This window comes from Girardinichthys multiradiatus, chromosome 7 (genome assembly GCF_021462225.1).
Source record: "Girardinichthys multiradiatus isolate DD_20200921_A chromosome 7, DD_fGirMul_XY1, whole genome shotgun sequence".
Taxonomy (NCBI): Eukaryota; Metazoa; Chordata; class Actinopteri; order Cyprinodontiformes; family Goodeidae; genus Girardinichthys; species Girardinichthys multiradiatus.
This window is the reverse complement of record NC_061800.1, coordinates 1,629,679-1,701,767: the sequence shown is the minus strand read 5'-3', so window position 1 is coordinate 1,701,767 and position 72,089 is coordinate 1,629,679. Positions and strand designations below refer to the sequence as shown.

At 41.8% G+C, this 72,089-nt stretch overlaps 3 protein-coding genes across 4 annotated transcripts in view; 1 reads left to right on the top strand and 2 right to left on the bottom strand.

Annotated features, from left to right (window-relative positions):
* slc37a1 (solute carrier family 37 member 1) overlaps positions 1–22,975 on the bottom strand; it is a 35,665-nt gene extending 12,690 nt beyond the window's left edge. For both annotated transcript variants that reach the window (XR_007039014.1, XM_047370695.1), the window contains exons 1-15: positions 22,848–22,975; positions 18,872–19,084; positions 18,244–18,325; positions 16,689–16,809; positions 13,400–13,478; positions 11,971–12,106; positions 11,673–11,749; positions 11,404–11,570; positions 6,082–6,134; positions 5,924–5,998; positions 2,442–2,564; positions 2,243–2,333; positions 1,847–1,909; positions 1,245–1,330; positions 952–1,000 (exon numbers count right to left, since the gene is read on the bottom strand). Coding sequence is in view for 1 of the 2 variants with exons in the window: in XM_047370695.1 (XP_047226651.1) it covers positions 952–1,000; positions 1,245–1,330; positions 1,847–1,909; positions 2,243–2,333; positions 2,442–2,564; positions 5,924–5,998; positions 6,082–6,134; positions 11,404–11,570; positions 11,673–11,749; positions 11,971–12,106; positions 13,400–13,478; positions 16,689–16,809; positions 18,244–18,325; positions 18,872–18,927 (1,258 nt within the window). In the remaining variant the exon portion in view is untranslated. The remainder of the gene's footprint in view (positions 1–951; positions 1,001–1,244; positions 1,331–1,846; positions 1,910–2,242; positions 2,334–2,441; positions 2,565–5,923; positions 5,999–6,081; positions 6,135–11,403; positions 11,571–11,672; positions 11,750–11,970; positions 12,107–13,399; positions 13,479–16,688; positions 16,810–18,243; positions 18,326–18,871; positions 19,085–22,847) is intronic.
* Positions 6,143–10,467, top strand: LOC124871426. The gene is made up of 2 exons (XM_047370696.1): positions 6,143–9,027; positions 9,886–10,467. Exon 1 carries the CDS (start codon positions 7,051–7,053, stop codon positions 8,419–8,421), a length of 1,371 nt encoding a protein of 456 aa, XP_047226652.1. The 5' UTR covers positions 6,143–7,050; the 3' UTR covers positions 8,422–9,027; positions 9,886–10,467.
* A 14,294-nt stretch (positions 22,976–37,269) lies between the features above and the next one.
* LOC124871870 (ribosomal RNA processing protein 1 homolog B-like) lies at positions 37,270–64,430 on the bottom strand. The gene is made up of 16 exons (XM_047371479.1): positions 64,202–64,430; positions 63,590–63,672; positions 61,873–61,930; positions 61,687–61,772; positions 47,586–47,647; positions 47,382–47,511; positions 46,968–47,032; positions 45,926–46,140; positions 45,738–45,838; positions 44,682–44,779; positions 43,662–43,681; positions 43,418–43,561; positions 40,317–41,527; positions 39,231–39,392; positions 38,443–38,509; positions 37,270–37,670 (listed from the first exon to the last, which is right to left on the bottom strand). The coding sequence occupies exons 1-16, from the start codon at positions 64,326–64,328 to the stop codon at positions 37,432–37,434; spliced, it is 2,868 nt and encodes a 955-aa protein (XP_047227435.1). The 5' UTR covers positions 64,329–64,430; the 3' UTR covers positions 37,270–37,431.
* Between the last annotated feature and the right edge of the window lie 7,659 nt (positions 64,431–72,089).

Genomic DNA, 72,089 nt, shown 5'->3' with positions numbered 1-72,089 from the left:
GTTAATTCTGAAGGGAAAATGTGAAATTTACATTTAAAACAAATAACCCAACTTATTAGGAACCAGGTTTATTATTTAGTTTGGGAAATTAAGAAAGCATATTGATTTATTTTACATGAAATGTGCCTTTTAGCCTTTAACTGTCACTTCATGACATTTTAATAGAAGGATGGAGAAGTTCATTCATAAACCTTTGTGAACACTCCAACACTCCAGAATTATTAATTAATTATTTATACATTTATTAATTGGTCCTAATGAAAAGAATGGTTGAAACATCTCATCTGTCTTGTAACTGGATGATCATCATGCTACTGGAACCTGACACATTAAAGGCACAGTCAGTGTAAAATTCAAGGTTAAGGCAGGATTTTCTTTTTGTCTCATTTTAAAATCTGACACATCCTAACATGTTGAACTTCCTGCATTTGCATCAGTGCAGCTGTCCAACAGGAGAACAGGGAGCTGAGGGTGACTGGGCTCAGTTTTTACTTGAAAGGTGGTGAACTCTCTCTTTGCTGTTCATATTTTCCACTGTTTCATAGCTTGATGAGAATTATTCCAACATGAGACCATTTAAAGGTTTTCATACTAAATCAATTGCATCATTATTAGTGCTATGGGGACATTAGAACATACCAGATCCCGTCCCAATTCTTTCCACTTCGCCTGTTTTCGGAAACTTTGTGCACTGCTACGTTTGCTTCAACTCAGACGGAGCTCGATGCTTCTAAGATTCATGACGTGCAGAGCTCTAAAACTCAGCACCGAGCTTTCCAACATGTTTTCTAAATCACGTTCAACATATATAGAAAACAAATGCTCTACACAAAGAATTGCATCTAGTATTGTGGGAAATGGTTTTAAAAATCCCTGATAGTAAAATAAAATCTCATGCAAAGACGACAGAGATTCTTGTCCCACAGCCTTGGAGGGACAGCTGCTTCTTACCAACGGTTGGTCCCAGACCGAACTGGCTGATCATTGAGAAGCCATAAAGCTGCAGAGCAAAAAGTAAACCAACATCAGGAAGGAAGCCTGGATAAAGTCCATCAATATTTATGACTGATCTAAACAAAGTAGGAGGTTGTTTATATAACATGCATTATAAAAAAAATTACTTCTACATTATTGCGGGGTGCTTTGTTATAAACCATGTGTTGCACAATGAAATACAGTCTATTTATTTTTCACATAACAAACATGCATCATAGTCGGTTTAGACACTAAACATGAAAGCTTACTGTAGGAGCAGCCAGTAGTAACATGACAGCACATGTGGTGGCTCTCTTCCCCAGTTTATCAGAGATCACTCCTGCCAAGATCCCTCCTGTATGTATGGGTCACACACACACACCCGTGTTTTACTATCTTTGTGAGGACTTTTCAGTTACTTCCATTGACTTCCATTCATTTTCCTTGATTTTTAGTGCCTAACCCTGACCCTAACACTAACTCAATTCATACCCTAGTCCTAAACCTAACCCCTGTCCCAAGAACGGAATTTGAAAAAGTGAGGACCAGGAAAATGTCCTCACTTTGCGATAAAAATATGAAAAATGGTTCTCATTCAGCAACAAGTACAAGTACACACACACACACACACAATTTTCTGTCTATCCATTAGGAATGAATACACTTATTTATATGTCGCTAATTCCTGCAAAATAAACTGACTAAGTCTAACTTTACATGTTTACACAGCAGAGATAAAAGCAATAAAGCAAATAAAAAGATTCAGACTCCATAAGTATTTGTAAAAAACAAATTCTACTCAACAAGTATGAAGTTAAAACATTTCTCATGGCTCTAGAAAAAAAAAAGAAAAGAAAAAACATTCACTGACCCACAATTCCTCCAACATCAAACAAGGTGGAGAGATCTCCAGCTTTCTTTGCATCCAAGTGAGCTGAACAAGAAACACAGTTTATCAAATTCCTCTGACATGTAAATAAATTGATTTCAGTTCAATTCAGTTTATTGAGAAATGTTGTCTTCATAAAGCAAACAGATACAGTTTTTATAAAGATAAACAGTTACTGCAAAAGCTACTACTACTACTGTTAAAGATAAACAGTTTGGGACTAAAATTCAACAGAATATAAAGCGCTAAACTGAGATACTGTTACAGCTTTATGGTGATCTGTGTTGAAAACCCATTCTTGTTTGGTCATTTCCAGAGAAAATGACCAAACAAGAATGACAGTTTGTTACAAAGTGCACCTTTCTGTTTATTGCCCACCTGCTTTGGTAATGTAGAGGGGAAGCCAGAAAAGGAAGGTATAACTGACCAGTTTGGCAAAGAGCAGGCACAGAGAAAACTCCACCACTCCCTGCAAAGACAAACAATAATACCATGGCAGGTATTCACCCTTAGACTGAGTAATAAGAACTGACTCTTGTGATTGCAACCATTGCAGAAAAGTTTCTGTTTAACTGACAGGTATTCGCAGTGCTCCCATGAAGCTGATGGCAGAGAGCTCCGACTCACTCTTCACCACCACCACAGGCTGTGCTGGGACATAAACACTGTCCTGGGGCAGCAGCAGCTCCATGTCATAGCTCTGGAGAAGGACAAAGAGAAACAGGAAATCCACACATCAGGGGAAATGACCTGGTCTTACCAATACAAAGTCCACCGTCTTACTGAAAAACTACGAGGAAAGATTGGAAAGAACTAATAACCCAGAGGAACATCCCCAAATATTTTAACCACAGAGTCATTTCAAGATTTTCAAATGAAGGAAGAAATTAAATTGAGGTGGTGATAAATTGATATTTTCCCTTGAATTGTATGGATAGCTTAGGCTAATCATTAGTTAAAGTAACCTAATTAATGTAGATAGATCTGTGATGAAAATATGATTAAAAAGATTGTAAAGAATAGAAATCAAAAGTTGCATGTGAAATTTGATCTTTTCATTCTGGAGGACTGCATTTAGTCGAATATCTAGAAAGAAAATACTAATTTGAAAAACAGACAGTAAGACAAGTCCTCAGAGAAAACTGCCTCTGAGGTTCAGTAGCAGTACCAAGGAACTACCCAGCAGATTTCAATTCCAAATGATTTGCCCACAGTATAGTAAAGTAAATCCTCTGGGGCTCTTGAACTGACATCAATAAAATCAGCAGAGCCTAGGGGCAGTGTTTGGGTTTTTATTAAACAGATACTGACCCCTTCTCTTTTCCAATGGTTATGGTCAATCTGAGACAAAGAGGTATCCCAATCTTTGTGGTTTTTAGTATAACAATGGCCACTTTATCAGTTTATTATTTTACTTAGTGCCCCTACACGTGGCCCGATCTGGGGTGGCCGGGCTCTGGCACTTGGTGGTTTGGTCTGGCCTCCCCGGTGGCCTCGCGCTGTTCCGGACCCTTTGTGAGGGGCCTTGAGATGACATTGTTGTAAATAAGCGCTATATAAATAAATAAACTGAAACTATCTCTGTAATTATGCTGCTATAGGCTTAGGCTGCTGGAGGACATAATGACCACTTTCATCCTCTTCGCTACATTCTCATACTACTCTCCAATTTTGCATTATTTGCTGTTATTTCAGTTTTTAACTTTATGTTCTCTCTTTTCTCTTCCTAGAAGCTACACCTGGCCTGACTCTGTATCTACCTGTGACACCTTTCTGGAGAGGGGCATCGTCCGAGCTTCTGATGGCAACAACTTAATGCTCACCTTCTACAGATGATCCACATGGCCCTATCATTCAGTGTTTAACCCTTTCTCTCTCCTAGACATGGCTACTGACTGAGCTTTTACTGTAACTAATTATATGTGCTCTCTTTCAGACTGTAACCTTGAAAACTGGCTCAGAGTTTATCTGTTCTTTCTTTCTTGGTGAAACGACTAAAGGAGCTACATCCATTAACATTTACTTTTCCTTCCCATAGAAAGTACTCCTGGATCACTGCTTCTTTGTTCTCTTTGTGTCTCTGCTCTGTTCTCTCAAACCCCCAGTCGGTCATGGCAGATGGCCGCTCACACTGGTTCTGGTTCTGCTGGAGGTTTCTTCCTGTTAAAAGGGAGTTTTTCCTCTCCACTGTCGCTACATGCATGCTCAGTGTGAGGGATTGCTGCAAAGTCAACGCCAGTGACTGTCCACTGTCTCTACATGCTCATCCAGGAGGAGTGAATGCTGCAAGTCACTGACTGGATGCAATCTGCTGGGTTTCCTTAGATAGAAAAACTTTTTATCCAATTTGAATAAATAACTGAATCTGACTGAACTGTTCAATGATCAGGATTAATTGGAATGTATGAACCTGACTTTTGTGAAGTGCCTTGAGACAACATGTGTTGTGAATTGGCGCTATATAAATAAAACTGAATTGAGCCACGATGCACACTTTCACTGCCTCCACAAGAATTAGGACACAGACAGCTGCCATGTCCAGGATTAACTGATCATCATTAGTGTGACCACTGCTATAAAGACAGACTAGTTTACTGCTTTGGAGCATCCAGGTGTTTTAACCCAATGTCAAGAAGAAAAGATGTGAACTCTGAGCTTTGAAAAGCATTTTTGCTGCTCATCATTATACAGAGAGAAACATGAGGGACCTGCAAAAAATATTCAAAACCTTTACCAATGGTCTCGGTGCGCCCCCAGATCAGACAGGGCAGGGCCCAGAGTTAAACAAGGAGAAACAGAAATACTGCTCAAACTATAGTTAACTGTTAAATACTACAGTTATAGTAATAGTGGAATTACAAAAGGACTGAACAACTACGGCTTATTTGGGGAAAATAAACTGATTTACTTTGGTCTCTCAAAATAAAATGGCAGCACAGGTTAGCTTTGCAAAGTTCTGTCTGTGGATTTCCTTGTGCCATGAAAACCCAAAGACCAAACATAAGATATAATGCAGTACCGATAAAAACCTCATACTGATTGTCCAGCATGGTGGTGGTGGGCTGATCATTTGAGCTTTGCAGCGACTGGACTAGAACACCTTGCTGCTAGTAAAGGTTCCTTTATATACTAAAATATGCGACTTAAATATGAGGGTGCTGACAGCTGTTTGGTGCACCCTCAAATATGATCTGAGACACTAACTTCTCAACATAAATATAAACGTGCCCCAGCTCAATCAGGAGTTATTTCCTACCCAGTGGGGTGTTATAAGGCCTCCCAATTAAAAACAAAGCTTAGAAAATTATATAAAAACAGAAAACAAAACAAGAAAGTAACAGGAAATCTGAAAGTGATTAACATTGCCCAAGGATTTTCTAGACACCTCAAGGCTGAATCCAAATGTTGTTGCCTTAGAACACAACAAAATGCCTCACCTATCATCTGTACAGATGAGTCAGTCAGAGCCAAATACCTCAATTTTCAACAGTGAACAATAAGATTGCATATGTTGTTCTTCAGAGAGCCTTCCGCATTTAGATCCAGCCTCAGATATGACTACCACAGCAGCTATAGATCCCTGACCAAACTGACAGCCTACAGTAAAATATGAAGGAGACATTGAACTTGTTGCATCATTTAACAACTAATCAGGACGCAGTGTGTGTTGTCACTTAATCGTAGCATCTTGTTTCTTCAAGTATTGTGGGTCTGAGAGCAACTATTTATTATTTTGATTTTCCCTTAGCAGACGTACTAGCTCAAAATAAATCACCCAAGTTTTATTAAAGCTGTCTTGTACTTTACTAAAATTACTAAATAAAACTGGGTTAATAAGATCAAATGGCCAGACTTGATATTGCTGCTGATCACGTTCAGGACCCAGTCTATCAGTTTTATTGGATCCTCTCTGTGAGATAAGGTTTTAGATGGACCTCACTTCTGTAGTAAATAAAATATAAGGTAAAATATAGCATGACTGTGTCCATTTCAGGGTTCACAAAGAAGTTGTATTATAACATCTAATGTAATAACATATACAAGCACAGCAATGCACACCTGCTTTTTGTGGTGCTTGTTTTGTAGATATAACTTGGAATGTCCATTTGCTCCATTCCAGCTTTTGGCTGAAACCTGAATAAAGACATGTTTGTTACATCAAACAGTTAAAGACACACAAGAAGGTTGGTAAACAAACAAAATCATCTTTTACTTACACTGTTGCCAGGAGACAGGTTCTGAGCATATATACATTTTAAGTCATTTGGATCTGTAGAGGGAAAACAGGTTAGGTTAATCTGGTAGTGCTGTTTGTGTTCTGCCAGGAACCAGAAAATCAAGTTTTTATTTGTAATGGTTGCTCCTTCAACAAGAAGATGCACAATAACCAAACATTTCATTACTGCATAAATTAGATTAAACGTTTTTAGTTTATGTGCTGTTATGGTAAGGGTCAAATGGTCATCATTCACAGTGTTTTTCCTATCGTTCCTGGAGAGAAAATTAGGAACCTTGAAACAGGTGAGTTGCATAACCTATAAAGTTTTTAGTTTAATATTTACCAGTACAGAAACCTTCTGTGTGATTATGTAAGTTTTGAGACAACCTCTGCCTCCACTTCAGATCAATCTCTCTGGGCTCCTTTAATTGGCTCCATCACCAAGTGGGGGTGGGGCACCTTTGGCTTCGTCATGTGGGGCGTTGTGGCGGATGCAGGGGGGTGTCTGGGTTTGGGGTGTCCCTGGACTGTGGCCCCTGGCATGGCCCCAACTGGGCTGGGGGTTTGGTGGCTCTCGGGGGTGGCATCTGGTGGCAGCATGCGATGCTTTTGGGGAGCTTGTGTTGGCGGACATAGGTTACTGGCCTGCTGGCTATGTCGCCCCAAGCTAGGGTCCTGGCTGGGCCAGGGGGGCTTGGGTCCAGGCAGGAATGTCAGCAGGGTTTGGGCCGGCACATGCTCTGGCACCCGGCACCAGCCCGGAGGGCCTTTGGTGCATAGGTGGGTGTAGAGGCCTCCCAAACTGGTGGGTAGGTACCATCTCATTGCAGGTGCTCTGTCCTTCAAGGAGTGCACTGGCAGGGCGCAGGATCTGTGGGAGGGGGTGTGGAAGAGTCAACCTGGGTGTCTAATGTCTTATGTGTTCTGGGAGTTCGAATGTTGGGGTGGGTGAAGGTTTTCTTCTGGGATGGTGATGGGTGGTTGGCCTTGGGTGGGGATGGGCATCATTTGGACCTGGGCAGTTCTTGTTCGGATTCTGGTTCCTTGTCTGGGTCCCGGTTCTGTCTGGCGGAGAGGGGTCAGAGGGCTCTGCATGGTTTGGGCAGACGGTCTGGGTTTATCTCGGGATGGACTGGTTTTGATTTTGGCTCTGTGGGCTTTCTGCCTTTTGTGGAGTTTGGTGTGGGTTTTCTCGCAGGGCTACTTCTGGCAGGGGTATGGATGTCGGGCATGCTCTTGGACCTGGATGCTGTGGGTCTTCCTTCTCACAGGGGTGCACTTTCGTGGGGGGCTTTGTTTTTGGTGGGCGTTTTGCTTTGGGTGCTCTTTGCTGCGTTCTGTCCTCCGCTGTATGGTGTGCTATGGTGTTGGGGCAATGGTCCTGTGTGCGGCAGCTCTGGCCTCTGAGTGTGGGTGTCGCAGGGCGGGCGTTGCTGGACTCAGAGGTTGCACTGGGCTTCTTGCCCTTATACTGAGGTGGAGTTTCTTGTTTGCTGGGTGGTTCCTGGTGGGTGGTGTGTGCTTGGCGTTGGTGGTTTTCACCGTACACCTACTGATGTATGGAAGGAAGTGTGGTGTTGCTATGGCATTGGCTCGGGGGAGCAGCAGCTTAGCTTGGCTGTGTCATTTTTGCTTGGCTGGCATTGATGTTGGTGGTTCTGCGTCTCGGGGTGAATACGGCCTCTTTGCTGTGCGTACTGTGGCCTTTTATGTGCCGTTCTTCGGCTTGCTGGGCTGGTGTCTTTCATTTGGGCACAGTGGTGGGCGGTGGTGCATCGCGGGGTCTGCTTCACTGCCTAGCTGGCCCTGGGGGTTTCGATTTGTTTGTCTAAAGGGGACTGCATGTGCTGGATGCTCTGTTGGCTTGGCCCCGTGGGTTCGGGGATGGTTGGGCACGTTGGTCATGTGCCCTCCTTTGTGTGGCGTATTCTGGTTGCACTGGGCCGGCCGGTCTGCTCTTTTTTCTGTGGTGGGGCCGCACTCTGGGTCGTTGCTGCACCTGCTTCCGGCTGGCTTTTGTTGGGGGTTGGTGGCTTCTTCAGGCTGGGAACTGGGTGTTGGGGTTGGGGATCGGGTTTTGAGGGTTTGGGTGGTTCCTCGGGGATGTGTGGAGTACTCGGCGAACGGGGGTGCCCTTTTGGGATCAGCCGGGGAGCTGGCTCCCTGGGAGACCATTTTACCCCCAAGTCCTTCCCTCCCCTTCCCCGGACACCTCCCTCCATCACACTACCTCTTATGTAGTGCCTTGGGGTGCAGGTGCGTCATTAGAGTGCCGCAAGGGTTTTTTATCTCTGCGGCCCCATGGCAGCCTGTGCCCCAATTTTATTGTACAACTTAGACAGTCATTTATAATATTTTCATGGCATTCACACGTAGGGCCTTTGGTGTGGACGTGCTTAATCAAGAGGGAGGGTATTTTATCACCCTAACCTCTGGTGCCTGCGCTCAGCTCTAAGGGTTAGGTTGCATATATCCTCTTCTTGGATGTGGGGTCACCAGCATTTGGATCGGCTGAGCTGGATAATGTTTCTACCTGGGCTATCTTTGCAGTGGCAGTGATTTGATGTATCTGTGTGGTTGCTGGGGCGTGGTGGGGGACGCTGGCCCCGGGTGCTTGCCGTTGGGTGAGTTTGCAGTGTGAGTTTGTTCCATCTTGGTGTGGGGTTGGGGGTTCCGTTGTGTGCTCGGTGCTTGATGGTGTCAGCCCTGTGGGCGGGTCTGGGATAGAGTTGCACGGGGCCCTTGCCTTGCCGACACGGCATGCTGTGTGGTGGGAGCGGGACGTGGCGGGGTTGCTTGTAGTGGGGCTGGGTGTGACGCTTGCGCTGTGTTGGTGTCGCTTTGTCGGCTTTTCGGGGATGACGCTCTACTGTGGTGGTGTGCCCATGTGCTCTGGGGAGGGGATTCATTGGTTTGGGTTCAGTGGCACGTGTTCTATATCTGTGTTCAGGTGCTGGGAGTATAGAGTATGTTTGGGTTGTGTAAGTGAGTGTACAACGTCCATTGTTGCTTGTCTTTACATTGGGTGCGTGGGTGTGAGTGTTTTTATGTGTTTGCATGAGGGTGGGAATGTGTGATTGTGACTGTGCGTGCCTGTTTTTTGTATCAGGTTGGGTCTTGGGCTGCTCCCTCTCCTGGATGAGTTTAGGCCCCCCGTCAAATGTGGGGCCTATTTCCTCCCAGCCACACTACTTGCCGGTGGTTGGTGTCTCTGCCCTCCGGTGTACTTGTAGTTCTTGGTATCCGGGGCTGGGTGCTTTGGTGTGTGCTGGTTCACTCCCGGTGGCTGCTTGCCGGGCCCTGGACCCCTGGACTCTGTCGGGCCTCTGCTTGGGGAGTGATATGTCCAGGGTCTCGGGTCTCTGGGTCCATGGCTGGATTTGCTCTGGCGCAGACGGCTGCTGGCGGGGCCTGTGGGCTCGTCGCTGCAGCCTCCTGGGGCATCTGCACTGTGGCTGCTGGGTGGCTCCCCTGGGACTCTCCCCTGCTCTTCTCTGGGGGGGTTGTGGTTGTCGTTCTCCTTGGGTTCCTGTGCTCTGGGGGGCCTGTGGGGAAATTTATTTTGGAGTTCATTGGGGGTGGGGGCTCATGGGCTTGGGATTGGAATTCCTTGGGGGGTTGGGACTATTTTATTCTGTAGTGGCTCTGGTTGGCGGGCTAGTTTGGACCATGTAGACCCATCTTTTGTACATGGCCCCCTCTCCGGATGAGGATGGGGGTCGTTGGGGACTGGGGTTGGGGCGTCGGGGTTCGGGCCACGGTTGCTCAGGTTCAGGCACGAGCCCAGGCTAGCCCGGACCAGGTTCAGGTGCTGGGAGTATAGAGTATGTTTGGGTTGTGTAAGTGAGTGTACAACGTCCATTGTTGCTTGTCTTTACATTGGGTGCGTGGGTGTGAGTGTTTTTATGTGTTTGCATGAGGGTGGGAATGTGTGATTGTGACTGTGCGTGCCTGTTTTTTGTATCAGGTTGGGTCTTGGGCTACTCCCTCTCCTGGATGAGTTTAGGCCCCCCGTCAAATGTGGGGCCTATTTCCTCCCAGCCACACTACTTGCCGGTGGTTGGTGTCTCTGCCCTCCGGTGTACTTGTAGTTCTTGGTATCCGGGGCTGGGTGCTTTGGTGTGTGCTGGTTCACTCCCGGTGGCTGCTTGCCGGGCCCTGGACCCCTGGACTCTGTCGGGCCTCTGCTTGGGGAGTGATATGTCCAGGGTCTCGGGTCTCTGGGTCCATGGCTGGATTTGCTCTGGTGCAGACGGCTGCTGGCGGGGCCTGTGGGCTCGTCGCTGCAGCCTCCTGGGGCATCTGCACTGTGGCTGCTGGGTGGCTCCCCTGGGACTCTCCCCTGCTCTTCTCTGGGGGGGTTGTGGTTGTCGTTCTCCTTGGGTTCCTGTGCTCTGGGGGGCCTGTGGATGTCTGTGGCTCAGATCTCCTCCATATCCGTCCCGGGTCCAGGGGGGCAGGTCTGTGGCTCCTCACACTCATTATTGTATATTTTTAAGGAGAAACCTTGTATATACAAGCGCGCTCACACTCAGACCCACAGGTGTTTAGATTCAGGTGTTAACAGATACACAAATGTTCTATATCGAGCTGCATTTACCAATAAATACATCTTGCATTGATAAGTACTGTGCACATTTTGGTAAAAACACTGGTAATATGAATGTTTCTGCAGGTGTAGAAGCAAGCAGGGTGTTATCTTGTATTCTCTTCATCCTTCTTTCTTTCCTCCATTATGTTCTTCTTCTTTCCCCTTTTCCTTTTTGCCCCACCTTTCTCTCTTTCGTGCTTCTTATTTTTTTCCTTTTCCATTTCTGTCTCCATGTCCATAACAATTGAGAGCAGTTTCTAATAAAATTTCCTTTTATAAATATCAAGCAGGGCATTAGCTGTAATGCTCCACTTGTGAAAGTAAATCTGATGTTGGGCTTTTTCTTGGCACTAAGATAACAATTCCGCTACTCTGCTGGACAGGACACGATTAAAAAATATTATTTTTAGTTTTTTTCTTACATATGTAATTTCAGAAATGTTTATTTTATGACTTTTAATATTTAATAACCTAATTTGCGAGCGAAAGATGCATGGATACAATACACAAGTTCTGCCAGCAGTGTTGACCATGCCCACACCTGACTCCACCCTAAATACCACACTGAATCAGTGGTTCCTGGCAGAAATATGTTCCCTTTGCACAAAAGAAAATACAATTCTGAATCTTCAGACTATCTGACTATATGTTTTTAAAGATCAATGTTCCATATTTTACATAATTCTGATTATCATGATTGCAATTATTTTTATAAAAACAGGGAGTTACGTTCAATAAGGAAGAGGAAGCAAACGACTCCCATGGCTCCAATGATAAGTCCTGGTACAATGAAGGAGAGGCCCCAGTTAGAGGAGACCCAGTAACCAGCAATTAAAGAACCCAGGATGTTCCCCACTGAGGTGTGTGAGTTCCAAAGTCCCATGATGAGCCCACGCCTGCCAAAGAGACCACAAGGTTTCAACACTAAGCGTTTAAGGTGCCTCAGCCCATATAAGCTCCATTCATCTTCAGTGTAAGAGGTAATTATTCTACCGTACCTTCCTTTCCCAAACCAGTTGCCAATACAGGTCACAACACTGGGCCAGCCAGTAGTTTGAACCAAACCGTTGGCAACCTGGAACAAAACACAAAGCAAACATTATACAGTGTTTTACCAAACAGTAGTTTGGTCATACTCAGTAGTTTCCTGTCCTGACTCAGAACTAAGCTGGCTAAATGGGTGGTGTGTGTTTTTTGCTTCGTGCATGACAGCATAACAGTAACAGTCTACGCACCGACACTGGTGGAAAAATAAAAATAAAAATCACAGATTCAAAAGATTAATGTTCATCTCACCTGAACGAAAATATAGAAGCCGAGGCTGTGAATGTTGTAAATGTAACCAAGCCCAAAAAGGCAGGTGAAAAGCCCACTGGTCAGCATTCCCACTGTCAGATACAGCCGAATAGGTAGGCGCTCCCCAATGATGCCGCTGGATAGGAGGTACAACAACATGTTAGGGTCACATTCATGTATGATGGTGAAAGTTTGATTCATAACCTTCATCAAGAGGATCCTGTTTCTGCAGCTGATGTTAAATACAATGTGTTGAAGGGGTAAAACAGAACAATGGTTAAGTTTGAAAAGGTTGATGATGATCCTATTATATTATTCATTTTTAAGTGGCAATAAAACAGCATGCATTGGAGAGTATGACTACATGAATCAGTCAGTGACGGGCTGGGGTTCAACAACCAATAATTAGATTAACACCATACTAATGTTAATTCCGCTTGAGTTCCAGTTTTATGCTGCCAGTACTCTCCATGATGATGATGTGAATCAGATATTCTTCTGTTGTTTCCATATTAAAGCAAATGAAAATCTGTGGGACGAAGGAGGATTTGATCCCTGCTGATTTACTATGTTGGCTCACAAACAAAAGCAGAGTCTAGTTAATGCTAGTTTTCTTTTAACCCTATGTGTGGAGACAGAATATCGGAAACATAATAGTTAAAAAAAGTGTTTACATGTCACTGAATGAAAGAAGTATTTGATACCAAACAGTACAAGTCCTGGCTTCTAGTTCTGGTTAGTTACTGACTGATCCAGCAAAGCACACAAATCATTAACAGCTACTCCTGTCTTTAACCTGTTGTATAAACCACACAAGTCCACAGAATCCATTTGTTTTATTCCAACCTATCCACCATGATGATCAGACCAAAGACAAGTTGATCTGTATGAGGTTGGAATGGGTTTCAAGATCTTTAGCTAGAAGCTTGGTGGGAATGTGAAAGCTGTTGGAGGGAATATTGGGCAATGAAACAAATGCTGTGTCAAATGACCATCAGTCACCTTCAGTCTAGGGCTCCATTCAAGGCCTTGGTCTATGAGGAGAGGTTGATCATGAGAAAGGGGAAGGATTTAGCCCACAGCTCCGCAGGAGAAGCTCGTTAATGATCTGAAGGCAGCTGGGATCACAATCACCAAGAACACCTTTGATAACACGCTACACTGTGATAGACTGAAATCTTGCTTCCCCCGATGTAGAAGACACATGTACAGGCACATCTTAGGTTTTTTAGGGAACATGGGAATGCTTGGGAGAAAGGTACTTCTGGCATTTACTTTTGTAGAACTCTAGTACTAAATGAGCTAACTTAACCACTATTATTAATATTTAAGTGTTTAACATTAAAACATGCTTTTCACCTTTCAAAATCTACTAAATCAATATACCCTTTATGATAATAAAAGTAGCTTGCTCATGTTGTGGTCTCACCTGAGGTACATCCCAATCGCATAAGCACACAGAAAGGAGTAGTCCATGGCTCCCAACAGCTGTTTGTAGTTGCTTTTATCTAAAATTCAAATAATAATTGTTAAACAAAGATTATGAAGCAAGATGTTAGTTAATGTTTCATTGTGAAATGCTCTTTCCAGTTTGACAACCCTGCTGACACTTTACAGTTTAGTTGGAGGCAATGACCTTTGGAACAAAAACAAAAATGTTCTACATTAATGCAGGACAGCTTTCAAATTCTGTTGGCTCATTGTTTCTAGCAACAGGTTTGGCAACATGTTTTATGGATTCTTTGAATTCAAGTATGCAGTCACCCACTTTGCTCATAGTGTGCTTCAGTAAGAAAATGTGCGTGTCCAAGTCTAGTAGTGTCATATATCTAAAAGCATAACAGCAGAAAAGCTGGATTTCTTCCAGTTTAATGGCTGCATAGATGGGTTTATAGGACAGCTAAAGAATCAGACTGCACATACAGGTAGGTCAAATTCTCATCTCTGATTGCCAGTAGACCCAGGTCGATGGTCTGTGCATCTCTTTTCAGTTCTAATGCTTGCTTAGTGGGCTCAAGTTCTTGCTGCTTCTCCATAAACACCTTGTGAATCACTGAACCAGAAAAAAAGTTGTACAGCATCTGAACTGTTGGAAAACATTCTCCAACTGGTTTTACATTATGAACACAGTCAACTAAAACCAAGCTGAGTTTGTGAGCATAGCAATGGATGTAAAGACCTTGTGGGACTTCTTGGCGAAATGTTTCCTGGACACCATTGTTGCAGCCAGACATCACGAATGCCCCATCATAAAACAGTGCAATACATGCATTTTTGTCTATGTTACACTTAGCCAATGTCTGTTTAACTGACATGAGTAAGGACTGGGCATCTAAACCATCAGCAGGAACACAGTCCAGAAACTCCTCATGAATTTTGTCCTTGTTTAGGTAACAGAGAACAATAGATATCTGCTATTTTTTGCTCACATCCTCGGTTTCATCAAACATTAAAGAAAACTGGTCTCCCTGCTTCACCTCAAAGCTTACTTGCTCCCTCACAATGCCAGCCATAATATTAATCAACTCATTTTGAATGCCATGGTGCACATATTTAGCATTACCAGGTCCACCAGATAGTTTTTAGGATACAGTACTCTTAAACTTTCCTAGCAGATTTACCAGTTCAAGGACATTACCTCTGCTGATTGAATGTTCATGTCCCCTCTATCACTCCGGCACAATCCTCAGTGTGTATCGCCCCGTCCTCATCCTCACCTTCATCCTCAACGTTAGACAACCTGTTGTCCTCCGTCACGCTAACGTTTGAAGTCCCTGTTATACCACTACCAATATCACCGCTATCTTCTACTTTTACTCTTTTTTAAGGAACAATAAAGTGGTCCATTTCATCTCAAACTACCAGTCGCTTGTACCTAGCGCTTGGTCAGCGCCCCGAGTAACATGTCGTTTGCCTTCAATGCACAATAAAGGAGCGGCAGATTCATGGGTATGCATTTTTGTACAAAATGTGTAGTGCAGATCTAGTGTCAGTTTGATTGACATGAGAGCACGCAGAGCAGGCATGAGGGCTGCAATTTGATCTAACTTTGGATCAGATAAACAACGAGCCACAAAATATGAATCAGGGATCATCAATAATGCTGGGCTGGGGAGGGGGGCAGAGCCTTTTTCAGAGGGGTCTAAGACCCACAATGCACCCCACTCCCGCTGCCACTGAACGTCAGCACCATCCAAAACTGTTGTGTCATCTTTTGTATCCCAGTATAGTCCGCTACTACAAATCCCAGCGGGTACTGCGGCTGATAGGACAGGGCGTCACAGCTCTGATGCCACAGTCAACTATATAACAGAGTATGTGACGGCCCACCATTGCTTTCAGCTTGGGACCGAGATGCGGTTATCACGCAACTGAAGCAGCATTCTGGAGAAGAAGTCCCATGTGGATTTTCATTCATTCTCCCCGTTGGCCAACGAAAAAGAAAAATTCATGAAAGAAGTTTCTGGAATAAGAAGGCCAGAAATTTCACTTTACCGATCGAAGACGTGAGTTTAACACGTAACAGAAGAAAAAACCCTCACAGAGGTTTCAAGGAGATTGCCACCCTTGTTTTTGTTCCAGTCAACTGCTGAGGGTCAGATCATATTTTCCCCTTTCGCCAAGGAGGCCAGAGGACGAAGATTGACCGCTCTTCTTGGAGTTTAACTGCGGACGCGCAGAAACTCCCCCCTCCCTTTCTCACTCTCGCCCCAGAAGGAAGACTCCACCAAGTAACTCCGTTCTGTTTTATTATTTTATTTCTAGTAAAGTAGTCTGGGCAGGGTAGAAATAGGATTTTAGCGCAATTAGATTCGCCACTTATAGTCTAATGTGTTCTGAATTGTATGTGCATGCAACTCTTTTTTGAAACTTGACTGCTGTTGAATTTCGGAGGCCGCCGAATCTCGCAAGTTGTGTTTTTACTGTGCGAACACCTGAGCGCAGGTGCGCTGCGGAACTGAACAGCTATAATAACCTTATGGTGAAAATCAACCATTTTCTTTGTCTTCAACTTCGTGCCATACTAGCTTGCCGCCAAAGGTTTATGATCCTTTGTCCTCTGGGTTTACAACTTTGCTCGGAGGAAGTTTATGACTGCCTGTGTCCTGCTGAGCTACACTTTGGGGAGTGGCCTCCCCGAACTTTGCTTAGCGTCACATTATCACTGGTATGCCATAACTGCTGGTTGATTCCATATACACCCACTGCTGTTTGTTTTGTTTTGTTTAGTCTCTGGTTTCAATTAATAAATGAGGATTTTTGGTTAAGAAATTAATTTTCTCAAATTATGATTTTAATTATAATTCTTGATAAATATTAATTAATCAATAATCATAATCCAAACAAGAGTAACATCAGTGTTAGTAACACATCATGTGGTCAACAACTAATCATACAACATGTCTGACATTATATTAGATATTATGTTCAATAATGTCTTATCAGGAGAACACATCTGTAAATCACTTGTTAAAAATCTTTATGTATAAAACAAGCCTCAACAGATGCTGCTGTTTTATCTTTTGTAAGTCAAACCCTGATGCTGTATATTACCATATGTAATGTTGAAAAGCCATGCAGGGACATCAAGGGTTTGAGACATTTTTGGCCAATAAAACATATTAACCACCCCCTTCTGCCTTCACCAGATTCATGCATTTGTCACTATAAATCCCCAAATAAAGTATTTTCATATCAAAAGTTGAGCAGATAAATACCAAAAGGTTTCCAGCTGCACTCAACATCTGTGTGGAGTGAAGGGGGCTCTTGACCACCACCACTGCCCAGAGCAACCGTGGCCAGTTCACCGATGGATGAGCAGTTCTTATGAAGCTCACTCTGTAAGGACAAAAAGCAGTCAAACAGAAAATACCATGACCAGCTTCTCCAACCAAACTCTTGGATAATAAAGATATCGATCTATCTAAACATGGCATTTATTGTTATATGGATATGTTTTCCATGACATAAAAAGCAGTTGAGGATGCTAGGTGTAATGAGGAAACGGATTTGGTTTGTTTAATATTGTTCAGAGATTATAACATTTACCATCTAGCTTTACCCTCTACACTCCTGATCATAACCTTAGGTCCAGGTCAGAAATAACTGCTGGGTCAAAATCAGGCGGTTAGTAGAAAACTGCATTTAGGCTGAAACAGGCTGATCACCAGATGATCAAAAGTTTAAGACTATTAACATTAAAAAGTCTAAATCTGTGCATAAATCTGGCTTATGTGCAGTTTTCAGTCAGGCATTAACACAGACATGACTACCTGATGCCAAAGGCAAACAAGCTTTTATTGTGGCAGGAATGATGAGCTGAATGAGCTTTTCAATTTCTTAAAACATACTGAGCGGGTTGGGAAAAAAATAAATAAATCAAATGGTAGACCCTAAAATGTTTGACCTGCACTGACCCGGAGGATCCAGTGGACTGTCTGAAGGCAACGGCAGATCGTTGAGGGCATCAGTGAGTGAAGCAATAAATAATAAAAACTAATATTTACAGAGGCCACATTTTGCATAATACCAAAGACTTGCCAGTTTGAACTTTGCAAGTGTGGGACAATGAAACGTTTTATTCACTTACCAGAAAAAAACTGTTGTCTGACAAGGAGATCCCACTGGCAAGGTTTTCTGTGCAACACAGTGCAAGAGGACAGCGCTGATAACTGGAATCTTTCAGCTGGACAGCACTGAAGTTAGTTCTCAACAACCATCTGAAAAAGGACTCCTAGGGGATAGTGTCCATCTTTTGGACGATCCTGCTCTAAATCCCACTGAAAAGGACTACGGATGGATGGCAAGGGAAGTTTACAAAAACAGATCAGTTTCCAACCATGAATGTCCTTACCATGTGCAGCAAAGTTCTGATCAGCCTACTGGAAACACTCACATTAAGCATGTCTAAACAGAATCCTGAGGTAATCACCAGACTGGTGGGCCTAATCACTACTCAGTGCCATTTTTGACAGATTTGGTTCCGTTTTGGATTTTGTTTGGGTTATGGTGTTGAACTTTTCACAATGAGCTGCCTGTTCGAGTTTAAATTAAATTTTTCATTAGTTTGCCCTCGCTATTTGTTTTGTTAAAACCTGTTTAAAACCCAGCAGTGGGAAATGTGAAAGTTTACTTTTTTCCTGACCTTGAGATTTTGATCAGGAGTGCATGTCTAATGACAGCAGCCCGGGTGTAGTGAGATGTGGTCATTTACATTCAGGAAGGTGATGTTACCAATGACAACTAGAGTAACTGTAAGTTCACAGGTGTTACCTTTACTATGCTGATGGGTTTCCTGGACAGGTGGAAGCTAGTGTAGAGCAGGAAGGTGACAATGAAGGTAAGAGCTCTGTACCTGCAGGAAAAACACAACATAAGCAAATAGATGCTGATAACAAATCCACAACACTTCCTCTCATACTGAAACAAAAATTACAATAAAAAAAGACAAAAGCTAGCAATAACAGCCAGGGTTGCTTAGAAAGTAGACCGAGAACCAAACCCAGAAAACTCAGTGAAAAATAGTGCTTGTTTTTCCCCGATTGTGGGGAAATGATGCGACTGTTTCAAGCTCTACAACCAGCTGACAAAATGTATGAAACCAAAGAGTTAGAGGATGTTTGGGCAGCAATTAATGGAGCAACAATCTCTTAAACATAATCATAATACCTGTCAGTAGCATACTTGTATATATCAGTATACCTTGTTATTATTTGGTGTACAAAGTGTTTAACCCAAACTTTTCATTCAAACATCAAAAAATTAAAAACAACAAAACTTGTGTTCGGAATCAATTTTTGTCATAGATTTGTTTTGACCTTTTGTCATTCTGTTAAAGCCATAAGTCAGTAGAGGAAACTGCTGCCTCCTTGGCTGTCATTGAGTCCTTGATGCGTCCTACCATTGGTCCTTGTTGAAGGCCATCAGCAGGCGGATTCCTGGAGGAACAGGAGCCATCACTGACGATCAGGGTAAATGACCTCAGCATTCCAAATCGCATCAAACTAATCAGGCTGAGAGTTTTCACACAGACATAAGGCTGCTAGTGGAAGTCATCTTCATCTCCTCAGAGCCCAGCAGGGATATGGAAGCATAGTGGACACATGGCTGATACCTGAAAGTGGAGGTGGAAGAAGCAGATAAGAGAATCCAACAAAACAGTTAATGTGAGACAAATTACAGAATCAAAGAAATAAAATGAAGATAGCAAGGATCTTAATCTTTATCAAGAAATACTTAACTATCCATGTTGTGCTATCCAGCAGCAATAATAATAATTATTAATAATAATAATTATCGTATATCAAACCACACTCTGTAGGTAGGTAGGTAGGTAGTGATTTACCTAAAATCTAACTAGAATCAACCTTTTCAAAACATGAGCAACGTTTAATGGCATTTATTGTTGGTGTATTTTGAAATGATGGCAGCTGTCATTTTCTATTTCCTCAGTGGTCTCTTTTCCATCTGCTAACACATCCCATCAGGTGTTGGATCTACTGCAGTAAAACGTCATGTGATAAGCTGAATATATTATCACTCAAACATGCATTCATGACAGCCATCAAATATTGCATTCTAAATTCTCATTTTGTGGTATTAATCTTGTGCGTCCTCCTTTTCCCAACCTCTATTCCACATGAATTAATCAACAAGGAGGTTTTAGAAGTGAAGTCAAAATAAGATGTACAAACATAAGAACACATCAGCTGTTTATCAGCTATCATAGCATCTTAGTTTCTGGTGCATTAGTGAAAGACTGGAATAATGACCAACTCCAAAACAAATGCATCCAATTTAATTGGAATTCACCAGTTCTGGAAAGAAAACTCAGATATTGTTGAGGTAAAATAATGCTATCCCTGATATCCTTGCGGCCTCAACCTCTCCCAGTCCGGATGTCGTGAGAAAGAACAGATGAAGAGCAGGAAATTAAGATTAACACAAGTTTAATTTGGAAGATAATAAGTCCAATGATTTCTAATGCAAAATGAATATACAAAACAACACAAGAAAGAAAATTTATATGAGGCCTTATGGAGAGAGATCGCAGGTTTTCAGCAAAGCATGGCTGTCTTTACCCAGATGTCTCTGTCATTACAAGTTCCAGAACATCTTTATACAGTTGACTTCAAAGCTTACTGACTGTGCCTTCCCCTTTTGCAGTCTGGTGTTGTAAATCAGTCAAGCTCCCTTGTGGTATCTATACCATGCCCAAAAGTTGACATTTATTGCTTTATTGTCCCTACAGCCAGCTTTTACTGCTTACAGCTGCCGAGAACCCCTGCTCCATCCTGACTCCTGCTGTGATCTGTGATCTCTCCTCAAGGCTCACTCATGTTAAATCTCAGTTTAATGTTCCCACATGCAAACTAAACTAATATCATGAAAGTACATGATTTTAATTCTCAACAATATCCAGTCAGAAATACATTCTATGGATGTTTTAGCTCAGGTTTTGCTTTCCAACACAGTGGGTACATTTTACTCCAAATCAAACCAGAGAACCATTTGTCAGTGTGTTCTCAGTCAAACAATAAAAAATACTCAGCATTTTTCTTTATAAACTCCAACATTTACAGTAACAACTGAAACGGCTTGAAGGTTTAGCTTTCCTGTGAATAACTCAGCTAATAGTTGGCTATATAAGCCTTGTTTCTTTATATCTGCATTGCTTGGAGTCCAACATCTTCTGTCCCCTGTCAGCAGGTATTCCATGACAATCAGACTACATTTCCCTGATCCTCTGCATTTCTTGGTTTGCGTCAGAACCAGCATGTTTGATGTCATTGCACAAGTGTTGTACTTTGATTGGCTCCAGGGATTGGACTGGCACCTCCATGACATTAATCATGTTGGACTTGAACCAAAACACTACTCCTGCCTGGTGTGTTTCAGATCCTTGTCTTGTTGAGACAACTATTTCATGGAGATTTTCTCTTGGGCATAAGTATTTTGATGTATTAAAAACAGATCCATGAAACATTGTATTGCCTCTTCGCCATGGGCTCTACTTTGACTGGCTCCACTCCACTCAGCTCACTTTGGGACGTTTTCCCATTATTGGCTTTTCTGGCCCAGTACTGGCTTTCTTGGTACCTGCTCATCGGCAGGTTCCATCAGGGCTGAGCTGGGCTGAAACGTAACGTGAACAGACTGCTGTTCACTGATTGGCCATGGTCGTGGTCAGCAGCATGAGAAAGCACTCGCCAAGGTGGCGGAGATAGAACCACCGTAGCGGTGGGAAAAGCCACAGCAAAAATATTATGAACCACAAAACCAAAAGCCATGGCGGTGGTTCAAAATCCCTGCTGGAGGACATGGTGTATGATGGTGAGTGTTTATTTTACCTTGCATGTTTGTACTTGAAACTTATCTCATGTTTGGTAAGCCATAAGACAATAAGGGTCAATAGCGGTACAGCGCAAAGCCGACAGCTGGAGGTGGGGCTTCAAGTCATCACTCCAGCCATCAGCGAGTTAATGGAAACACAACAGTTTTCATGGGGAGTATAGCGAGATCAAGCAGAGTGGAGCTGTGTGGTGATGGAAGTGTGAATGGAAAAGAGGTATATGTGATAGCTAGACCTGACACCATAGTTTGAGAAACATCCCCACAGCGTGATGTCTGAGTCACCATGCTTCACTGTAGCTTACATCCAGTGTTTGGGGGTCGTCTGAGTAACTTTCTGTGGCCCCGAGAACCAAAAAGAACAATCTTGCTTCATCAGACCATAAATTATTGCACCTTTTCTCGTTAGACCTGTCAGCAAATGTAAGCCCTGCATCAGTAGGATGTTCAGCCTCAAATCAGTTTGTTGTTCCTCCTACCTCTATGTCCAAAGAAAGAAACATTTACTTACCTTTAAAGCACTATTTATCATCTTTTATTATTTGGATATTATATAACTTACTTTAATATTAAAATCAATATTTTGGGTTTAGTGTTGTATTGCAAAAAACAAAATACTAAAATATAGATATGCTTAAAAATCTTTTTTTTTTCAAAAGACACTCAATAAACATGTTATTAACAAAACCTTCAATACAACCAGCTCTAAAATATGTTTGTTTCAATAACAATGTTTTTAATTCTCCGTAACATTTCTGTTTTACATTACATAATTCTAATACTAGGAAAAAAACTACGGAATAATTCAGCATATTTCAGCAATGAATGTGACCAAAGTGTTTAGAACAAGCAGCTACGATGCTAAATAAAGCCCCTCTTTTTTTTATAAACTCATTCAGAGATCTACTCACAGATAAATAAACGAGATTTTTAATCTTGTCTTCAAGAGCCTCACCTTTTCTATTTATGCCCTGGGCAACTGCCCATGTTACCCATATCAAAAACGCTACTGGTTATGAAGGTGGATCTGAAATCTAAAGTCGTTACTTAAAGGAAATGAGTCATGATTTAACTCTTGAAGCTCCGTGGTGACAGACGTGCTGCGTGATGTTCGAGGCAAAGCCGGAACCCTTCAGCGAGATTCAGTTGAAATGAATCCGGCTTCTCGCTCTCTATATTTAACTTTTACGTTCGCTGTGTTTACAGAGGGAAGGTTATCTCAGCTGTTCAGACGTAACTGCTGTAGCGGAGCAGAAAGCGAAACGTTCTCTGTTTGGAGCTCTATAATCCATCTTCAAAAATGACCCCAACTGTCTTTATATAGAGACAAAATAAAGTAACATCAGTGCAGGTAGAACATCTCTGCGTTGTGTTTTGATCGATACTCAGAGCTATGTCGGCAACAATCAACTTCAAGATTTAAACAGCAGCTAGCTTCACCAAGTCAAAGCAGGGCTGGAAGGATCAACGCTATTCTTTCCAAAGCTATTTTCATCACAACACCATATTTATTCTGACCAACTTACCGTAAACACCTGAACCACGGAGCTTTGTTCTCTCTGCGGAACACAAGAGCCTGCACTTCCTCATTAAATGAAAGCTAGTAACTGTCACCATCCAACCACACTCTTACACCAGGAGATACGCATTCAGCGACACACGGTATGGCAAGACAATTTAGCATGCAATACCTACCACTCCAGAAATTCAGAAGTGGATTTTTTGTGAATACATAAAATGTTATTCTTACCTTAAATAAAAAAAAATCTTATTAAAGGTTTTTTTTTTTTTTTCTAACTTAACAGATGCAACAATTGCAATTTATGGGAAGAGGCTACAAGTTGCAAGAGGGCCTAGGAGCTTCTCTTGTTTGAGTTCAATTGGTGAGACTCTATGCATGAAGCAGATATTTCCAGAATGATAAGAGGCTAGCTGGCCCCTTAACACTCTGGAAAGCACCTGTAAACGTTGTTCTTAGTATTAAAACATATAGAGCATTGTACTAAAACATTTATCTGAGTTCTTGACACATTGTTTGATGATTTAAAAAAAGACCTAGAACTTATAACAACAACTGAACCCTAAATTTATTGTGTGTCTGAACAGCCTTGCAAGAAAATCCTGAATGCCAATTTCTACCAACTTACATGATTTAGTTGTAAGCCCTCAGGAGCACCTAAAGTATCTTCGTGGAACATGTTAAAAACCACAAACTACAGGTCCTGACCAGAGAACAGCGCCACTGACATGCTACTAAACTTAATCTCCAAACTATATTCAATTCAATTCAATTCATCAGTCAGTCAGTCAATCATTTTCTACCGCTTATTCCATAGTGGGTCGCGGGGGAGCTGGTGCCTATCTCCAGCAGTCTATGGGGGAGAGGCGGGGTTCACCCTGGACAAGTCGCCAGTCCATCGCAGTCCATCAATTCAATTCAATTTAGTTTTATTTATATAGCACCAATTCACAACACATGTTGTCTCAAAGCACTTTACAAAGTCAATTAAATTGAATCATACAGATTTCAAGTTCCAATTATAGCTGCAAGCAGCATTGGGCGGCCCTCGCAGCTCAGCGCCGCTCGGCTTATGCACCGCTGCCTCCATGCCACAGACAAGCCCCCTGCTCAGTCACGTATGGCGCAATTTGCGGCACTGTGAGCAACACAAAACTGTTGTGTTTCATGCAGCAAAAAGCTTTTGATAACTTTTGATCCCCAGTGCCTTGACGAACACTCCTTCAGAACCAGGTCCAAACTCACTCAGAAACAGGAAGAAACCTCTATCAGAAACAGGTCCAACATCCACCAGAACCTGGAACAAAGCTTCATCAGTACCATGTAAAAACCTCCATCAGAACCAGGTCCAAAGTCTATCACAACCTGGTTGAAACATTTTCACAACCAGGAAGAAAACTCCACCAGAACCAAGGTGTCAGAGTTAGACACACTGATGAACTCAGAGAAGGTATGCAATGAAGACACAAGCGAGTCAAAGTTATCTTTGGCTGGCCAGGGAGAGACAGTCCGCCACTAATCAGTGATATTTTCTTCTCTCAGAGGGGCTGCGGCCTGAACACAGCCTTTTATTGAAGAAAGGAAATGATACAGCGTAGTGGGTGTGAGCACGCACAGTTTCACAAATACAAGTTCTACTGATTAAAACTGGTTCTATCCAGATACTGATACAGCACACACCTCCACAACTGGTGCTCAAGGACTCAAAGATTCGCTGTGGTGCGAACAGCCCTCTTCCCAAAACACGCACACAAGTTCCTGCTCGGTCTGCAAAGCAACCATCCAAATGCAACTCTAAGACAAGATGACAATTCTGTTAATAGTTCATAAAACACTCAAGATAAATGTGAAAAGTATTCAAACCAATACTATCAAAGTTCACCAAACTAAATAAATGAAAATGTCTTTTAATGATAAATCATTTAGGATAAATAAGCATTTTAAACTAAGCAATGATAATTTATGTACAAATCTTCCAACACAAGGCTAAATCTTCTTCTGAACCAGGAGAACCTCCCGTCAGAACCAGATCAAAACTCCATCCAAACCATGAAGAAACCTCATCAGAACATGGTACAAATCTCCACCAGTACCTGGTACAAATCTTCATCAGACCCATGTACAAATATCCATTAGAAACAGATCCAAACTCTATCAGAACCAGGAATAAAATGTCCATCAGAACCAGGTACAAATCTCCTTCAGAACCAGGTCCAAACTCCATCAGAATAAGCAAGAAGCCTCTATCAGAACCAGGTACAAATCTTCATCAGAACCATGTACAAATATCCATCAGAACCAGGTCGAAACACTTTCACAACCAGGAAGAAAACTCCACCAGAAACAAAGCTAAATCATCTTCTGAACCAGAAGGAACCTCCCATCAGAACCAGGTCCAAACTCTATCAGTGCTAGGTCCAACATCCATCAGAACCAGGTCCAAACTCCATCAGAAGCAAGAAGAAACCTCTATTAGAACCTGGTACAAATCTCCACCAGAACCTGGTACAAAGCTTCATCAGAATGATTTACAAATATCCATCAGAACCAGGAAGAAAACTCCACCAGAACCAGGTACAGACTTCCATCAGATCCAGGAACAAATCTTCATCAGAACAGAAAGAAAGCATTACTCTTTGACTCGTTAAGACCATCTCCATAGGTCTTAGGGGAGTAACAAAACAGCGGCCAGTTGATGCGTAAACAGATTCTACTGGTGTTTCAACACCTGAACAAGAGGGAATAATTTAAACCTCCTGCAGTTACACGGACCTCGGGTGCACACGCTTGAGTTTTCCCCTGTCTCCTTCATGGTCTTCCCACAAGCCAAGCTGTAGCGACATTACCCTAAATTATAGTAGGGGTCATAGGGACCCCTGGCAAGCTCTTCTCACACCCCACTATTTCCGCCGGGGGGGGCGGAAATAGTGGGCGTTGTCTCACCGCTTTCCCCAAATGGGAGAGTGGAGGGGGGTGACAGGGACCCCTGGCACCCCCATCTCACACTGAACAGGGGAGGGTGGGGTCGCAAGGACCCCACGTGCATCGGTCTCACGTGCCCGTGTCTTCCCCAAATGGGGTCACAAGGACCCCTTGTGTGTTCTTGTCACACCCGCCGCCATCCGTGGGCGTGTTGTGTGGGACACTTGGACCTCGCTGGGATTGGAGGAAGGGATCATTTGTTGGGGTTAGGCGAGATAGTGGACAGACGGACCTTGTCCTCCTCTTGTTAAACAGGAGGAGGACAAGAGATCTAAGGGGTTAAAGACAACTAAGGGGGCAAAGGAGAACTAAGGAACAAAAGAGAACCAAGGAGCACTCTAGCACTCTAGTCTTACGTGGTGAACAAGTCTCGGTCTCCTCCTCCTCCTCTTGGTACTCCTTGGCGTCCCCTGGGTCGTCCTGGTCGTGTCCATCTTCTTCGTCATCCTAGTCCTCATCCTAACGCTACTATTCTTCCTCCACCTTATCATCCTCCTCCTACTACTCCTCGTCAGCGTCCTGGTCGTCCTCGTCCTCATCCTTCTTCCTCTCCTTCTCCTACACCCCTTGCACTTCTCTTTGTCGTTCCGTTCGTCCTCATCGTCCTCCTGCTCATCTTTCCCCTCCTTATCCTCCTAATGCTGCTACGCCTTGTTGTACCGGTCGTCCTCGTCCGTATCCCCATCCTTCTCCTACTCCTCCTTGCACTCCTGGTCTTTATCTCGGCCGTCCTCGCCTTCCTCCCACTCATTCTTCTCCCTCTTCTCCCTCTTCTTCTTCTTCTTCTTCTTTTCCTTTTTATTTATTTATTTTTATTTTTCTTCTTCTTCTTTTCCACCACCTCCTACTCCTCCTTCTCCTCCTCCTGGTACCTCTCGGCAGTGCACCGGCCATCCTCACAATCCTCGTCCTCCTCCTTCTCTTTCTTCTACCCCTTCTTTGTACATCTCACTGTCCCAGTCTTCGTCCCCGTTGCGGTTATAATAGTCATTCTTTTCTTTCTCCTCCACCTTCTCTTTCACCCACACCTCCTTGTAACCCTCGTCATCCTGGTCGTCCTCGGCATCCTCGTCCTGATTATTGTCATCCCCCTCCTCTGTCTTCTCCTCCTTTTCCTGCCCCTCGTTCTGTTTATCCATATCCTCCCGTTTACCTTCCCTGTCCACTATCGTGGCACATATGTACCTGAACCGCAAGGCTTACTCAAACATGCCGGAAGAAGAGCTGGAGCTCGACGAAAACGAAAAAGGATGAAGCAAAGGGCGAGGGAAAACGAAGGCGAAGGCTATGACAGAGGTCAAGGAGAAGAACGAAGGGAACACGGGGACGGGCAAGAGGATGATGAGGATGATGATAGAGATAGAGATAATGACCATGATGATCATCATAGCAATGATCACGAAGAGGAAGAGGAGACTGTTACACCTGGTTACCTTTCCAGAGATGGCAAAATACACTGGTATCCTCACCCGTGCTCGCGGGCAGCAGCAGGGACAGCAGTGGCAGCAGCAGCAGGGGTGGCACCAGCAGCAGCAGGGGTGGCCGTAGCAGCAGACTCCAACCTCCACTCCTTGGAGTCTCGCGAGCTCCTCTTTCATGGCTCAAGTTACCAGGCTCCCAATCCCCTTGTGTCAGGGCTGCACCGGAGGGAACTGATCCCACGCATGCTGGGCCTTAGGGCAGACCAAGATGTGCTCTCTACCTTCCAGGTGGAGCGTTTGTTGCTCGAGGCCACTAAGAATGGGCCTCGAGCAAGCGGGCAGGAGACACGGCGACGGTCGCCCCGGACGAAGTAGAGCTGTGCGCCTTCGTTGGCCTGATGTTCCTGGTAGGCATGTTTCACCATACACTGGTCCAGAGCAGAGCATTCCACAGGCTCAAGCACTTCTACGCGCTCTCGGCACTGGTGAGGTTCAACACCTGTAGCATGTGAGCGGAGAGGCAAGCCGAGAACAAGCTCGCCGTGGTTAGGGACCTGGGTTTCTCTCTTCTATGCGCGTGCCAGGACATGAGGTCACTGTGGACGAGCGTCTGGTACTCTTCAGAGGTTTGTTTTGTGTGTTTGTGTGTGTACCATGGTTCATGGAGGTCGTCTTTTTCAATTTTTATTTTGTGTGTTTGAGTGTTTTACTATGAGTTGCTTTGGTTCATTTTTATGAATTTTCAGTTTTAACATTTTCATTTGTCTCCTCCCCTCTCCCGTCTCTCTCGTTTCCTCTCCTGTCCTGGAGCGCATTTCTGTGGGGTTCCATTAGTACCAAAAATATGTTTATGTGTCTCATATCTGTTTATGTCTCTATGCACGTCTATGTGTCTATGTAAGCTTTATATGTACTGTGCTTATGTCTGTGTACGCTGTATCTGCACTGTCCTTATGTTTATGTCTGTGTACACTGTGTACGTACACAGACACCTAACATATACATCTAACACATTCACTTAATATATACAGGGGTTGGACAATGAAACTGAAACACTTGGTTTTAGACCACAATAATTTATTAGTATGGTGTAGGGCTTCCTTTTGCCGCCAATACAGCGTCAATTCGTCTTGGGAATGACATATACAAGTCCTGCACAGTGGTCAGAGGGATTTTAAGCTTCTTCTTGCAGGATAGTGGCCAGGTCACTATGTGATACTGGTGGAGGAAAACGTTTCCTGACTCGCCTAGATCTAGTGACTGTGCAGGCCATGGGAGATGTTCAACTTCACTTTCATGTTCATCAAACCAATCTTTCACCAGTCTTGCTGTGTGTATTAGTGCAAAGTTTTTTTACTTTAATTCTCAATTCTTACCCACATTTCAATCATATATCTTTTTACTTAATGATCAAAGATTACTGATTGCATTTAATACTTGGAAAATCATCATACATCATTGGATACTTGTTGTTTATACTTCTGCAAAAGATAAGACAGATAACATGTGGCTCCACACAGGCCTCTCCAGTCTCTCAGCTCCAGAATATGAGAACATGCTTGTTTCACTCCCTACTGCTTCAACTGTGTGTTTTAATAATTATTGCATGGATTACACATAAGGATATTTATTGTGACTTTTATTGAGTTAACTGTGAGCAGTTACTAAATGTTGCATGGATTACATGGAAAGATCTCATCTTATTTTGACAATACATAGAAACATTTGGAAAAACTGTAGTGCTCAGAAACACATTCAACGCACCCAAACTGGGGGTTTTTAGTGCAAATGCATTAGTGGGGAAATTGTGCTTGGGAGACTGTGTGGGGGAAACGCAGCGCCTCTTGGGACTGGTACCCCGAACAACACCAGCAAAACATCTTTTGGACGGCAGCCGCCAAAAACTGGCAAACATGTCTCCCTGCTCCTGAAACCCCTGAATCTCGAGTCCCACAGCTGTGTCTTCTTCTTTCGGGATGTCGAGTCCCTCTGGAGCCCCACAGGAAGACCCCTGCTCCAGGCTGTCTTTCGGGGAGCTTGGACCTGTAGATTTGTCCCAATTGAGCAGCGGAGAACATACACACTTAGACGGAAGCGATGTTGGACCACCCACACCATGATTTTGGAACGGGGCCAGATATGCTGCCAAAGGCGGTTCCATAGGCAGAATATTCACCAGTCCGGCTTTTTCGGCATCTTCCAGGTCCAGATACTGTCCATAACCTGGCACTGTGACGCGGGTGGACAGTGGCTTTTTCCAACTCAGAAACAAAGTCTGGGAACATGGGTAGATGGTGCTTAACTGCGGCCGGCTCCGAGGGGAGATAAAACCCGGCGAATTGCGATGGCTTCTCCGCAGGAGGTGGGAAGGGCCATTCCACGTCCAGGGTATCAGCTGCACGACGGCAGAGAGAGAAAAAAGACGTGTCGCCCGGGTCAGCTGGCGCAGCAGCAGCAGCCTGACTCAGCAGAGGCTCGTCCTCATCATTGGACAGACCATGAACATCCAATGTCCAGTACGTCCTCCTCTCCCTGAAGGGCTTCTAGTTGAAGCTGAGACCACCACTTTCATTATCAGCTTACCCATCAACATACTCCATATGGTCTGCCCAGCTGGAAGCGGGGACTTCGACCGAAAGCCGTCCTCGTCAGAATCGGACGAAACTGGGTTTCCCGCCTCGGAGAGCAGTGGGTCTCGCAGTGAGACAGGAGCCCCTCCCAGCACCTTCTCAAGGAATTTAACCCGACTCTTCAGGGTCGAGCGACGAAGCTGGCGACAGAACCCACATGCTTCGGGCTCCGCCAACGCTCTGCAAGCGTGAATGATCCCGAGACAGACGGGACAAGCCTCATGCTGGTCCTTCTCATGAAGCAAGAAGCCGCACCCCTGAGGACAGGGATGAATAGATGACTTCTGCTTTTCTGCTTTGCTTGCGTTAGCTTTGTGCTCATCCCGAACCACGAAAGCCAGACCGAACTGCTTGAAATTAGCGTTTCGCGGCAGACACGTTTACCAGCAGGCAGCAGTGACTAACTCCAACAACAGCAGTTGAACTAATTCCAAGTAGTCTTTCGAAAAGAGACACAGAGCTAACCAGCAGCAGCTAGCTAGCCTGACTCAAAGAGGTGTTAGTGAGGTGAAGAGCGTGTAATGGAATTTTTTTATCAAAGTGTGAGAGAAGTTGACTCACAACAAGAGAAAATCCGGACTTTGTCTTTATAAGTTTTATTCAAAGGCATTGCGCGTTTGAATGACTCTGTCACCGAGCAAGTCAGTTAAGCAGAGCCACGAACACCATTTACACACAGTATTTATACCAAACATGACAGTGTTATCTCAACTTCAAAGAGTCTGTGTTTTGTGACCCTAGACCCTCCTCGGGTTCAGAGGTGACAAAATTATCTAGGAACAGACCTATCTGCTCTTCCTGAGACATCACCCTAAATGATGGGTTTTAACCATTAAACTTCTGATAATGGCGTTTACAGCCTCCTCCTCTAACACAGATGTTCTGAGGAGTGAGGTAACCTAAAGGTCATACACTTTGGAACATTTACTGCAAGAATTTCCATCACAAGCGTAAGAACTGAATAATGACAATGATGACGGTCAGGTATAGTGCAGGCGGGGCCTGTCACCTGTCGTCATCACATCATTTGCCTAGGACGCGTGATTAAAGGTGGCTTCAGCCAGGACATGCAGGGTGTGATATCCCGTACTCACATGTTGTACCGAGTGAATCGACTGAAGGGGAACTGCGGAAAGTACCAGAAATTTGGCTATTTAGATTCGCAATTGAGACATACCAGTAAAACTCTTAAGGTAGTTGGAAATTCACAACTGCCTGTTTTTCTAAATCTGGCGCCCCAATGTGGCCTTGGCAACTTCTGCTAACTGGCTATCGACAAAATATCTCCTGGATGTTATATAAACACGACGCTCTTCCCCAGCACTCCCCTACCAGCTGTGTGCTGATAGGACTATGCAGCCAATTGATAAAACTTCCACCTCTCTTCTCAAGGAATGGTGCTTCTATAAGTGTTGACAGTCTATTTCTTGCAAACACACTCAGACTTATACATTCGCACCCTCAAGATTCCACCATACTCTTGATAAATCTTTACATATGTGTGTGTTGCTTACCCCTGCTGAGGTTTTTTGTACTATTTCAGACTCTATTCTGCTAGGAGAATTATTTTTTTTCTCCTATCTTACTTTACCTAAATGTGTAATTTTATTACTTTTCATAGATTTCTCAGATGGATTACCAGCAAAAGCCAAATACTATTAGTATTTGAAAATTTGACCACAGCTGTTTTTACACCAATGACCAGATATTTTTAGATTTCTTTGAAGGATTCATAGATTTTTAGATTTCTTAGAAGGATTGTATTACAACTATTTCATACCAGTGAAAGCCAAACATTATTAGTACTTAAAAGGTTTGGACCTACAAGTGACCCAGCTTCTCTACTTAGACTTCAGTGAGTGCCCATGACTTTTACTATTTGAATGATGGGACCACAGCTGCCACATACCAGCGACCTCAAGGATCAATATTATCATTTTTCTTCTAGCACAGGATGTATTCCTTACCACAGAGGACTTAATGAGCTAATTACCTCTATTAGAAAGTTTGGATTAGAACCAGCTCTTACCAGTAAACTCCCAAGGATTATTAATGTCATTTGATTTGTTTTTCTGTGTTTGATTTTCTGTATCATTGTAATGTTTTTCCTCACGTACAGCACTTTGAGTGCCTTGTAGCTCAAAAGCACTATATAAATAAACTTGACTTGACATAAGATCCAGCGTTATATAGTGTGACCGCTTCTGGGGACCAAGGACTGGATAGAGTCCTTGGTGTCTGACCGCCAGCCAGGTGCGGTACCTTGGACAAATAGAAAAACTTTTTCAGCATTAATACATTGGATTCCTGTAAGTAACCCTCTCAATTAAGTTCCACTTGCATCACACATTCATGTAACACCTATCAAAATCAGTGATCCTTTACATTTCATTGGAACTTTAGATGTCAATGCAATGACATTTTTCTTAATAAAACAGTTGGGAGAACTGAGATAGAGGGCCGGCTGTAGCCAAAATGTCCAAAATCTAGTTCCTTCAACACCAGCAGACCTAATCTCACTCTGAATTTTTCATTAAAGTTGAGAGCTCCAACTAGTGACGCCGCCTCCTATCCAATCAGTGACCCAAGCCCTCTGACGTCGCATTTTCAGCACTACTTGGCACTGTTGCAACTGCAAGCAAGCAGGTACTGAAAATAGTAACCGTTGCTAGTGGAAAATCCTAAAAAGCGAATAGAGCTGTCCCAAACCATGCTGACTAGGGACTGGAGGAAAAGGGGCAATAGTGAGAATCATTATCCACATGGAGAAAATGTGGACCAGTGGTTAAACCTTCTAGAACATCTAAAGCACTGCAGACCCCACTTGCATTAGTTAAGGTCAGTATCCATGATTCAACAGTGAGGATAAGAGAATGGGCAAAATGGCCACAACATGAGCAAGTCTACCTCTGGTTTAAAAGAAAGAAAAGAAAAAAGGTTTTTGAGTTCCCTTTTGTGCTAACTCGGGTTATTTACATCAGATGTTAAAATTCACTTGCTGATTTAAAACGTGTGACAAAAAAAAGAGAAGGGGGCAAATACCTTTTACAGTATTGTAGCTTTGTGCATCTTAAGAGGTTATTGACCACCTGCCAAAGTGCAGTGTATCAGAGAATACTCTTTTGACACAGACTTAGTTTAACATATGATTTTACTTCAACCAGGCCCATATAAAAATAACAGATCCATGCATCAGATCTGGGGGACCGGAGACAATTGTTTAATGACTCCCCAAAAAGTCAGAATTCTTTATAAAAAGAGGCTGTACTCAAACAATACAAACACACGCCTCCGACCCTGGTCCCCGTTATTACTCAACAAACAGCTCTGACACAGTAATATGTCTATAGGTCATCCTGGGAATCAGGATGCTCCTGTTTTCTTACAGGACTCTAATCTCCAGAGATGGTCAGACCTTGCTCGAACATAGAGGGGTTGGACAATGAAACGGAAACACCTGGTTTTAGACCACAATAATTTATTAGTATGGTGTAGGGCCTCCTTTTGCGGCCAATACAGTGTCAACTTGTTTTGGTAATGACATATACAAGTTCTGCACAGTGGTCAGAGGGATTTTAAGCCATTCTTCTTGCAGGATAGTGGCCAGGTCACTACGTGATACTGGTGGAGGAAAACGTTTCCTGACTCGCTCCTCCAAAACACCCCAAAGTGGCTCAATAATATTTAGATCTGGTGACTGTGCAGGCCATGGGAGATGTTCAACTCCACTTTCATTTTCATCAAACCAATCTTTCACCAGTCTTGCTGTGTGTATTGGTGCATTGTCATCCTGATACACGGCACCGCCTTCAGGATACAATGTTTGAACCATTGGATATACATGGTCCTCAAGAATGGTTCGGTAGTCCTTGACAGTGACGTGCCCATCTAGCACAAGTATTGGGCCAAGGGAATGCCGTGATATGGCAGCCCAAACCATCACCGATCCACCCCCATGCTTCACTCTGGGCATGCAACAGTCTGGGTGGTACGCTTCTTTGGGGCTTCTCCACACCGTAACTCTCCCGGATGTGGGGAAAACAGTAAAGGTGGACTCATCAGAGAACAATACATGTTTCACATTGTCCACAGCCCAAGATTTGCGCTCCTTGCACCATTGAAACCGACGTTTGGCATTGGCATGAGTGACCAAAGGTTTGGCTATAGCAGCCCGGCCGTGTATATTGACCCTGTGGAGCTCCTGACGGACAGTTCTGGTGGAAATAGGAGAGTTGAGGTGCACATTTAATTCTGCCGTGATTTGGGCAGCTGTGGTTTTATGTTTTTTGGAAACAATCCGGGTTAGCACCCGAACATCCCTTTCAGACAGCTTCCTCTTGCGTCCACAGTTAATCCTGTTGGATGTGGTTCGTCCTTCTTGCTGGTATGCTGACATTACCCTGGATACCGTGGCTCTTGATACATCACAAAGACTTGCTGTCTTGGTCACAGATGCGCCAGCAAGACGCCCACCAACAATTACAGGTCCTTCTAAAAATATTAGCATATTGTGATCAAGTTCATTATTTTCCATAATGTCATGATGAAAATTTAACATTCATATATTGTAGTGTTTTCAATACAACGAGGCAATCAGCCTGTGGCACTGCTGAGGTCTTATGGAGGCCCAGGATGCTTCGATAGCGGCCTTTAGCTCATCCAGAGTGTTGGGTCTTGAGTCTCTCAACGTTCTCTTCACAATATCCCACAGATTCTCTATGGGGTTCAGGTCAGGAGAGTTGGCAGGCCAATTGAGCACAGTGATACCATGGTCAGTAAACCATTTACCAGTGGTTTTGGCACTGTGAGCAGGTGCCAGGTCGTGCTGAAAAATGAAATCTTCATCTCCATAAAGCTTTTCAGCAGATGGAAGCATGAAGTGCTCCAAAATCTCCTGATAGCTAGCTGCATTGACCCTGCCCTTGATAAAACACAGTGGACCAACACCAGCAGCTGACACGGCACCCCAGACCATCACTGACTGTGGGTACTTGACACTGGACTTCTGGCATTTCCTTCTCCCCAGTCTTCCTCCAGACTCTGGCACCTTGATTTCCGAATGACATGCAGAATTTGCTTTCATCCAAAAAAAGTACTTTGGACCACTGAGCAACAGTCCAGTGCTGCTTCTCTGTAGCCCAGGTCAGGCGCTTCTGCCGCTGTTTCTGGTTCAAAAGTGGCTTAACCTGGGGAATGCGGCACCTGTAGCCCATTTCCTGCACACGCCTGTGCACGGTGGCTCTGGATGTTTCTACTCCAGACTCAGTCCACTGCTTCCGCAGGTCCCCCAAGGTCTGGAATCGGCTCTTCTCCATAATCTTCCTCAGGGTCCGGTCACCTCTTCTCATTGTGCAGCGTTTTCTGCCACACTTTTTCCTTCCCACAGACTTCCCATTGAGGTGCCTTGATACAGCACTCTGGGAACAGCCTATTCGTTCAGAAATTTATTTCTGTGTCTTACCCTCTTGCTTGAGGGTGTCAATAGTGGCCTTCTGGACAGCAGTCAGGTCGGCAGTCTTACCCATGATTGGGGTTTTGAGTGATGAACCAGGCTGGGAGTTTTAAAGGCCTCAGGAATCTTTTGCAGGTGTTTAGAGTTAACTCGTTGATTCAGATGATGAGGTTCATAGCTCGTTTAGAGACCCTTTTAATGATATGCTAATTTTGTGAGATAGGAATTTTGGGTTTTCATGAGCTGTATGCCAAAATCATCCGTATTAAGACAATAAAAGACCTGAAATATTTCAGTTAGTGTGCAATGAATCTAAAATATATGAGTTAAATTTTCATCATGACATTATGGAAAATAATTAACTTTATCACAATATGCTAATATTTTGAGAAGGACCTGTAGTCCTCTTTTGAACTCTGGTATGTCAACCATAATGTTGTGTGCATTTCAATATTTTGAGCAAAACTGTGCTCTTACCCTGCTAATTGAACCTTCACACTCTGCTCTTACTGGTGCAATGTGCAATCAATGAAGACTGGCTACCAGGCTGGTCCAATTTAGCCATGAAACCTCTCACACTAAAATGACAGGTGTTTCAGTTTCATTGTCCAACCCCTGTATGTCATCTTTTGGAAGGGTTTCATGATTTCAGTCTTCTAGTCCTGGTTATGTCTCTTAGTTCAGACATATTTTCCCTTTCTTCTAGTTGGGTTGAACCTGTGATGAATTTATATAAGGGATGAAAACATGTCCATATATCATTGATGGAAGTTGCAGACACCACAGCAGGTCATTAGTTTTGGTAGTACTTAAATTGATGGGTCACGAATGTAATAACTGCAGGTTTACTACCAAGTTTCATATTAAGATCATTTTCATCTAGCAGTTCAGGTTATGCTCCAATTTTATGAATTTGTGCACTCAATACCAAAATATATATTTACTGTATGTGCTATACATAAATAACCAATCTTTACATACTTTATCATCCGTTTGAGCCAAATCATTTTTTTAATTAGTTCAGGCAGTAAGGGAGTTTTGCTCATGACTTTACAGATGTGCTTTTATTACATTAAATGTCAGATGCCAACCATAAATAGTTTATTTTTATCCTCTGCACTTGCTGGAGATTAAACTCAGATCTGAGGTTTAGGTTGCACAACTCCCTCATATGAGCTGAAACTCTTTCAATTAGAAACGTCTATTGGTTGTAACGAGATCCTTATTACAGGGATCTTCCAAGCATTCAAAGCTTAAGAAGGTATTTGAAATGGATGGATGGATTATTATTAGTAAAATGACGTTGTTACCTCCTCGTGTAATTAACTGAGCAAATCAAAAGTTCAAGTTAATAAAATATTTAGATACATATTTTACACCAACTCTTACATCTGACTGCAGATGATATGAGCCCAAGATATCCAGATATTTTACCTCTAAAACAATACGTGCAACACATTCCCAAATTAATTGGGAATAAATCCCAAATCAATCCACCAGCTATTACTTAAGGTGAAGTACATTTTAAATATTCACACTGGCACGAACTTTCCTGCAACTCTGAGGGACTGTAGGCCAGCAAGCTATTTAAATACATGTCACTGGATGGGTCCAACTTGACAAACCAGTGAGTGTTTTAAGAAACACAGTTAAGAGTTAAGTGGGAGTCATGAAAAAACTGAAGCTGCCCAGTTCTGGACAACTCCATGAAATCTGAAATAGAAAAAAAGAAGCAAGCTAAATTTTTTTAATTGAGAAGGGACTAAAATCATGCCTTTCTTGTGATGTTAAAATGAATAAATAACCTGAACCAATTTCCCTACTACTAGATGGGTTTGTGAAGAAGAGGTAAAATGCCAACAACAGAATCCTGAATGTAAGTGAGGAATAAACTAGAGATGCACAATGTATCTGCAATAACAATGGTAATTAATAACATATCGGTGGAATGAATGAGTAACTTTATTTAAACACAGAGTCACTCAAATCAGGTTAAATGCAACAGTTTGTTTAGATAAACAAAAATAGAGATGTTTTACCAAAACTCTAAATTGATTGTATCAATGTGTTCACAAAGAACATGTTTCTCTACAGTCTTTTAGGAAGTTAAAAAAAGTCTGCAGCCAAAGGTCGTCTTTTGGGTGTGTTTGGCAGAGATTTGGCTCTGGTCTTCTTCGATCTGTTAAGGGTCTTCTTGGTGCTCTTAGGTATTTTCTTGTAGCCACTGAATACTGTGTTGGGCGGAGACTTCAGGACCCCAAACTTTGGTTTTTGCTGTGGGTCAAATGGCACTCGGGCCAAACCATCTGGACTCAGGAGCACACTGCGATCAGTCTTCTTGAACTCTAAATGACAGGAAAAACTGTTTTGACCAAATTACTGTATTTTTCACATTTCATTACATTCAGCTCAATTCGGTTTTAGAAAAAGGGATCTCCACTTTACAACAGACGTAATCTCAAAACACACACAAAAAAGACAAATAAACCCAACTTGTACTCATTAAATACTATTCTTTGCAATTCAAATACAAAACAAACCCATTAAGGAGAATTTAGGACAGGCTGTTGTACAGCAGACATGTTGGCTTAAACAAGTAGAGAAAACACATGTGTGTGTCTGCCTCTCTATAAAACAATACATGTATATCTTTAATAGACTTCATATATTGTGCCTCCAGCACTTATAAACAGACCAGGCGTAACATTAGGACATCCGACTAATACAGAATTTTACTCTTTTTTTTTTGGTGCCAACCCACCATAAACGTGATCTCAAGACAACGTAGAAGACCCCAAGCTCAAATTTAGATTTATGTCAATTGATCAAAATACAAACTGCAGTGAGTCCCTGACTTTAAAGAACTTCCTCATAGTGTTGGTCTTTCCTCTGCTGCCAAAAAAGCCACCATTTAAAAAACTTTCTGACCACGTGGCCTGACCCAAGTTGGCCTTTGTCAAACACCCTAAAACTTCATATTTTATTCTGTTAAAAAAATACGTTTTGGAGGACAAATTGTTTTTCTGCTGCCTTACCCATTAAAAGGTGCCACGATGAAGAGATGATCAGAGTGATTAAATTCACTGTCACTGGTTAAGTCATTATGTAATTTCTTACCAGCAGTTTTATTATTCTTCAGCCCAAAGGTGACCTTCTTTGATTCTGATCTGGGGGTTAGCTGCCTCTGTGGAATCAAAGCACAAAGGAAATGTTTGTTCATCCCATGCCTGTGACGGAATGTGATTATCCTAAATCTGACTAGAATTCCTTGATTGTAACTCAATTCCTCCACAGAACTAAGTAATGGTGTCAATGGAAACTACATGGCAGCAGAAGTGTCCACAAAGGTTTGATTTGCAGTTTAAAACTTAAATCTCTCCCTCCAACACCCAACACACACACACACAGAATTAGCGATATGGCCAAAAAACATTTATCAGGATATTTGGTGGTTTACAGCGATAACGACAATGGTCATGATAAATACCATTTAAACTTCCATTGCTGTGTTTTTTTAGTTTTAGATTGTATGGATGTGACAGAGAGTTAAAGCTCACAAACAACTACTGCTCTGATATCTCATACATATTGCATGGAACTTTCATATTGCCTTTTGTTGATGCTCTAATTTAGCCAACAGTGAAAATAAATTAAACAGGTAAAAATACAAATGGTACTTTGAGGTTCTGGAGTTTGTAAAACATCTTGCATCATTGTCACAATAAGTCTGCATTTTTATGAGAAAAATAATTTTATGATAACAGTAAATGGTACGATTACTGTCCATTCCTAACACACACACACACTTTCAGATGAAAACAAAAGTCAACATTTCATCCCTCAGTATTAAAAAGTGATGGATTCTGCATCTGCAGCTTTCTTTGGAGAACAACCATTTTCCTTACCTTCGTACTGGAAGTACTTGGGCTGCCCATAGTCTTACAGTAGAGAGGTGTTGGAACAGCAGCTTTTCTCTGAAAGGTGATAAAATCTGAACCTGACAGTCTGGAGATGCTCTTCTTGTTTGACGTTTTCAGGCCTTGTGGAATAGACGGCTCACTGACATCCTGTAAAAGGAAGGGACAATATAACTTAATTCAAGATTTTTATGTTAATACCGATGACGGTGAAGATTGCTGATCTTTGTAAAAGAGAAACTCCTGGAAAACGTTTTCGCTACACCAGAGGATGCTTCTTAGGACATTTTCACAGCTATAGTTTCTTTTACTTTGGCATAAATCAGTTGATTAGTTTGTAAACATGTAACTTTTTTGGGAGGTTCAGTTTCTTTTCACACAGAAAACTCCAAAAGAATCAAATCATGTTTCTACAAATCACATGACAACATTTAGTCCGTTTTTTGGTCAGATCTGTATGGGGTGGGAGAACCAAGTGTAAATTCATTTGGAACCATATCGGGACAACCACCTCCTCCAAAAAGCTTCGGTATTGATGTTTTGGTCCTGTGATGTGTTCACAGCTACACAGGCAAACCGCACCATGGAGGGAAATGAACCAGAGTACTTTTCTCATTTACTCAAAATATCAAAACAAGAACTACTCATCTCATTTTCAAACCACATTCAATCTGCCATTCTAAAAAAAGTTGTGTCCTAAAATAACAAATAGTTCATAATCCCATAATAATGAATCATAAACTACCAGACATCTTGTATTTACTGTGGGTCTGAAATAACTCTACTTTCTTTGAGCATTTATCTTGAGAAGATGATTTTCTGGGAAGAAGACATTGGTAATTGGACTGAATTGATATAGTTCTACTCTAGTCACACCGTCCACTAAAACCACTTTACACTAGAGCCACATTCATCCAATAGCACTAACACACACACACACACACACACATACATCCCTTAAATAATCGGTGTTTTTATCTTCCATGTTTTTATGCTTGTATTTATTGTAAAGCATGTTGTGGTTTTTCATCTGTGAAAGGTGCTATATAAATAAAGTTGATCTTACATACTCACATTGTTCAGTTTGGTTTTCTTGGTCATGCACTTTGCTTCAGTGATGCTTCTGACTCCAGTGGTTCCTTCCAAGTCATCTGCCTCAAACTCAAATTCCACAGGGATCTTCCTCCTCCTCTTCTTAGCTGCTTTCTCAGAAGACCTGATCACCTCAGCTTCGACTAATGGTTGCTCTGGATCTGCACTGCTTTCCCCAACCTCATTCATCTGGTCAGCTGCCAAATTCAGAGTCTTTGTGTTTTTCTGCATTTGTTGTGTTTTTCCAGCATTCAGCTGAGGACTTTCTGACACATCAGTCATCTTTTCTCCTTTCTGGTTGTTTTTCCTTTTCACAGGTGTTGGAGTGCATTCCCCTGCAGGTAGGAAGTCAGAGATTGTCTGATTGGTTTTGTTCTGGTCAGTGTTCACTTCCCCCTTGCCCTTCTTCTTTGTAATCTTTTTATGATGCACCTCAGATTTGATTTCACCATCAGTGGATCCTGAACTGACCACAGCTGTGTCAGTCACAACCTTTTGTTCCTCTTGGATCTTCTGAATCTTCTTGTGCATCTTTTTGGCTGAAACTGCAGTGTCAGGAATCTTTTTGAGTTTAGGGTTTAGATCATCTCCTGATGCATCATCAGAGCCTGCTGGTTTGACCTCTGTTGTTATGCTCACATCATTCATTGGCAGGTCACATCCAAGCTTGGCCTCAACCTTCCCATGCTTCTTTTTGTTCTTGGCAGAAGTTGGAGCACTAGCCTCAGCCAATGCTGCAGGACATCTGTCTCCTGATGCCTCACTGCTCACAGGTAAGAGGCCTGTTTCAGCTTCAGCTTTCAGGCCCTTTGTCTTCTTCCCAGGGACTGGAGCTGGCGTTTCAGAGGATGTATTTGACTTAGCAGATGTTTGCTGCTGCTCCTCTCTTTCTGTTACCACAGGTTCAGAGGTAAAGTGTCCTTTTTCCTTTCTTAACTGCGTTTTACTACCAGTGGTGCAGGATTCTGCTTGAAGCTTTCTTCCAACTGAATGCTGGAGCTGTGTTTCTAATGGAGGCTCTAAAGTGGAGCATTGAAGTGGTCTTTGTTTTACCGAATCTTCTAAACAATCCACAGATTTTGGGTCTGCGTCACTCTCATGGCTCTCAGTTTTCTTCTTCTTCTTTTTCTTCATCTTTTCATTTTTAACAAGCACATCAACAGGTTTTGTACCGAGTGCCTCCCCTTTTCCCCCTGAAAAAGCAGAAACAGAATTCCTTTAAGGCATGAAGCAACAGCATTGCAATGTTGGTGGTATGTCAATAGAAACTTGCTTTAAACTTTGCATTCACCAACTCAAGATTCCTTGACATGTCATCATGTTAAAGAAGTAGTATTATATCATGAAAGTAGGGCATTTAAGTCATAGCATGCAGTGATGCAGGGTTCTCGCCAGCCTAATCACAGCATGCTACACTAAACGTTGTCACCGTCACGCTGTAATTAGGCCGATACGCTCATAAAAAAATGAACATATCTGCCCTTTGACTGACATCTGTGCTCCCTCTTAATGTGGATTTTATGCTGGCAACTGCGCATGGGCTGAGTCTTGGTGCTTCCTTTCACCCTATGACCCTGTGCGACCCCTAATGGTAAAGCTTTCTAAAATTATGTCAGCTTCGAAGGGTGAGTATAAACGGTGTCAGATCATGGGGCTCTTCCCGGTAGATGCTAAGCACAAATCAGGTAACGGTCATTCCACTAATAGCAAGGAGCAAAATGACAGGTCTGCAGCCAGTACTAGCACTGCGTCAGTCATAGACAAGGACATCATTTCTGCTGCTGGAGTTCTTAACAAGCAGAAAAAAACAGAGGTCTGGCATCGATCCAGCACGGAAAGAAGTTTTCTAATGGCTGGAAATAACCGCCGATGAAGCTGGTGGGCCTTCACATTGGGTTATTTGCGCTCACTGTTGAACCTTTGATTTTACTCTAAGGCTGAAATCATGAAAGTGGTTGGCAAAAATAGCACAGTTAGCATAACATTGACACATTGATAGTTATTATGTTCACTATTAGCCATCTAAAATGTGCATTTTCCATGTAAATCCCCACATTACATATTAGTGAGACATTCTTACAGTGACTGTTTGTTACTCTACTATTTATGTAACATTTAGTCATTCGTATGCATACTACTTCTCAGGGTATGAAATGAGATGTTTTAACACTGTTTATATGCAGGAGATAACGCATAAAACAGCATTATTGTCATTGCTATTGTTGTAAGACTGCTGTAACAGTTGTTAGCAATACGCATGAAAACTGGAACGTTACAACTCGGAGGTGACGTAAACTCCGACATCCCAGTTCACATTTGCAAAGTTAATGGAACGCAGCATTATTGCCTACTAAGGCATGGCATCCCACTCTTCTTGAAGGACAGCTCTCAGGTCATTGAGGTTCTGGGGTACAGAGCTACAAGCCTCTAGATGGTGACTCAGCTGATCCTGTAGGTTTTCTATGGGATTCAGGTCTGGGGAAAGTGCAGGTCACTCCATTCCAGGTACCCCAATCTCCAGCAGCCATTCCACAATGATGCAACCAGGATGAGCTGGAGCATTGTCGTCCATGAAGATGAAATTAGGTCTGGGCTGTAACACCACCACTACTAAAGGCTTGTCTGGCTGATGCATAGCGCTCTCCTCTCCAACATCTTCGGCGGCCATCACTGCTGCTCAACGTGAATCAACTTTCATCAGAGAACAGCACTAAGGCGGCACTGGTGTCTCATCCAGCATACATGATGCCTGTGCCTGTTGGAATGGTGAGATTGGAAATAGCTGAACTCTAAGAGGATGCATCAACAGTGAGTTTCTGTTTCACACAGGACAGATGAAGAAAACAGGAGAATTCTTAAGACTAGGATGATGTTACATATGTCATGTAATTTGTTTGTTTTATTCAACTTAAAAGCTGCTAATTTCAAGTATATACAAGATTTCATGACATTAAAAATAATATTGGCTTTGACTCAATATATATCCAGGGACTTGGATTTGTATCTGGAACAGAAGAACTGGAATGGGACGATGAAAATGGATAACGAGAAAGTTACAACGCCTTTAAAACAGAAAAACTAACCAGTGTCAGCTTTGCGCATCTTCTCTGCTGGTTTCCCTTCCTCATTCCTGCGAGCTGCTCTCTTCATCCTCTTCCTACTGCCAAACATATCATCATCCTCATCTGTGGAAACCTCCTCTGGATATTCATCCTGTGGAAATGTGCCTGGGAGTAGAAAGTTAAAGGTAGGACAGTGTAACCTCAGTCAAAAAGAGATTCTGAGAACCCTTTTATGGAAGCAAAAAAAGGAAACTCAGCCTCTTACCTTCACTGAGATCTCGCAGCCTAAGAGAAACAACACAGAATAAAGGAAAAAAAAAAAAAGAAATGCGTATCAGTTTAAGATAAACTATATCCTGCAGGCACAACATCCATATGTAAAAACCATCATATCACAAAGCAGTTCAGATACAAGCCGCTTCTTGAAACTCTACAAAATAAAATCTAAATATTGTCAAAAAACGTAACCAGTCTGGATTCATTCTACATTTTGGTTTGTTTCTCTTTATGTAAACATACTTAACATGCACCGGCCATGACTTTAAAACAAACTTATGTACCGACCCGTGATTTCTGTGTAGCATTACAACACTACTATTAGGTGTGGAACCCATCATTTTTTCCAGATATCACCTAGAAAACAAGTGCTTGAACGACAACATGCCATCACTGGTCAGATGTGAGATGAGACCTGAGAAACCGACATCGTTTTGGCAAACTAAGACACTACATTAACATTCATTCATTACCATCTCCCTATATTAAGGAAGCCTGGAGTTTATGTTGCCCCTGGAAGCACTTTACTACTCTCGGTTGAGCTTCAACCTCCCCCAGCTTCGCCTCCAAAACTACCAAAACACTACATAACACCACAGGACATTTCAAATGAGCTTAGACTATAAATGGTAAAGTGTAAGCTATCAGGTAATACTCAACACGTGTCCCTACACAAAGAAATAACATTGTTATAATCAAGGAAGGTATCTGACGGATCGAGAGACAGAGAAGCCATGCTAGGCTAAAAGCTAGCGCTAGATTAAAACCATTTATGACACAAAGATGCAAAAAGAATATGTTTTAGATCAAAAAATGCCAGTAAAGAAAAATATATGCCTAAGATTTAGGTTACAAACCCAATATGTACAAAAACATATTTCAGGAAAGAACTCTTCAATGCTATGGAGGAAATCTGTAAAGGTTTAGCTAAAAAACATGACATGTTTTTTGTCTTTGTGAGTTAGGTGCTGTTTAACTGCTCTGGTTTGTTTTATGGGCTTCTACTCACACTTTGATGACTTTGTAGAGTTTCTGTCTGTTATGGCCGGGTGTGCTGCTCCGACTTGCCAGCTTAAACAGCTTGTCTGCCAGAGCAACATAGTCAAACTAAAAAAGCACACCAACACATGTTAGAATCTCATCATCCATTAAAATACTGAGACAGGAGAAAGTGTTTGTTCACATCACTGCAGTCTGACTCTGAAGGATCAGCCAGTTCCATATTACACAAAACAAAGTAGGGTAACATTGTTAAAAATTCCAACTATAGTTATCAGTATTTTTAAAATCAGTATCTGAAAGATAATTAAATATGTTACCAGGTTCACATCCTAAATTTGATCCCTGAAAGCCCTTCTAGACAAGAAGCAGAAATGAATTACATTTGGATGCTTTAATTTTTAACAAGGAGACTGCAAAGTAGACCTTATTAATGCAGTTTAGTCAAAAAATGGTACCAAATACAGATCAAAGCCATTCAATCCATTCTCAGCACACAGTAGAGTTCAAACACAGATGTGTTTAAAGCAAACATCTGTTCATAGAAATGGTGAAAACAGAATAATGTACTGAGGTGTGTTGATATGTCTGCAGATCATCAATTGGACAAATGATTGCAAATGAGTGGTAAGAAAAAGATCAAGTGATTAAGTGTTAACGTATCACAAATATTGACATGCACAAGCTGGTAACTGACTGAAGGTGGTTAAGCAGCTTTAAATATTTCTAAGAAGCTGAAATTAATAATAGGACAAATCTCAGAGGGGTCCACTGGCAGATTAGCAGCTCAGTGAGCTGCCACGAGGAACTTCACCTGTTAAACTTTATCAGAACTCATTTACGGGAACATCAAGTTCTGATGTACTCCTCTAATATGAAGCACATTCATGTCTAAACAACAAAACAAGCAGCTGATCTGTCAGCCCTGACTGCATGTCTGCTATTAGAGTTAATGATCAGATCAAATCAACAGTGTGATGTAGAACTTATTACTGCTTTAACTGCCCTTCAATTCATACAGTCATAGAATAAAGGGAATGATCTCTATAGAGAAAGAGATATTCACCTGTAGAACTGGTCCAACATCTTCATCTGGCAGTTCAGTGTCAGAGTCATCCAAATGAAGCAGCTCATCATCACTCTCTTCTTCTGTCTTCAAATGACTCCCTACAAGCAACGAGTTCAGGTGGTACAACTCACATCAGTAAAAACCCAGTAAAGGTTCTAAGTGTGTGCTGCTGTGTGAGGATGTACCGTTGATCTGCTTCTCAGCTCCGTCCTTACTGACTGCTCTGCTCTTTCTGTTATCTTCCTCCTGTTTGTCCTCATCTTCCTTAGACTCCCGCCTTGAATCCGAGTCTGAGACCTCAGCTGTTTTCACCTCTTTCATTAAATCCTCTACAGCAAAAGGAGCCTGATCAATGATGGTGCTGAAAAAGCTTTTACAGATGGCGCTAAAGAGTGTTCGGCTGGAAAGAAAAACAAAATGAGCAGAAAAGCTGTCAGGAAAAAAGGATGTAGACTGAACAAACAGAGGATGTTTTCTGGACTGCATCAGTATGAGACAAGACTGACCTATACCTTACCTCCTCTTGTTTAAAGAGGCTGAGCTTCCTTAGAAACATCATGTCTTACCAATGGATATGATAAAATGACTTGGATGGTACTGTATGATGTTAAGGGTTGCACTGGACAATATGTAACTGGATCTGAAAATGACTGTTTCACTGGGTTGTGAATGGGTTCGGGAATGAATAGGATTCTTTATACTTGGAAATTAAGGGGATCTGTTTATTTTATAAAGTGCACTGAGATGATGTTTGTTATGAGACAGATAGACAACCAGCTGGTATTGGTGGTACTTAGGTACGTAACCATTACCATGAGCCATTCTCGCAGATTCTGATTTTAAAATAGTTTTTTAAAAGCGAATCTTGGTGCAAGTCCTTCCAGCATGCAGCTGCATTACTTTTTGCACAGTCTGAATTAAAGGTGAATGCAGCTGTTGGAGAGTGCAGCTCCCTCTGAACATGTTATAAACTCTGTAGCTGCTTCTGGCCCTGTCTCTTTCAGCTTTATGTTAGGTTGATGTAGTGCCAGGGCTCATCTATGAAAGTCTGAATAATAAAGAGACACACTCAGGGTGCAGCATGAGAAAGTCAAGTTTCTACTTCCTGTGACCTCTCAGCTACCAGCAATTAACTTTGGCATGATTTTAGTAGAATATGCCAAGCAATTGTAACTAATCCTCACTTTGATATCATTCTTCATCATAAGCATGCACAGGAAAACTTACTTCTTGGTTTTGGCTGCTTTCCTGCAGAACGGTTCTATAAAAGTCAGGTTCTGATCAGCAGTGAGCTGCAAAGGAAAAAAGGAAAGAGTTTCATTTGTACCAAATTTGAAACAGTCCAGTGCTGATGTAATTTCTTATGATCCTGACTAATCATCACCAATTAAATACTGGATCTAATATTTAAAGACATTACTGAATTTGACTTCTGGAATGTCATCAGATCCAGAAATGCTTTGGACTGAGTGTGTGGTATTATTGTACTTTGAAGCATTTCCTCATTGACTTATCAGGGCAAAGTTATTTTTTTCCACGTGCCAGGACCTACACACCCTTCACACAAACAATTCTATGTGAGGGTCTTCGGTTTTTAAGACCAACTCTTAAGTACCATGTGTGATAGTGGTGGTGCTGTACCTCTGCTGCACCAACAGCTGCCAGTTCAATTATGTACAGGTCCAGAATGTGTAACAGGAGCCCAGAGGGTGCCTCATTCTCATTTTGCAGGAGATGAGACTTCAGCAGCTCCAAAAAATTCCCAATAGCGCTGAGAAAATATTAGCAGTTATTATTTAAATGCTTTTACAATCAAAATGAAGAGCAGTTTTTCCAAATCCTTACCTGCTCTCCCAACCTCTCCTCCTCAGGACTTCAAACATTTGTCTGAACATAAAGCGAACCAGCTGTGGAGGAGATATTATTCATTATTTGGAAATAGAAATGCTTCCATTTACAGCTTTGCATGTTTTCATTCTATTGATACAGAGAGTTAAGGTGCAAACATTTCTGCTAAACATCTACATGTTTTCAACCGCAAACATCATTTAGCTAAACATTGTGAGCACCGTTTTCACAGTGACGTTTAACCTAAAGTTCTAAAAACTGCTAAATGTTTTCACAGTACTTCCTACATACATTGCATGATATATATACCCAGTGTCTTTTCTCTTTAATCCCATATCAATAAGTAGTTGAATACACTTAAACCCAAGGACACCCAGTGGTATGGAACATAGTGGGGCAGTAGCATTTCTAGATTTGGGTCATATGGGCAGTTGCCCAGGGCAGCAGTAGATATAGGATGAACAAGCACCACATAAAATAAATTACGTTTATTGCTTTTATTCGAGTACTTCTAGGGAGTCGGCAGTCCCTGCCTGCTGTAGAAAATAAGGAGACTATTTTACCTGTTTCTTTCTGTTCTGCACTGCATCCCATCCCAAAATTTGGATCATTTTGATAGGTTGGGAGGAGGTAGAAAGAGAGATTTGTTTAATGAAGTGGTTTTCCCTCCTGATCCTCAGGACCCACTGTCCTTCATGTTTTATATGTGTCTTTGCTCCAGTTCCTCTGAAACAAATTATTTAATTACCTTCTTAGCATTCCATCAAGTGCTGCAGAAAGTCCGTTAATCACCCATTTATTTAAGTCAGGGAAACACCTAAAACATGCTGGACAGTGAGCCCTGAGGACCAGGATTGTAGGGATGCCGTTAGGATTTTTTGGATGCTATTGTTCATGATAGTAATCTAGTAGCCATAAAGAAACTGCCTTTATTTTATTCTTTTTCCCCTCAGATTGTTTTAAGGACACACTGCATGTGGTGCTGGTATATGCCAATTCTACAGAAAACAGCTGTAACAACTTAAAGAAATTTACAAAAGAAACATACACAAACTGTTGACTTCTGTAGCTTTAAAAAACGTATATCCGTTATAGCTATATGCTGCAGGGCTGCAACTAAGGATTATTTTGCTAATTGATTCATCTGTCGACTATTTTTTCGATTAGTAATCGGATAGCAAAAGTTGGTTAATAGGAGACTTTTTACAGAATTTGGACCAGGTGAAGCCAAGTACATGCTACTTGGAGAGTTTTGGATCGAGCATATTTACAGACAAGATCTTTTATCTTAAATGCAAAATGTATACTTTTTGTACAATTTAAGCCTAATTACTGCTCTGAGTGTGTCGTTCTTTCAGTAACTTGTATATTTTAGACTCTGTATACTCCAGTTAATGAATATTCCATTACTAAATTAGTTGATAGTTAAATCAATAATTAATTAATCATGATTAATCCACTCATTAATCCGCTCAATTGTTTCAGTCCTAATGTGCTGTAAGGAAAAAAAAGAAGTACAAGATTGAAAGAAAGTTGTAGAATGTTTGAAATGAAATTAATCCATTGTTAAAGTAAAAAAAAAAAAAAAAAAAAAGAAAGGCTTCAGAAGTTCTGGTTCCTTAGAAGTAAAAGAATGTATAAATATATATATAATGTATAAACCAATCACAACGTGGTTTTGTCACAAAAAAAGGTTGAGGAGTTCCTGCTCCGAATTACAACAGCCAATTTAAAAGAGTTGGTACAGCGTATACGATATTAGGCTCATCTCGTCTGTGGCTCTAGATCCAGTTCAGTGTTTCAGGTCTGCAACACATTCCAAAAAGAGTCTGGATGTGGGTAAATTGGGTCTGTTAAAGACCAGAATTATTTAACCAAACTCTCAAAATTTGTCCCAAAAACCAGTGTATGCTGTAAAAACAACAAAGTGTGGAACAAAGTGGCCTATATTAACCCAGCTCAGCTTTCATGGCATCTACCCTCAGAAAGTAGGCCTGGCAGGGAGGGAGTAGCATTATAGTTCAGGAAGCTCAGTTCACATTCTTCTACAGTTTATGATGTTTGCTTCATGACTTTATAATAACCTTGATTTTAAATCCCAGATTTCTTCTTTCAGCTGTCTGCAGAAACAAGCTGAGTTAATCCTCCAGGCAAAGTAACATTTTAAACATTTATGTTCAAATGTTTTATAGTGTATGTTCTGAGGCACAAATAAAAACCAGCACAGGCCCCAGGATGGGGTCTCATTACCAGACTTTCAGTTAGTAAAAAACAAGGCAGCTGAATAGCATCCAACCTGGGTGTACAATTGTCTATTGAGACCAGCCCCTTTTATTAAACATCTAATTATGAAACGTGTTTCCTCAGTTTGGAGGGATTTCATTTCTGGTTAAGAGTGAAAATGAAAAGAATTGAATGGTTATGACTTTAGAACACCGATTAGTTATTCTGATCACACCTACCTGCCACAAATATCAGAATGCAGAAATACGCAGGGACTTTGTAGTACATAGGTGACTTCACCTACAGGTCCTTCTCAAAAAATTAGCATATTGTGATAAAGTTCATTATTTTCTATAATGTAATGATGAAAATTTAACATTCATATATTTTAGATTCATTGCACACTAACTGAAATATTTCAGGTCTTTTATTGCCTTAATATGGATGATTTTGGCATACAGCTCATGAAAACCCAAAATTCCTATCTCACAAAATTAGCATATTTCATCCGACCAATAAAAGAAAAGTGTTTTTAATACAAAAAACGTCAACCTTCAAATAATCATGTACAGTTATGCACTCAATACTTGGTCGGTAATCCTTTTGCAGAAATGACTGCTTCAATGTGGCGTGGCATGGAGGCAATCAGCCTGTGGCACTGCTGAGGTCTTATGGAGGCCCAGGATGCTTCGATAGCGGCCTTTAGCTCATCCAGAGTGTTGGGTCTTGAGTCTCTCAACGTTCTCTTCACAATATCCCACAGATTCTCTATGGGGTTCAGGTCAGGAGAGTTGGCAGGCCAATTGAGCACAGTGATACCATGGTCAGTAAACCATTTACCAGCGGTTTTGGCACTGTGAGCAGGTGCCAGGTCATGCTGAAAAATGAAATCTTCATCTCCATAAAGCTTTTCAGCAGATGGAAGCATGAAGTGCTCCAAAATCTCCTGATAGCTAGCTGCATTGACCCTGCCCTTGATAAAACACAGTGGACCAACACCAGCAGCTGACACGGCACCCCAGACCATCACTGACTGTGGGTACTTGACACTGGACTTCTGGCATTTTGGCATTTCCTTCTCCCCAGTCTTCCTCCAGACTCTGGCACCTTGATTTCCGAATGACATGCAGAATTTGCTTTCATCCGAAAAAAGTACTTTGGACCACTGAGAAACAGTCCAGTGCTGCTTCTCTGTAGCCCAGGACTGGGGAATGCGGCACCTGTAGCCCATTTCCTGCACACGCCTGTGCACGGTGGCTCTGGATGTTTCTACTCCAGACTCAGTCCACTGCTCCTGCAGGTCCCCCAAGGTCTGGAATCGGCCCTTCTCCACAATCTTCTTCAGAGTCCGGTCACCTCTTCTCGTTGTACAGCGTTTTCTGCCACACTTTTTCCTTCCCACAGACTTCCCACTGAGGTGCCTTGATACAGCACTCTGGGAACAGCCTATTTGTTCAGAAATTTCTTTCTGTGTCTTACCCTCTTGCTTGAGGGTGTCAATAGTGGCCTTCTGGACAGCAGTCAGGTCGGCAGTCTTACCCATGATTGGGGTTTTGAGTGATGAACCAGGCTGGGAGTTTTAAAGGCCTCAGGAATCTTTTGCAGGTGTTTAGAGTTAACTTGTTGATTCAGATGATTAGGTTCATAGCTCGTTTAGAGACCCTTTTAATGATATGCTAATTTTGTGAGATAGGAATTTTGGGTTTTCATGAGCTGTATGCCAAAATCATCCGTATTAAGACAATAAAGACCTGAAATATTTCAGTTAGTGTGCAATGAATCTAAAATATATGATGGTTACATTTTCATCATGACATTATGGAAAATAATGAACTTTATCACAATATGCTAATTTTTTGAGAAGGACCTGTATGTACTACATTGAAGCAGCAGAGACAAAAATCAGTTTTATTAGAACCAATGTTTGCAAACATGTATTGAAGTTATCTGGCAGAAATGTTACGTATACACATGCTACAGAAAGCTTACAGTCACTGTTGAACACCCCTCAGTTCATTTTATGTTGGATGCAGGCAGCAGCTATATGACGACTCATCCTATGTGAGTCGGGGCCAGAGCTAACATAGTAAGGTTGTCACGATGCAAACGTTTCTCATTCAAATCACTACTATGAGAAAAACTCAATTCCTTTTGTGATACCGCAGCAAATAATTTTTTGAAGGCACAGGGTTATTTCTAGTTCAGAAAAAAATTATAAAGTTACAATATGACAATATTTTAACTTTGTTTATTCAGGGGAAACCAATAAGTAAGCAACAATTCAGCCCTCATTTAGAAAAATGTTTAATTTAAGTCACTTCCCTGTTTGACAAAACAGTAGACAAGATAACAGTGTTAAAATCGTTTATGGAAGTACGCACCTCTGATTCTGTCAAGAATCATTTTATTTTATGAAAGGGGCTTATTATCAGCTAGCAGGGTTCTCACAAGCGGGCCGCTACACTGAAATTAGGCTCTGTTTGGTTTTCACGTTGGGTGTAGCGCGTGCGCTGAGTCTGCTCCCACGTCCTTCCCTGTGCGACCGCTAACGGTAAAGATTTAGGGTGGGGCTATCATGATGGGCCTGCAAAAGGTCCTTAATTGAAGATTTTTTTTTACAGAGTTTTGATCAGGTGAAGCTAAAGCTATGCCACTTGAAGAGTTCTGGATCAAGCATATTTACAGACAAAGTTTTTCATCTAAAATGCTAAATGTATGTTTCTTGTGCAGTTTTGGTGGTTTGGTGTAATTACTGCCCTGCTCTGAGTGGGTTGTTTTTTCCAGCTTGTTTTAAAATCTGTACACTCCAGTTAACGATTATTCCAATACCAAATTAGTTAAATGACATGACTGTAGATTTTAAGAGAAACAGGAATAGATCCAACACTATTTCCATTATAGGAGAAGAGGTGGAGATGGTGGAGGAGTATAAATACCTCGGTGTTCACCTGGACAACAGACTAGAGTGGAGATGTAACTGTGAAGCCATCTACAAGAAGGGACAGAGCAGACTGTACTTGTTGAGGAAGCTTAGGTCCTTTGGTGTTTGCAGCAAGATGCTGCATATCTTCTATAAGTCTGTTGTGGAGAGTGTGATCTCTTCTACCATCATCTGCTGGGGAAGCAGCATCAGAGCCAGGGACTTAAAAAAGCTCAACAAGATAATAAAGAAGGCTGGCTCTGTTCTGGGGACTCCCAGGGCATTTACTGAACTTTTGCAGTTGCTCTTTAACATCAGTGTCGTGGCATTACCTTGTAGCATTAGCGCAGCTAGAATGTGGCACCGTTCAGCATTTCAATTTTTCCATGCCATCTGAATCAGAAGAGCGCTTTGCGTTTGCCTTGTTGGCTAAAGAGGTTAGCGCTTTTTTTCTCGCAGTACTCGCCATGTTTGCCGTAATTAAAACTTCCTGAAGCAGTCCAGGGAGGGGAGCTGTGAACTGGCTGTTTTTGCAGCGCTGCTGCTGGAATAAGTGCCACATTAAGATGCGTCAGTTTTTATCGATTTTGACACAAATTAGTATCTTTGAATCTATGAACTTACCCTATTAAGACAGTGTCTCGCCCACGGCCAAAATTCAATAGATTGAAAAATAATCTAAAAGGAGGAAATCAGGAAAATCTCATAAAAATAAACACAACTCAGACCGAAAAGAAAAATAAAACAATTAAATGTGGCCTACTGAACATAAGATCTCTCTCTTCAAAGACTTTGCTAGTTAGTGACCTGATTTGTGACAATCAGATTGATTTATTTTGCCTCACAGAAACCTGGCTGCAGCAAGAGGATTATGTTACTATAAATGAGTCAACTCCTACTTATTTAAATTTTCACATTCCTCGAAATACCAGGCGAGGAGGAGTAGCAACCATCTTTCAGTCCAATTTATTGATTAGTCCCAGACCAATCAATAGCTACAACTCTTTTGAATATTTAATCCTTAGTTTTCCTCATCCAAATTGCAAAGCACTAAAACCTCTTGTTTGTTGTTTTGTACCGTCCACCAGGCCCTTACTCTCAATTTTTAGATCAGTTTTCAGACCTTTTATCTGATCTAGTGTTAAATACAGATAAAGTTATTATAGTGGGGGATTTTAACATTCATGCTGACACTGAAAGTGATAGCCTAAATATAGCCTTTAATGCTATCTTAGACTCAATTGGCTTTGCTCAAAACATTAACAAACCTACCCACCTTTGTCTTCATTCTGTGGACCTTGTGCTGACATATGGCATTGAGTGTAAAGACATAATATTTTCTCATAACCCCGTCCTGTCTGACCATTTCTTAATAACCTTTGAGTTTAATTTAACCGAGTACTCCACACCTGAAAGAAAATTTCATTATAGTAGATCATTATCAGGCGATGCTGTAACAACCTTTAAAGAATCTGTTCCACTTTTAATTTCCTCATTATCACTGAAAAGCACAGTGGAGGGCAATAATTCTGTTTCTGCCCCTTCACAAATTGATTCTTTTGTTCATAGTGTTTCTTCATCATTGCGTGATGCATTAGACAATGAAGCCCCATTGAAAAAGAAGGTAATCATTCATAGGAGGCTAGCTCCTTGGTTTAATTCAGAGCTGCATACTTTAAAGCACAATGTTAGAAAATTGGAGAGAAAATGGCGCTCTACACACCTAGAGGATTCCTACTTAATCTGGAAAAATAGCCTACTGTTGTATAAAAAGACACTTCGCCAAGCTAGAACAGCTTATTTCTCATCATTAATAGAAGAGAACAAGAATAATCATAGGTTTCTCTTTAGTACAGTTGCTAAACTTACACAGAGTCATAGCTCTGTTGAGCCATCCATTCCCTTAGCTCTTACCAGCCATGACTTTATGGGATTCTTCTTAAATAAAATTTATTCTATTAAAAAGAAAATCTTTGACATACTCCCAAAGATGATTACTTCATCCTCAACAAGTGAGACAACATTGGAAATAACTGCAGAACCTGATTTGTGTTTGGACTGTTTTGATCCTGTGAAGCTTCCTGAGTTATCAGAAATATTAGCTTCATCTAAACCTTCAACTTGTATGTTAGACCCAATCCCAACCAAATTATTTAAGGAAGTGTTCCCTCTGATTACCAGCCCCATTTTAGATATGATTAATCTATCTTTAGTAAATGGATATGTACCACAGGCTTTTAAGTTAGCTGTAATTAAACCTTTACTTAGAAAACCTTCGCTTGATCGAGATGACTTGAAAAATTACAGACTTATATCCAATCTTCCATTCTTATCTAAAATTCTTGAGAAAACAGTTGCTAATCAAATGTGTGAGCATTTATACAGCAATGACCTGTTTGAAGAGTTTCAGTCAGGCTTCAGAGCTAATCATAGCACTGAAACAGCTCTGCTGAAAGTCACTAATGATATTCTTATGGCCTCAGATAATGGACTTGTGTCTGTTCTGGTTCTGTTAGATCTCAGTGCTGCATTTGATACAGTCGATCACAAAATTCTCTTAGAAAGGCTGGAATATGCTGTAGGGATCAGGGGAACAGCGCTAGGCTGGTTTAAATCTTATCTGTCTGACAGATTCCAGTTTGTTCATGTAAATGATAAATCATCTTTAAACTCCAGGGTTAATTGTGGAGTACCACAGGGTTCAGTACTTGGGCCAATTCTCTTTACTATATATATGCTTCCAATAGGTCAAATTATTAGGCAGCATGGGATAAATTTTCACTGTTACGCTGATGATCCTCAGTTTTACTTATCCATAAATCCTGATGAGCCCAACCAGTTAGATGGACTACAAGCATGTCTTGAAGATATAAAAAGTTGGATGACTTTAAATTTTTTGCTTCTAAATTCAGACAAGACAGAAGTTGTCGTCTTTGGACTGGAGTCTTTAAAAAAGAAACTGCTTAGTCAATCACTTAACCTGGATGGCAATAAATTGACCTCTGATAATAAAGTAAAAAACCTTGGTGTTATTTTTGACCAGGACATGTCATTTAAATCCCATATTAAACAGGTTTCTAGGATTTCCTTCTTTCATCTCCGGAACATTGCCAAAATTAGAAATAAAAATCCTATCCAGGAGTGACGCTGAAAAACTAGCCGATGCATTTGTTACTTCAAGGCTGGACTATTGTAATTCTTTACTATCAGGATGTCCACAAAATGCAGTTAAACGCCTTCAGCTGATTCAAAATGCTGCAGCAAGAGTTCTGATGAAAATTAAAAAGAGAGATTATATTTCTCCTATTTTAGCTTCCCTTCATTAGCTCCCTGTTAAATCTAAAATAGAATTTAAAATTCTCCTCCTCACATATAAAGCCCTTAATGATCTAGCTCCATCATACATCAGAAATCTGATTGGTCCATATGTTCCTAACACGGCACTTCGTTCTCAGACTGCAGGTTTACTGGTGGTTCCTAGAGTCTCTAGGAGTAGAATGGGAGGCAGATCCCTTAGTTATCAGGCTCCTCTCCTGTGGAACCAGCTCCCAGTTTTAGCCCGTGAGGCAGACACCCTGTCTACTTTTAAGGCTAGGCTTAAAACTTTCCTTTTTGATAAAGCTTATAGTTAGAGTGGCTTAGTTTATCAGGGAGGGAGCCTTCCACCCTGCCTGTTGGTTGGAGTAAGGGGGAGTCAGGTTTAGCCTAAACCGGCTCAGTTATGGTTGAGGTGCAAACACACCCTCCATTTCTGCTACCTGTATAACCCCTTCTCTTTTCGAATGGTTATAATCAGTCTGACAGAGAGAGGTATCCCAATCCTTGTGGTTTTTAGTATAACAATGACCATCAGTGGGACCCTTTGTGGGGTGCCTTGAGACGACATTGTTGTAAATAAGCGCCGTTTAATTAAATAATCTGAACGGAAACTATCTGTGTAGTTATGCTGCTATAGGGTTCGGATGCTGGAGGACATAACGACCACTTTCACCCTCTTTGCTACATTCTCACACTACTCTCCAATTTTGCATTATTTGCTGTTATTCAAGCTTTTAACTTTCTTCTTTCTATTCTCTTCCTAGAAGCTACACCTGGCCTGGCTCGTGTTTACCTGTGACACCTTTCTGGAGAGGGGCATCGTCCAAGCTTCTGCTGGCAACAACTTAATGCTCATCCTCTACCGATGATCCACATAGCCCTGTCTTTTAGTGTTTAACCCTTTCTCTCTCCTAGACATGGCAATTGACTGAGCTTTTACTGTAACTAACTCTGTGCTCTCTTTCAGACTCTAACCTTGAAACCTGGCTCAGAGTTGATCTGTTCTTTCTTTCTAGATGAAATGACTAAAGGAGCTACATCCATTAACATTTACTTTTCCTTCCCATAGAAAGTACTCCTGGATCAGTGCTTCTGTGTTCTTTTTGTGTCTCTGCTCTGTTCTCTCAAACCCCCAGTCGGTCGTGGCAGATGGCCGCTCATACTGAGCCTGGGTCTGGTTCTGCTGGAGGTTTCTTCCTGTTAAAAGGGAGTTTTTCCTCTCCACTGTTGCTACATGCATGCTCAGTATGAGGGATTGCTGCAAAGTCAACGCCAGTGACTGTCCACTGTCTCTACATGCTCATCTGGGAGGAGTGAATGCTGCAAGTCACTGACTGGATGCAATCTGCTGGGTTTCCTTAGATAATACTGCCTTGAGACAACATGTGTTGTAAATTGGCGCTATATAAATAAAACTGAATTGAATTGTTTTAATAATCGATTATATCGATATTTTGACAACCCTCTGACATAAACAGAATATTTCTGGATACCAGAGGAAACACACAATCCAGAATGTAAATAAGATCGGGAAAAAAAAAAACAAAAAAACAATCAGTTTCAGCAATTAAAAATTTTGAAGGAATTATGGTGAATGAAGCACATTGTAGCAAACTTAATCTGTGCATGCATAATTTCTGCTCCTTCAGACAGCAACACAATACACGAAACATTACAACCACACGGACAAGGGATTACTTTGGGAAACATTTGTCCACCTTTACAATACAGACTTAAATTGTCACAAGTCATTTCCAAACTTAACCCTGTTCCTGGGTTCTGTTTTGGAAAACATACAGGTACATCTCAAAAAAATTTTATATTGTGTAAAAGTGCAATATTTCTTGCCAGTCAGCTCAAAATGTTCATTATTGGACACTCAGTGTCACACCCTAATCAGCTGATTAACTTATAACACCTGCAAACGTTTTCTGAGCCTTTAAACGGTCTCTCACTCTGGGTCGTAGGCTACACAATCATGGGAAAGACTGCTGACTTGACAGATCTCCAGAAGAGTCATCAACACCCTTCACAAGGAAGGTACGCCACATAAGGTGATTGCTGAAGAAGCTGGTTGTTCACAGACTTCTGTATCTAAGCATATTAACAGAAGGGTGAGTGGAAGGAAGAAGTGTGGTAGGAAAATATGCACCAGTAACAGGGAGAACCCCAGCCTAGGGAGGATTGTTAAGCGAAATCCATCCAATAATTTGGGGGAGCTCCACAAGGAGTGGACTGAGACCAGAATAGGTGCATCAAGATTTACCACACACAGACGGATACTAGACATGGGCTACAAATGACGAATACCTCGTGTCAAGCCACTCCTGAACCAGAGAAAACAAAACTGGACTATTGTTCAATGGTCCAAAGTCCTGTTTTCAGATAAAAGTAAATTCTGCATTTCATTTAGAAATCAAGGTCCCAGAAGCCTGGAGGAAGAGTGGGGAGGCACCACATTGCTTGAAGTCTAGTGTGAAGTTTCCACAGTCAGTGATGGTTTGGGATGGGGATGTCATCTGGTGGTGTTGGTCCACTGTGTTTTTAAAGTCGACAGTAGATGCAGCCATCTACCAGGAAATTCTAGAGCACTTCATGTTTCCCTCTGCTAACAAGCTGTATGGAAATGCAGATTTTAATCTCCAGCACGACTTTGCACTTGGCCACACTGCCAAAGGTACCAAAAGCTGGTTCAGTGACAATGGTGTTCCTGTTGTTGACAGCCCAACAAACTCCCCTGACCTGAACCCCATAGAGAATATATGGTTGTTGACAAGAGGAAGATGAGACACCAGACCCAACAAGGCAGATGACCTGAAGGCAGCTATCAAAGCAATCTGGACTTCCTTTACACCTATGCAGAACCACGGGCTGATCTCCTCTATACCACGGCACATTGATGCAGTAATTCATACAAGAGGACGTCCAACCTAGTTTTGAGTGCATAGAAATGGGCATGCTTTTGAAAGCCTGACATTTTTACTTAAAACATCCTTGTTTTAACTGGTCAATATTACTTGCAGGTTGTTCTTTCACCAAATGGCATTTTTTAGAGTCTGTAAAATGTTTTACTATATGCTGAATGAATCTCTATAAAATAACTGTTTCACTTTGTGAAAAATTCTAATTTTTTAACAAAATATTCTAATTTTTTTTAGATGTAACTATAGATGCTGGATCTACATCTCAGCAGCAGGTCTAAAGGCTGGGCTCTGGGTGACTGCAGGTTTTTAATGCTTATGGAAATATTCCTTCCCCACTTCTGTGATGGAAGAGTTCAGGGTTCCCACATAGTCTGGAAAAGTTTTGAATTTTCCAGAAAAAATAAAAAACCAAATTATTTTTGGTCATATTTCCATTTTTCTAACAGAGCAAAGGTCAAATAATGTTTAATAAATGCAGTGGTTTTTATATACATTTATATCAATTTGACAAGTTTTATCTTTGATTTGCCAAATCATACCTTGGTTTTAACAACTGGCCCAGTTTAGTTTGATTTACTGACTGAAGACACACTCATACAAACATCAGAAACAGAACAACCTGAACATCTCTGGTGAAAAGCTGTGGTTTTTAAACTGGGCGTAAAATGGCAAAGTGCTAAAACTTGTATTCTTGGGAAGTTTTACAAATAAAATACAAGTGCTGAAGTTCACAAACTGTGTTGTGTTTACTCTAGGATACTCCATTCCTTATTACTTTGAAGACTGGAGGCCATTATACCTGGTCATGTTTCATTAATCATCATATAGTAAAATTTACAGATAAGACCCCATGAAAGTTCCTGCTGATACTTGTGCTAAAATGCCAAGATCCTTATAACAAAGGTCATCTAGAAATGAGTGGAGAAGTGTGTTTATTGCTGAGGTTTTACAGAAAGATTTGCTGCCTCATCTACTCTGAACATCTGTGTGTTTGATTGCATATACACTGCTCAAAAAAATAAAGGGAACACTTAAACAACACAATATAACTCCAAGTAAATCAAACGTCTGTGAAATTAAACTGTCCACTTAGGAAGCAACACTGATTGACAATCAATTTCACATCATGTTGTTCAAATGAAAAAGACAACAGGGGGAAATCTTTGGTGATTATCAAGAAACACTCAATAAAGGAGTGGTTCTGCAGGTGGGGACCACAGACCACTTCTCAGTACCGATGCTTTCTGGCTGATGTTTTGGTCACTTTTGAATGTTGGTGGTGCTTTCACACTCGTGGTAGCATGAGACGGACTCTACAACCCACACAAGTGGCTCAGGTAGTGCAGCTCATCCAGGATGGCACATCAATGCGAGCTGTGGCAAGAAGGTTTGCTTTGTCTGTCAGCGTAGTGTCCAGAGCCTGGAGGCGCTACCAGGAGACAGGCCAGTACACCAGGAGACGTGGAGGAGGCCGTAGGAGGGCAACAACCCAGCAGCAGAACCGCTACCTCCGCCTTTGTGCAAGGAGGAACAGGAGGAGCACTGCCAGAGCCCTGCAAAATGACTCCAGCAGGCCACAAATATGCATGTGTCTGCACAAACGGTTAGAAACCGACTCCATGAGGATGGTATGAGGGCCTGACGTCCACAAATGGGGGTTGTGCTCACAGCCCAACACCGTGCAGGACGCTTGGCATTTGCCAGAGAACACCAGGATTGACAAATTCGCCACTGGCGCCCTGTGCTGTTCACAGATGAAAACAGGTTCACACTGAACACATGTGACAGACGTGACAGAGTCTGGAGACACTGTGGAGAGCGATCTGCTGCCTGCAACATCCTTCAGCATGACCGGTTTGGCATTTCTTTGGAGGGCGGTATGGCCCTCCATGTGCTCGCCAGAGGTAGCCGGACTGCCATTAGGTACCGAGATGAGATCCTCAGACCCCTTGTGAGACCATATGCTGGTGTGGTTGTCCCTGGGTTCCTCCTAATGCAGGACAATGCTAGACCTCATGTGGCTGGAGTGTGTCAGCAGTTCCTGCAAGATGAAGACATTGAAGCTATAGACTGGCCCGCCCGTTTCGCAGACCTGAATCCGATTGAGAACATCTGGGACATCATATCTCGCTCCATCCACCAACGTCACATTGCACCACAGACTGTCCAGGAGTTGGCGGATGCTTTAGTCCAGGTCTGGGAGGAGATCCCTCAGGAGACCATCCACCGTGTCATCAGGAGCATGTCCAGGCGTTGTAGGGAGGTCATACAGCCACGTAGAGGCCACACACAATACTGAGCCTCATTTTGACTTGTTTTAAGGACATTATATCAAAGTTGGATCAGCCTGTAGTGTGTTTTTCCACTTTAATTTTCCAGGCCTCCATTGGTTAATAAACTTGATTTGCAGCTGAGCGGCTGGCGATGAAGGAATTACAAGTAACCAGCTGCTATGAAACGTCACTTCAGTTCTCATCTTCAGCCAGAAAAAAGGTCAACAAGCCCAGAGAACCGATCACAACTGAGTCAATTATGACGAACTAAAGAGCAGATGATGGATTAATTAATTCAAATGACTTTTTTTTTTTTTTTTTACAAAAACAACTTCACTCTAAGTATTTTTTTTACAAATACCCAAAGTTTTCACTTGAGTTCAGGATGAACAGTGAGTAAATGATATCAGCTGTTCTATTGACAAACAAAGAGTACAAACCTGGTAGAACTTGTCCATCCGCAGCCGGTCAATCCCGGTCCACTCCCGTTTAAAGGTTTGCAGGAAGCTCTCTAGGTACATCAGCTCTGCAGGGAAAATTATTTTCATTAGCAAACACAGCAAGTATCTGCTATATCTGTCATGAAGGACAACGATTCACTGTGAAATAATGCAGGAGAAACTTACGTTTGTCGATGTCATGGAAGCTATGGATCAGGGCGGAGATCTGGTTTGACAGCTCCTCCTTAGGAAAAAACCACGAGGAATAAGTAAATTTGACTATAGGACCTAGAGCTGGCTCTATGATTCCTTGTATGCAACATTTCTGACAGGATGCCAAATAAAGAGCAATCCTGAGCTAAAACAACAGCAGTGATCTAATTAACAAGACTCAGATGATACATCATGGTTACACCTGGCAATGCTCAATCATTTACAAATGAACAAGTGACTGAAACAGAGAGCATGGGGATCTCAGTTTTCCACATGGGAGCTCAGACCCTAGCTATCATTACCCGTCAACCCACTGGATGGTGAATTATAGTGGCAGAGAAAGTTTAAACTAAAACACGTATTTACATACATTACATGAAAATACACTGAAATGAAATCAGACTAGCTGTTTTCTTTTTTAGATCAGTTAGAATTATCACAATTATCTATTTGCCAAGAGACAGAATAATGAGGAGTTCAAACTATTTGGGAAACTTAGATATGATGGCATGGATTTGTAAGCTTCTGATATGTTAATTCACAACATTTTAGTTAAACGGAGGTACAGATGTATTTTAAGAAAACATCCCAAACACACTGCTTCCTTGTGTGACATCATGGCAAAAATAAGACAAAATATCAGGGAGAGTCTAATTCATCCATGTGTACAGTTTCCAGATAGCGAAAGTTGCCACATTCATCTGTCATACTACTCTAGACAAGTATTAATGTCATGAGAATCATACTGCTTAGGGAGGAGAAAGGTGTCGCAGAGCTGGACATGTTCTGGCGTGAAATGTACAAATCAACCCCAGAATAAAAGCTAAAATGGTGGCTGGAGCTGGTGAGAGGTTGTGGAGGAAGAAGCCATTACTCCATAAGCAATATCAAAGATTAAACAACATGATTAAAGTTTGCAGATGCACTCTGGGACATAGATGTTAATTTCCAGAGACATGTCCTATAGTCTGATAAAACTAAAATGTTTGGGCCATAATGACTATTGTTACATTTAAAGAAAAAGAGGGGATGCTTGCATGTCTTTGACCACCATCCCAACTGTGAAGTACAGGGGTAGCAGCATCGTGTTATGTGGGTGCACTTTACAAAATAGCAGGCATCAAGAGGAACGGACATTATGTGGAAATACGGGAGGAACATACAAATGTATGTTAACTTTTGACTTTAAGGTAACAGACATTTTTTATTATTATTGCAGTGAACAACAAATAATTCTGGCAATCCAAAGTGAACTAAAACTGGAAAGGTTTAGTCTGATTTAATCTCAGACAGTGACTGTGTATTTGGTTTATTTTAAACAGTGGATGTAAACATCTGGTTTCAATTTGACTTGGTCAACTTACTAAAGTGTATTTGACATATAAAGAGCAATTATTTGTCATTACATTTTAAAGATTTAATTATGCCAAAGTCATTCAAGTGTATGTAACATCACAGGTACCATTCTATGTTCTGAAGCAAAATTAAAAGTATTTTAATACAAGCAGAGAGGTGCTTTGATGTGTTATTTAGAAACTTTACATTTTCTGGAGTATGTTGAGAATGAAAGAAGCTTCATGAAGTCAATAAGCTTTAAAATGAAACCTGAAGGTACCTCATTAGGAAGCTAATCCTGCCTCTTTCAGGCAGCTTCAGGCTTATGAAAAAGTCAGCTCATGTGTTCACACACCTGCAGCAGTGGTTTGTCCTGCATCCACAGGCAGTAGAAAAGACCTTTCCACAGCTTGAGGAGTTCATCTCCTGTGAATCCGCCTGAAAACCAGAGGAAACATCAGTCAATTCAGAGCACATGCCTGCTACACCTCAGTATGAATCGTCACTGCCTGATCACTAATGCTCCTCTGAGATCTGTAGGTCTTTAGAGTACTGTGTGCAGACGGACAATGCTATTAATTGAAGATCAGGGGTGCCCAACTACAGTCCTTGCGAGTCATCTTCAACTTTGTGCTCCAACACACCTGAATCAAAGACTTGCTTCCCTCATCAACAGTCATTCAGCTCTGCAGAGGCCGAGTGACGAGCTATTTATTTGACTCAGGTGTGTTGGAGATAGGATACATCTAGAGGTTACAGGATGCTGACTCTGAAAGACTGGCCTAAGACACCTTGGCGTAGATCGTAGTCACACATTAGCCTTTAGGCCTCAGTTTGTCACCGACTGAAGTAATGATCATTGTTGGCAAAACTCTAATTATTGCCGTGTGGTGACTGCGGGGCCCTGTGTGTAGGTCAGCCTGTGTTTGGCTCCCTGTTCGCCCCATGCCCCGTTCAGTTAGCCTACCTGCGGCTCTCTGGGAGCGGGCACTGATGTATTTCCGCAGTTTCTTCACAGCCTTGGTCCGGATGGCCTTCTCGTTGGAGGCTAACCTCTGAGCCAGCTGACTCTCCGGCTCCTGAATTGGTGCCATGCTCTCACACGTTCACGTGGGTTCGTCTGTCCCTTCTTCTTCTTTCTTCACACGTTTTCTCCTTCGGCGCGGGTCAATGACGTCCTCTTCCTCGTCCTCTTCTTCTTGTTGAAATGGCGGTTGGAAAGCAACGTTTTGGTTAATTATCGCCACCAACTGGAACTGAATGTGGATCGGCATACTAACTTGCTACATAACATACATGCATCCATGTTTCTCTATTAACTCAGTGTTCTTAAGGTACTTAACAACAATAACATTCCGAACTTTGACTTTGTCCAAATGATCTTATTTCCAGCTGCAATTTCTTTTAAATCACATATCAGTTCCCTTCATTATAGTTGGCACAGAACAATAAAATGTGTTCCACTAACTCCTCTTGAAACCAAAGGTCACATTTTCCGGTAGCATGTTTCCCCAGTTTAAAGAAGGTAATGTTTAAATAGTAAATGACCTGAACTTGTATAGCCCTTTATCAAGTCCCCAGAGACCCCAAAGCACTTTACACTACATTCAGTCATTCACACACTGACAGAAGTGAGCTGCCATACAATCAGCGCCACCGGGCCCTCTGACCACCATCAGTAGGCAAGTCAGGTGAAGTGTCTTGCCCAAGGACATAAAAACTGAGCCAGACAGAGCAGGGGTTTGAACCAGCAACCCACTGGTTAAGGACAATCTCCTATCACCACCCTAACTTCTAATAAAAGATTTGGTTTGCTGTCGAAATGATTGTGTTTCAATTAATATATCATATATAATATATCATATAATAATGATCTGGAATCAGAACAAACTGAACATCTTAACAGATGGACTTCTTCACTCCTTCCTAGAGGTAACGTCTCTCCTTTGTATACTGTAATTCTTTTACCCATTTTAAAACTGAAATCTGGAATAATAAGTGAAATTACATTTGTGTTAATTTAATCTTTGATGATTTTCCATTTATCCAACAAAGTAAGCTCAGTATTTCTGTCAGGAAAAACAGACAGATGAATTGCTCAATATGTGTGGTGGATAGAAAAAGTCTCTCAGTGTCTTTGCTGTCTGAGAATGAGTCATCGCTGCTTATTTAAAGGCTGTGCTTGGTTATTCCTATATTTTGCAGTCTGTTATCAGAGGAAATGTGAACATTTCTGATGACTGTCCACCAACAGATCACGGTGGCTAGATGAAATGAAAGCCTTCTGACATTTTTTCTTTAATCTGAAGATTTTTATTCCTGCTGAGTATTATGTTAATGAGCTGATGGCTGAAGCCATACACAGGCTGAAATCTCAAGTATAAATCTCAAGTTAAATAAAATGTTATTTTTTTAAATAACAAACAAATTGTAATGAAGCGCAATAACTGATCTGTATATCATTCCTTTAACATTTAAAAAGTTACATTTTACTGAATGAACACATTTTTTCATACAATGAGAGGATGAGGCCCAGCATTCTGTTTTCACACCAGCCTTACCTACTTTCTGTGTCGAATAATTAGTTGCAGCTGATGGCTGATGCTGCTCTCTGCTGGATGAAATGAAGAACTACAAACTCACCGGTTTCACACTGTTAATTGCCATAGTTACTCTGTTTTTTATTACACGACTGTTTTTTCAAGGGGATTACATTTTAATGACTGTACATTCCAATGTTTTAAGCTAAATTTGAGCAAATGTATAACACTGTTTTACAAGCTTTGTTTTTACATAATTACCAGCCACAAACACTTGTCTCTCTACCTGGCTTTTTAACCATACGAGCAGACAGAGATTTAAAGAGGAGCGGCAAATGTACTGGCAGTACTTGTGAACAACACATGGTGTAATCCAGGACATGTTACTGTGAAGTGTCATCTCTGCAGTCCAGATATTGAACTGTTGGCAGTAAGTTTTCGTCCATATTATTTACCCAGAAACTTCACCAGTGTTATTTTGGTAACAGTTTACATTCCACCTTCCGCTGTTGCCGACACTGCATGTGATGCCATCAGCTCAGTTGTTGCTAAGCTACAGACACAAAACCCCAATGCTTTTGGGGAAATTTCTGGTGATTTTAACCATGCTTCACTCATTGCTACACTTCCAACGTTTCAATAGTTTGTCAGCTGCTCTACCAGAGAAAACAAAACGTTGGATTTGTTTTATGCAAATCTCAAGGACTCTTACATCTCTACAGCAAGACCTCCTCTAGGCAAATCAGATCACAATCTTGTTTTTCTCTGCTCGAAAAATAAGCTCCTTGTTCAGAGGCAACCTGTAATAAAGAGGACTGTGAGAAAATGGTCACAGGAAGCTGAAGAACCTCTGCAAGGTTGCTTTGAGGTTACAGACTGGGACGCACTGTGCCAGCCACATGGAGAGGACATCAATGCCATGACTGAGTGTGTAACTGACTATATAAACTTCTGTGTGGATAACATCATCCCCACCAGAACCGTGAGATGCTTCCCCAATAACAAACCTTGGATCACCAGTGACCTGAAGGACCTGGTTAACAAGAAAAAACAAGCCTTCAGAGAGGGAGACAGAATTATTGAGGATTATACAGAAGCAACTTAAAGTCAAGATAAGAGACAGCAAGGAGGTGTACAAGAAGAAGCTGGAGAGCAAGCTCCAGAAAAACAATATCAGAGATGTGTGGACAGGGATGAAGAAGATCACGGGCTTCAGGCAGAGGGATGATCGGACCGATGGAGGTCTGGACAGAGCCAATGAACTGAACACATTCTTCAATAAGTTCAGTTCAGAAATCAGCTTCGCATCCTCCTCTCCTGCTCACAGCCAAACAGACATCCCACCTTCCTTTGACCCACAGGACCCACAGTTGTCCAGTAACACCTCAAATTTTTTATCTTCCACCTCAGCCATAGACCCTTCTTCCACCACATGTTTGCCTTCAACCATATCAGAAGATGCTGATGCTTCCTTTGCTTCCCCCTTCCACCTGTGTGTCTCAAGAAGTCAAGTGAAGATGCAACTGGAGATACTGAATCGGAATAAGGCTGCAGGTCCAGATCATGTCAGCCCTAGAGTCCTGAAGGCCTGTGAAGAGCAGCTCTGTGGGATTCTGCAGCGAATCTTCAACCTTAGCCTGGCCCAGAAGAAGGTTCCGGTGTTGTGGAAGACCTCCTGTCTTGTTCCGGTACCAAAGAAAACTCACCCATCAGTCCTCAATGACTATAGACCTGTTGCCCTAACATCCCACATCATGAAGGTCCTAGAGAGACTCCTGTTGGCCCACCTGAGTAAGCAAACAGTAAACCATCAGGACCCCCTCCAGTTTGCTTATCGCTGTGGAGTTGGAGTTGAAGATGCCATCATACACCTGCTTCAACAAACCCACTGTCATCTGGACAAAGCCAGTAGCACTGTGAGGATCACGTTCTTTGATTTCTCCAGTGCATTTAATACAATTCAACCTGATTTGCTTTGTCAGAAACTCAAGAAGACTCAGGTGGAGGCCTCAACAATATCCTGGATCAAAGACTACCTGACAAACAGACCACAGTTTGTGAGACTGAAGGGTTGTGAGTCTAACCAGGTAGTCAGCAGCACAGGAGCACCACAGGGGACGGTACTCTCACCATTCCTTTTTACTCTGTACACCTCAGACTTCCAGTACAAGACAGACTCCTGTCATCTGCAGAAATACTTGGATGATTCTGCAGTCGTGGGGTGGATCAGAGATGGATAAGAAGATGAGTACAGGAAGGTGGTGGACCGCTTTGTGGCATGGTGTGGAAACAATCATCTCATTTTGAACGTGACTAAAGCAAAGGAGATGATTGTAGATTTTAAGAGAAACAGGAATAAGTCAAAAACTGTTTCTATCATGGGAGAAGAAGTGGAGGTGGTGGAGGAGTATAAATATCTCGGTGTTCACCTGGACAACAGACTAGAGTGGAGATTCAACTGTGAAGCCATCTACAAGAAGGGACAGAGCAGACTGTACTTCCTGAGGAAGCTTAGGTCCTTTGGTGTTTGCAGCAAGATGCTGCATATCTTCTATAAGTCTGTTGTGGAGAGTCTGATCTCTTCTCCATCATCTGCTGGGGAAGCAGCATCAGAGCCAGGGACTTAAAAAAGCTCAACAAGCTGATAAAGAAGGCTGGATCTGTTCTGGGGACTCCTCTGGAACCTCTGGAGATCATTGTGGAAAGACCGATTATTATTATTATTATTATTTGCTATCTTAAAAATGTTTGTTATGCAGATAGAAAAAAAAAACGTATTTCTGTTTTCAGTTAAGATTAATCCATCTGTGTTTTTTAAAGAATTTAAGATCAGTTGCAGTGTAACAGGTCAAGGTAGCTCTCTTCAGCAACACTGTTCATCTTATTCTGGAGGATCCCCATATGTTCCCAGGCCAGAAGGGATATGTAGTCCTACCAGTAATGTTCTGGTATTCAAGACATGTATTTCTTTTCTTAAGAACATTTAAGACCATACAACATCACTTTTTTTTTGTTGGTTCGTTTAATTGCAATTTTGAATGAAACTCCTGTGACATTCAAATGCGATCAATAAGGTTTTTTATTATAAACATTTCAATGCTGCCACCTGTTCTGCCATGTGTTGAAGATGAAATGATTAAAGGGAAGAGAAAACACGAAGGAAAACCATTCACTAGTGCAAAGATACTGATGTTTTTTCTGTCTGTACAGCAAGCAGAAAGAAAATACACTATGTGAGTTAAGTCCTCCAGCTCCATTAGCTCTGTCTGCAGCTAATGCCAAGTCAGTCAGTGTTTAACTGGATGTATGCACTATTCAGAGTTTTATTTATGTCTGTTTAACCTGTTACCAGCTTGTCAGAATGAATGAACAGTGGTATGTTGTTATGGGTCTCATCATGGAGGACCTAAGCTTCCTTAAGAAGTAAAATCTGCTCTGAAGGCAGGCACGGACGTGACATGGCAATAAACAAACAGTATAGACCCATGAAGAGTAAATGGAACAGTAGACTATACATGGAGCTTAGCGCAGGTAAAAACAGGCAGAACTGATTGGTAACATAATTAGAACTAAACATAGACATCTCAGAATGAACAGGACCTAAGGAAAAACAAAAAAACTAGATGCAACGAAAAGCATGAAAAACACCTAACACCTATACATTACAGAAGAGTAAACTGATAAGGCAAGACCTGACAGAAAATACTGGAAAAAATGTACCCAAAAACCAAAACAGAACACCTAGGATCGTGACACCTCCACCATGTCCTCTTCTTCCCCCACGGTAGAAATAGTGTTTGACATATTTATCATATCTACAGTCATCTCTTTTGTTTGGTTCACATTTAAGATGAGATGATTGTTCCCACACCATAGCCCCTTTTCCACTGAGCCCCAGGATTTAAAGCCTCAGGATTTGTTTTCACCGGGTAATAGGAATCCCAGGGAAATCTTTACTTTCTTTTCCTATTGCCTAGAGATGGCAGGACCAAAATATTTGTCTTACACAGCTGTGGCAAAATAGTTATTAATAATGCCAACAATAACTTAAAATTCACAAATGTCTAGCAAAAAATATTTCGTTTTATTTTTTGGTACTTGCAGTTATTCACCACATACCTACTAAATGCTTTATATTCACTTTAAGTCACCACAAACAAATAACAGGTAGCAGGAAATCCCAGAGTGCCGGGCCGACATTAGGCAGCGGTTAGTGAGGAATTTCCAGTCCAACCGCCTGGTTAGCTTAGCTTAGCAGTCAGACGTCAGATTAGCTTGTAAGCAGAGATCCACTGCTCCGAAAACTACGAAAAAACATTTCAAAGTAGGCTCATTCTTGATGAACTAACTGCACAGATGAAGTTTTGAGGTCTATCTTTATTAATGGTATAAAAATTATTAATTTGTATACTAACCTGCGCCGTTATTGCAGCTGCTGATGCCATGCCTCGCTGCAAACAACCCCTCCCCTTTAACAAATCACAAGGAAAGCTAAAAAGACCATCTCCAGAGTAGGACCATTTACCTGTGAAAGTAAAGCCCCAGGAAAGTGAAATTACCTGGGTAAATTTGTATCGAAACAGGACCTGGGCTTTCCAAAGCCTGGGGCTTTCTATAAGCAATAAAAAAGGGGGTCACGTCATAAAGTAATGATTTTTAGTTAAAGTCTGAGGTGTACAGACAAAAAAACGTGAAAATACAATTCAATGTGGTGCTCCTTTGCTGTGTGATTGTTGAGGCCTCCACCTAAGTCAGTTGACAAAACAAATCAAGCTGAACTGTGTTAAAAAAACTGGAGTAGTCAAAGTTCATGACACTCACAGTGCTGCCTGCTTGTCCAGAAGACAGTGGGTTTGTTGAAGCAGTCGTATGATGACGTCTCTAAGTGCCACCCTATGACAATAAGCAAACTGAAATGGTTCCTGAGAAGGGGAGGGGGCTGGGGGCAAAGAAAGCTGTGGGTCAATGGAGAATATAAGATGATTAGATTGTTTATTTCTTTACCGTATATCAGATATATTATATTAATTAAAAATGTACGTCTCATTACTTGTTCAAATAGATGAAGTATAATTGATGCCTCTCTGTTTCCATTTTTGTCAAATGAGTAAACTAATAGATCACTGCATAATCAATGCTGCAGATTTGTGTCACACTTTTGCTCAGGCTGCCTTTTTTGCTTTGCAGCAGTATTGTGCCGTAGCAGAGAGTCACTCACAATGGATTTTCTAACAAATAAATCCAAAAGTAAGAAATGTTCAAAGAAATTCAATCTTAACTTTTTTTTAACAAATGAGAGGGATTAAGCATTAGGCTCCTAAATGAATGTTTCTGTCAATTGTAGAATTTTTGTTTAATAATTTCTCTGAGTGATTCTTGATAAAGTTGCTGTACATCCTCAGCTGTTGTACTTCCACAACTTCCAACAACAGAGTAAAACACAAACAGTAAATAGTAAATGGCCCGTACTTGTACAGAGCTTATGAAGTCTGAGGACCCAAAGCGTGTTACACTACAAATCAGTCATCCATCCTACATCTGCCATACAATAGGTGCCACCAAGCCCTCTGACCACCATCAGCAGGCAAAGCAAGTGAAGTGTCTTGCCCAAGGACAAAAAGATTGAGATGGATACAGCAGGGGTTCGAACCGGTAACCCACCGGTTATCCGACGAACCCCTACCACCATCGTCCCAATACAAAAACATCCACTTAGCACCAGAGAGAACAGAGAGATCCCGAGAGCACGGCTCAACTGGTTGGAGGTGAGTGAAAAGCTACACCATGTCCAGGGCCATCCTATTTTGTACTGCCATAAGGGATGTGGGGCCAGTTTGTTCAGCTAGGCCCACAGCATCTCTAGTGAGGTTGGCCATTCGAAGAACATTGTAATGTATGTAATTAATGCGGTCCACATTTTTATTGGGAGTTACCGGAAAAAAGGCTGCAATAATGGAAAGGTTTTCGAAGCCTGCTGAGACTTGGTCCGCCAATTTATACTCATTGGGTAAGCCTCGGGGGACTCCAATTGCGTCAATGTAGGTGGGCGAGCCTTCGGTCAGGTCAAATGCGTTTGTGATCCGCTTCATGACATGTCTACGCTGTCGCCTAGTGAGAGCCGTGCTTTGTGCATGTTTCGAGGGAAGATACTTAAAGTCTTTACCTAACAGAAGGAGAGGTGCCTGCAACCTAACCATGGCACACATTCCAATAGTATTATTTTGAATCCTAGTTAATAGCCGATGTCCTCCACAATAATAGTAGAGTCCTGATCTTGCCCAGGGACCTATCACTGAGCCTGGCACCGTGATGTTA

Excerpts from the sequence above, each read along its gene's own strand:
- LOC124871426 (XM_047370696.1), top strand. The coding sequence starts at position 7,051 with ATGGTGATGGGTGGTTGGCCTTGGGTGGGGATGGGCATCATTTGGACC.
- LOC124871870 (XM_047371479.1), bottom strand. The coding sequence starts at position 64,328 with ATGGCACCAATTCAGGAGCCGGAGAGTCAGCTGGCTCAGAGGTTAGCC. Across the intron at positions 45,839-45,925 it reads AGCTGAGAAGCAGATCAACG|GGAGTCATTTGAAGACAGAA; the intron begins GTACATCCTCAC and ends CGTTGCTTGTAG. Across the intron at positions 37,671-38,442 it reads GAAGAATAATAAAACTGCTG|AGTTCAAGAAGACTGATCGC; the intron begins GTAAGAAATTAC and ends CCTGTCATTTAG.